At 35.7% G+C, this 69,459-nt stretch overlaps 8 protein-coding genes and 1 pseudogene across 13 annotated transcripts in view; 8 read left to right on the top strand and 1 right to left on the bottom strand.

Moving 5' to 3' along the window:
* Nucleotides 1–7,478: 7,478 nt before the first annotated feature.
* On the top strand, nucleotides 7,479–8,294 carry RBE (C2H2 and C2HC zinc fingers superfamily protein). Its single transcript, XM_086234938.1, has one exon. The coding sequence runs from the start codon at nucleotides 7,479–7,481 to the stop codon at nucleotides 8,292–8,294; it is 816 nt and encodes a 271-aa protein (XP_086091064.1).
* A 3,431-nt stretch (nucleotides 8,295–11,725) lies between these two features.
* Nucleotides 11,726–15,303, top strand: LOC147289960 (tropinone reductase homolog At5g06060-like). The gene is made up of 5 exons (XM_086238416.1): nucleotides 11,726–11,881; nucleotides 12,025–12,232; nucleotides 12,411–12,627; nucleotides 12,741–12,847; nucleotides 14,905–15,303. The coding sequence occupies exons 1-5, from the start codon at nucleotides 11,793–11,795 to the stop codon at nucleotides 15,097–15,099; spliced, it is 816 nt and encodes a 271-aa protein (XP_086094542.1). The 5' UTR covers nucleotides 11,726–11,792; the 3' UTR covers nucleotides 15,100–15,303.
* A 4,607-nt stretch (nucleotides 15,304–19,910) lies between these two features.
* Nucleotides 19,911–21,971, top strand: LOC147289959 (protein phosphatase 2C 37-like). The gene is made up of 3 exons (XM_086235308.1): nucleotides 19,911–20,557; nucleotides 20,670–20,984; nucleotides 21,170–21,971. Exons 1-3 carry the CDS (start codon nucleotides 20,051–20,053, stop codon nucleotides 21,623–21,625), a joined length of 1,278 nt encoding a protein of 425 aa, XP_086091434.1. The 5' UTR covers nucleotides 19,911–20,050; the 3' UTR covers nucleotides 21,626–21,971.
* A 5,905-nt stretch (nucleotides 21,972–27,876) lies between these two features.
* Nucleotides 27,877–32,730, top strand: LOC147289958 (protein HESO1-like). Of its 4 annotated transcripts, XM_086236852.1 has the most exons (10): nucleotides 27,877–28,010; nucleotides 28,149–28,252; nucleotides 28,739–28,886; nucleotides 29,571–29,735; nucleotides 29,851–30,029; nucleotides 30,106–30,201; nucleotides 30,432–30,501; nucleotides 31,425–31,555; nucleotides 31,724–31,834; nucleotides 31,980–32,730. In XM_086236852.1, exons 3-10 carry the CDS (start codon nucleotides 28,748–28,750, stop codon nucleotides 32,454–32,456), a joined length of 1,368 nt encoding a protein of 455 aa, XP_086092978.1. In that variant the 5' UTR covers nucleotides 27,877–28,010; nucleotides 28,149–28,252; nucleotides 28,739–28,747; the 3' UTR covers nucleotides 32,457–32,730. The 4 variants fall into 4 exon arrangements, with proteins under 4 accessions (XP_086092978.1, XP_086092980.1, XP_086092979.1 ...); XM_086236854.1 differs by lacking the exon at nucleotides 28,149–28,252 and having other exon boundaries at nucleotides 27,893–28,010; XM_086236853.1 differs by lacking the exon at nucleotides 28,149–28,252 and having other exon boundaries at nucleotides 27,896–28,105.
* A 3,440-nt stretch (nucleotides 32,731–36,170) lies between these two features.
* Nucleotides 36,171–41,439, top strand: LOC147289957 (protein HESO1-like). Its single transcript, XM_086236926.1, has 10 exons — nucleotides 36,171–36,377; nucleotides 36,515–36,618; nucleotides 37,105–37,252; nucleotides 37,852–38,016; nucleotides 38,133–38,311; nucleotides 38,388–38,483; nucleotides 38,713–38,782; nucleotides 40,030–40,160; nucleotides 40,329–40,439; nucleotides 40,638–41,439. Exons 3-10 carry the CDS (start codon nucleotides 37,114–37,116, stop codon nucleotides 40,947–40,949), a joined length of 1,203 nt encoding a protein of 400 aa, XP_086093052.1. The 5' UTR covers nucleotides 36,171–36,377; nucleotides 36,515–36,618; nucleotides 37,105–37,113; the 3' UTR covers nucleotides 40,950–41,439.
* A 673-nt stretch (nucleotides 41,440–42,112) lies between these two features.
* Nucleotides 42,113–47,268, top strand: LOC147289956 (protein HESO1-like; annotated as a pseudogene). Its single transcript, XR_015121198.1, has 9 exons — nucleotides 42,113–42,286; nucleotides 42,816–42,963; nucleotides 43,272–43,434; nucleotides 44,296–44,475; nucleotides 44,545–44,640; nucleotides 45,100–45,169; nucleotides 45,966–46,096; nucleotides 46,265–46,375; nucleotides 46,545–47,268. The product of XR_015121198.1 is annotated as a protein HESO1-like (transcript).
* A 639-nt stretch (nucleotides 47,269–47,907) lies between these two features.
* LOC147289955 (S-adenosyl-L-methionine-dependent methyltransferases superfamily protein) lies at nucleotides 47,908–53,237 on the bottom strand. Its single transcript, XM_086234844.1, has 9 exons — nucleotides 52,387–53,237; nucleotides 51,909–52,058; nucleotides 51,533–51,803; nucleotides 50,853–50,963; nucleotides 50,145–50,304; nucleotides 49,695–49,952; nucleotides 49,480–49,602; nucleotides 48,861–48,938; nucleotides 47,908–48,547 (listed from the first exon to the last, which is right to left on the bottom strand). Exons 1-9 carry the CDS (start codon nucleotides 53,053–53,055, stop codon nucleotides 48,340–48,342), a joined length of 2,028 nt encoding a protein of 675 aa, XP_086090970.1. The 5' UTR covers nucleotides 53,056–53,237; the 3' UTR covers nucleotides 47,908–48,339.
* A 2,552-nt stretch (nucleotides 53,238–55,789) lies between these two features.
* BPM3 (BTB/POZ/MATH-domains containing protein) lies at nucleotides 55,790–60,888 on the top strand. 2 transcript variants are annotated; one of them, XM_086234846.1, is made up of 4 exons: nucleotides 55,790–56,507; nucleotides 58,353–58,701; nucleotides 59,211–59,523; nucleotides 60,264–60,405. In XM_086234846.1, exons 1-3 carry the CDS (start codon nucleotides 56,080–56,082, stop codon nucleotides 59,502–59,504), a joined length of 1,071 nt encoding a protein of 356 aa, XP_086090972.1. In that variant the 5' UTR covers nucleotides 55,790–56,079; the 3' UTR covers nucleotides 59,505–59,523; nucleotides 60,264–60,405. The 2 variants fall into 2 exon arrangements, with proteins under 2 accessions (XP_086090972.1, XP_086090971.1); XM_086234845.1 differs by having other exon boundaries at nucleotides 55,793–56,507; nucleotides 59,211–59,487; nucleotides 60,264–60,888.
* Nucleotides 60,889–65,056: 4,168 nt separating this feature from the next.
* Nucleotides 65,057–69,459, top strand: part of LOC147289953 (ultraviolet-B receptor UVR8-like) — a 5,597-nt gene continuing 1,194 nt past the window's right edge. The window contains exons 1-9 of the mRNA XM_086235405.1: nucleotides 65,057–65,433; nucleotides 66,175–66,248; nucleotides 66,345–66,429; nucleotides 66,599–66,730; nucleotides 66,815–67,051; nucleotides 67,205–67,444; nucleotides 68,285–68,328; nucleotides 68,917–69,099; nucleotides 69,456–69,459. The exon at nucleotides 69,456–69,459 is cut by the window's right edge and continues 87 nt beyond it. Coding sequence (XP_086091531.1) covers nucleotides 65,214–65,433; nucleotides 66,175–66,248; nucleotides 66,345–66,429; nucleotides 66,599–66,730; nucleotides 66,815–67,051; nucleotides 67,205–67,444; nucleotides 68,285–68,328; nucleotides 68,917–69,099; nucleotides 69,456–69,459 — 1,219 coding nt within the window. The 5' untranslated portion in view covers nucleotides 65,057–65,213. The remainder of the gene's footprint in view (nucleotides 65,434–66,174; nucleotides 66,249–66,344; nucleotides 66,430–66,598; nucleotides 66,731–66,814; nucleotides 67,052–67,204; nucleotides 67,445–68,284; nucleotides 68,329–68,916; nucleotides 69,100–69,455) is intronic.

Here is a 69,459-nt window from a genome sequence, read left to right as displayed (position 1 = left end):
AACCAATATAACCCAAGCACAATTCAAATTGGGTTCAAATTGCCGAATTTTCTTGGGTTGGATGTAGCTTGCAAAATCAAGGAACAAATTGGTTCCAACTTATAGAAAAAATAAATCTTGATAAAAATATAACATAATTATCTCAATTAATCAAAGACTGTTCAAAACTTTAAATATCAACTAGATTCAAATAAAACAAAGCAATACATTTAAGGCTTCAACATGAAGATAAAATAATAATAACATCTCAAGTTCCCAACTATATTGTTATCAAATACTATATTTTAGGTTTTATTCCACACAAAAATATATAAAAATATGTAAAATAAAATACATATTTCAACCTTATTTAATATCTCTAGTTCATCTTCAATAATGATATATAAATTAAATATTATATTACTAATGACTAAAATGTAATCTAATATATAAATTATAGTATAATACTAATACAAATTGGATTCAAAATTTAGACTAAGATTCAGGTTCAGCTTGGGCAGACATGACCTCTATCCAAGCTCAACCAAAAGAATTTGGGTTAAGGTTGGGTTCGGATTTAGGCTGGTTTTGACTTTTTTAAACCCTCCCACACGGGTTCAAAAGGGTGGGCTCAAGTTGACCCGACCCAAGTTGCAACCCTACCCAAACGAGAAATGAAAGCAGGGTAGGAGGGGTTATTTGCTGGCTTTCACAGTTTGGGCTTGGTTTGTTGGAATTGGCTTTACTGTTTACAGTTTGCATAGAGGGAAAAAATGGATATTGTTTATGCTGGCAACTTAACCAATGAAGGTAATTTTAGGAGTATCATACTATCATCCATTGATTCTATAAATGGAGAAAATTTTTAGGTGCGTAAATGCCAAGTGAGTTATGGAGGAAATTGGAATTTCAATTAATCTGTTCGCTTTTTGGTGTCAAACTGTCAACAACAAAAAAATCTGTTCCCTTTTGAGTAAATTCAATTAATGGGTAGGGAGTTTGGAATATTGGAATGTCAACCATATATCAGTGAATGAAATTAAATGCGTTTCTTGTAGCGAAAATAATGATCGAGTTTTTAAGTCTTTTCTAATCTTAAGCCAAAAAATATATAAACTGACAGGAAAATAATTTACAAGTTTTTTATCCATACATAGAAAAAAGGCAATTAAAAGTCTTTCTTGAAATTCATAGAATAATCCAATGCTTCATTTGTTTCCCAGTTACATTGGATGTGAGTTTAGGATATTTGGGATGTAATGATTTTAAATAAAAGAATTTGAGTGTTGCCAATAGGATTATTGGTTAAAAGAGCAATAAAAATACTATTTGAATTGACTGTATACAAGTATACATATACAATGTAACATTTGAATTTTTTTTCTTTTTTGAGAGTAAGACTTTACTCAATAAGGAATTGCAGAAACACCAATGTAAAATTTAAAACAGCCATTGAGCCATGCAGAGCTTTCTTCCATCCATAGAGTACTGGGCTTTTAATCCTTTTTTTTTTTAAAGAGAAATTCGGTGGACAAAGAAATGCCCATTTACCTATTTTTTTTCTTCTTAATTTCATGGTTGAAACCCATTTACTTTTGCTGCCAAGGACGAACCCAACCAATGGAATCATGAGGGAAAGTGAATTCAACACTTTGATAAAGCGAGTGATGGAACAATCAATGAAACAAACACGTGTGTCCGCAATTCCGCATACACGCTTCCAAAACCAGGAGTATGGTTGAATTATTTGTTTAGCTGATTTAAAAATTATTGTTTTCATAGTCACAGATTTAACAAAGCAAGGCCACTCAGCTCAGTACTAGGTTGCATATCTTTCTTATTCTTTTTTTTCCCTCTTATTTCTCGTATTTTTACGGCTTTTTTACCCAAATAGCACCTGAACTACAGGGGGTGTGCTCAAATACCACCCAAACTTTTTTTCTTGCCAATTTACCATCTGAAATTATTAATATGTGCTAATTTGCCACCTAACATCCATTTTTCTGTTAAATCATCAAAAAATTTCTTAAACTTCCCATTTTACCCTTGAATACAATAAAAAAATATTATTATTTTTAAAACTTTTTTAAAAATATAATTAGAAAAAAAATTAAAAACTAAAAAAATAGAAAATGGAAATATCCTTTTTTTTTAGGGGGTTTAATTAGAGAAAATACCCTTGAAATAAACAGAAAATTTAACTAAAATGACGGTAGGTGGTAAATTAGCCAATATGTGAAAGTTCAGGTGGTAAATTGGCAAGAAAAAAAGTTTGGGTGGTATTTGAGCACACCCTTTATAGTTCAGGTGGTATTTGAATAAAAAAGCCTATTTTTACTGGGGGTTCAGTAATTGCTTGGTTCGAAGCATGCGAACGGTTGGTGATTGGTCATCTATGTACCCTTTACTTATAGCGAAGGAACACAGTTACACATAGAACAAAACAAACAGGGGATGTTATGGGCTAATATCAGCCTTATCAGGCAGTTCTGTGGGCTCAAATGTCTTTCTCGGCCGTTCTCTGGGCTTTCTTTTTGGGTCTTTTTGGTACACACAAAACACTATTAGCATAAGGGCTGTGTACATAATCACCCCCGATTCCATTAATGAATTCATCAATATAAAATTACTATGGTGTAGTTAATGCAATATTACAACCCATATCTTATGTGAGTTAATTACATTTACATCCCCTAAGATTTATCGTATTTTCACATATACCCTCTGGAGTTTTAAAAATTATACCCTCTAAGGTTTCAAAACTATTGCATATAACCACCCTCTACAAGAGAAAAAAATAAATAAACAAAAAAGAAAATATTTGTATTGAAATTGGACCTTACACCTTGAGTAATCTTATTAGGCCATTTCACCCCTTAGCATGCTTTTTTGCATAATTTCTCATCATTTTTCATCTCATATAGGGGGTTATATGCAACAGTTTTGAAACCTCAGTGGGTGTATGTGTAATTATTGAAACCCCAGAGAGTATGTGAAAAAACGATAAACCTCAAGGGGTGTAAGTGTAATTAACTCTATCTTATGTATGTACAATTGCAAAAGACACCAAACTGGACCCAATGACTTAAAGGTTCCAGTCCTTCATATAAATATGGGCAGGGTAGGTAGGTTATAGGGCTATTTATGTTTGGCCAGATTATTGCTACACAAACTTTGGGCCCTCATTGGGGGTCTAAGGTTGACTTTCAGGGTTGGGAGCTGAGGCTATACAGCCATTGAAGACTATAAGTAGAGGTTGATTTAGTTGCCAAATGCCAATGCCATAGTAGCTCTTGCGCAGCAACAAGTAGAGGGCAGCTATTTTCTGGCCAGAATAAAGATTGGAACCATGTGTACAGTATAGAGATAAAAAACAATAAAAATAAAAACAGTGCTACCCAATATGTGTGTTGTTAGGTTGCATGGGCCGCTGGCTCACTGGTTCACAAACTCCCAATTCTTTTGATATTATTAGATTGTCCTCAGAGCAGCCCAATCTGTATATGTACTTTTTGGATCAGCCCAAGATAATTCCTTGTCCCCATTTGGTGGGTTTTTTTTCTTAGAGCAATGCTATCTATTTTTTCTAATCAACCTTCTCCTTTGTTATTTTCATTCCGTACTATATTTATGATCAGAACCACTCATTTTTAATTTATATCATTTTTTGAAGATTATCTTTTTAAAAAGTCAATTTAATTGAAAATTGTTTGGTCATGTAATCGGTATCAAATAAACAAACTGTAAATCAAAATATTGTAAAAATCGTATGTTTATTTGATCACAGTTACATAACCAATTGATTTTTTGCAGAGATGATCTTCATAAAATGGTCTAAAAAACAAACGGTTCCGATTATGAAAAGACACCGCAAAATGAAAATAATAAATTAAAAGGTCGGTGGAAAATGTAGATTAGAAAAAGTAGATAGCATTCCCCTTTTTCTTAATGGGACAACTATAAATTGAAAATTTTGTGATTTGTTACTTAAAATGCATCAAGTGTGATTATATAAATGATGAACTTGTGATTTTATCAAATGCATTTAAGGTGAGTTCATGTGCTCACATCCAAAACAAATCAGTACTATTTGCCTTTTGCAGTGGCCTTTTTAGATATACATGTGTTTGCTTTTTTATGCTAACAACCTGTTTCCCATTCTATATTCAAATGGAAAGAGAGTTCCTAAACATATATCTACAGCATGCTCATGTTATATTCTAAGACAACCATAAGAATTCTCATTATACTAAAGAAGAAGACAGCTACAAGCTTTGCATCAATGCTAATTCATTTTAAAAGCCAAAAGATATTCAAAAGTAAAAAAGCCAAAAATGAAAACATCGGCACGACTTTTTTTTTCTTAAAATAACACAAATTTTGACAAAATTTTATTGAAGCTCTTATTCGATCACTTTCAACGATTAACATTTAACAGCCTGATTAACAGCCTAACTATATATAGCATTCATAACTCTATCTCTCTATATATAAACCTTTCTAAACCAATGCTTCATTATTGTCCTTTTCTCTTAGTCGCCAAGCCAGTGTCACGTCAAGCTAGCTAATATCATGTATATGACTTGACGTACTACTGGTTCTCTCAGTTGGCCAGATTGATTAAAACAGTTCCCTAAATAATAATTATGTTTATCTTTAATTAATTAATTAAAATACTTTTTTTTAAAGCTATTTCCTTGTTGTTTTGTAATGATCAAGTCATATTTATCAACCCAGTAGCGTGTTCTTGTTCCACAAGTTGAAAATGAAGACATTTTAGGTACAACCTTATAAGTAGAACTGTAGAAGACAATCTTAGTAGTTTTTTAATTAAAATTAAAGAAGGTGTTTGTATATGGTCTTTTTTTTTTTTTTTAGGGGGAAGGGAATCGAATTTAAATACAGAGAAACAAACTTTACAAACCTTCCAACTAAGTTGTCCACCAACTGCGTATATAGTCTTCAATATTTTTGATAATTAGAACATATTTTATGTCCCTTCTCTTATTGTTTAGTCTTTTAGAATTATGCAATCTTAACCAAACCAAAGAGAAAAAAACATGTGAAATTATAAAACGTCTGCCCACTACCAAATGAAAAGGAATCAAGTTCAGCAAATTAATGTACCTACCAGTACGATAAAACCGTTTCTTTAAATTTAGTCTGCTGAAAATGAACAAATTAATGTAAATCAATACAGTGATGAACTCAAGGAAAAAATATTCAATCAAGAGTTGTACGCAACCTAGTACTTGTTCAAATTGTCACATATTAGTATATTACTTTTAGTCATATCATATATATGACAAGTTTTATGAGAAAAAAAAGTTGTATAGAACAATTGTATGTAAGGATTTGACGAATGGCAATCCATAACCAGGAGTTAATAAAGTTTGGGATTTTAATTATATATATGTTAAAACTAGCTAAAGGGTCAAGATGTACATCTTGGACTTGAAAGATCGACTTTGGTGCCGAAAGTTCTCTTATATCTTAGACCTTGTATATTTAAGATAGAATCAAAAGCATTCTGTTCATATATATGTTCCACAGTCGAACAGTACAAGCCAGTACCTGTGTCAAACAGATTTGACCATTCAAACTTTTAATCGATTTTAAGTGGCCCAAAAAAAAAACTTATAATCGATTTTAATTATTTTATGTTTGTTAGTATATATAGTGTTTACTGCCATCATCTAGCTGTACGTATCTACTACATTAGTTGGTAACTAAAAATCATAAAAGAATTAGCTATTATTTTTTCCATACATTTCATGAGTACTTTGCTTAATTATAACTTGGGATTTCCACATGAAATTAATGCTCCATACATATGGAACAGTACTGGCCACTCGCACCCATTAGATAGCTATATATATACATATATGACCAAGGCTTAATTATGAGGGCAAGTAATCCTTATACAATGTCTCTGAGAGAAATAGCTTCTATGAGAAAAGTAATCTTAATTTCAAACTTTCATATTACTGAAGATTAATTTTTATAATTATAGAGACATCTGTCTTTGACCTTCTACTTGTAATTCATCAAAAGTAAATGAATTTAAAGGATAATTTTAATATTAAACCTAGATAACGAAACTACAAGTAAAGACTAATTAAAGGTCTCACTCTATCTTGAATTAATATATATATATATGTCGTGAAGTAGCTTGCTAGCTAGTCCTGGATAAAGTAAAAATTAATTATTTAATTATGTTAATTGAGCAGAAAATGTCTTATATATTGACTTGTTAGCTTGGCGTGATACGGGAAGAAAAATCCAAAGATAAAGAACACGTTCGCTACAGGGATAATAAGAAGAAACTTGAAGGGATCAAATTAAATCAAGACTGAGTACTCTTTCAAATGTTTCGCATGACCTTTAATTTGTCTACGAAAATGATGCTTCGATAAATTAATTATATTCATAAATTGTGTGCAAATTTCATCATGAATTGTTTATCGTTGCCAAGGCTACTAAATGATCAATAATCAAGCTTTACAGTGTGACTGTGTGACGACAATATATTCATATTTAATTGTTATAATTATGTAAATTAAGATAAAATTAAAGATAAATACTTCCCATGATTTTTTTATATTTACTAGCTAGGAGCCTAGGGAAGGGAATTAGTGATTAGGACAATTTGCACTGAAAACCATATATAATATATCAAAGCAGTTAGGAAAGATTCAAGAAATGACACCTAGTGGACCATATATGCTATATATCTTGATTATATATATATGTATATTGAGTATTGAGCTAGCTAGCAATTAATTAGATATATCTATCATATATGTTATATTAATTTTCCTTCACAGGTCTTTGTCTTGTCTGTAGCTAGCTAGCTAGCGCTATAGCACTCTTCATGGATTAATGGTCTTCCTTCTCCAGTCATTACGGAAATGCATGGCTCCATATAGCTAGCCTTAATGGATAATTTAATTAGTTTCCTAATGACAAATTAATCCCAATTTAAGTGTAAGAAAAAATTGTCTTGTGTAAAGTCTAAACTTGGCTTGAAAATAAAGTTCAAATCCGTTTAAAACTTGACGTTGGGAGTTCAAATTCCTCCAATATGGTTTGAAAAAAAATGCAAGATTTCCACTAATTTCAGAGCAACAATTAATAGAATAACATGGTACTTTCACCCTCCAACTAAGATTAATTTATTAATAGGTGCATGAGTATAGCTAGCTAGCTAACTAGGCATTTGATCGATCATAGCTAGTATGCGTAAATTGTTTTCATGCATGTGGGTCGATCAAATCAAATGCATGACAGTTTTCTTAAATAAATGGGGCCCCCCGGCCCTCTATAAATTGCCAAATATTAATTATAATATACAAACAAAGACTGTGTAGCAAATGAGAGCTAAAAACCAAGAGAGTAGCTTCAGTGGAAGAGCCAAAATAGAGGAAACTAAAAAGTAGCTTCAGCTCATCGCCTCTATATTTTAGTCTGTGTCTGTGGTGGGGTGGCTTTGTGAATATATGGAACAAGCTTTAGCTGCTGGTACTGCTGATCAGTGTTGGATGTTGATGCAGTACTCATCATCATCAACAATGAACACATCATCGTCATCATCATCATGGGAAGAGAAGGCATTTGCAGAAGATGCAGCTGGCCATGGTCCTCTTGGAGGGTGTGTATGGCCCCCAAGGTCCTATTCCTGTAGTTTCTGTATGAGGGAGTTCAGGTCAGCTCAAGCCCTAGGGGGTCATATGAATGTTCACAGGAGGGACAGAGCTAGACTCAAACAATGTCATCTTAATAGTACTACTACTATCTCCACTGATCATCATCATCATCGTTCTTCTAAGTCGTTATTGGGGGCTCATCAGAAGTGTCCTAATTTTTCATCATCATCACCTGTTACTAGGGCTTCATCAGCAGCAGCAGCTTTATCCATGATTCAGGAGATTAATGTTTCAGGTGATGACCATGATCATCATCAACGCGCTTTTCTCTCTTCTTCTTCTTCTACTTGGTCAGACTCAAAACCTGACCAATTGGAAAAGATTCATATGATGAGAGAATTACAAGATTCTATGTGGCAAGGTAACATTTGTGATGATGATTATGTTGAAACCCATTTGTCTGTGGGTTTGATTAATTCAGTTGTTAGTGGCAACATATCACAAGTTGGGTCTTGTGGGGAAGAGGCAAGAAGTTACAAAAGGCCTAAGACTTCTATTTCTCCATTTCCATTTTTTCTCCACTCAGAGGTGACTGGACTTGTGGATAGCAGCTCCATGGAAGATTTGGATCTTGAGCTCAGGCTTGGTGACCCTCCCAAGGTCAAATGAAATTGGCCGCGCAATTATATATGTATTGGATCATCATCATATTGCAATGCTTTTATTAATTAGTAGTAGAAGAAGAAGAAGAAATTTTTTTTGGCCATGGTAGAAGAAGAAGAAATTAATCACTTAATTCTCTGTTTTTTTTTTTTTTTCTCTTTGTTCCCTCTCTTAATTTCTTGGCTAATTAACCCTTTGATGATCCAAGGGAAAACATGCCAGCCTGCTGAGCTGTATGATCATGATGTGCACATAATTGAAGTCAAGAATATTAATTGATCGCACTGTTCTTATTTGTCATGCTAATTAATTAGTTGGTGCTGCTCAATATTGACACTAAAAAGCTTTGACTCCCATATTCTCCTGATTACACCATGCCCATTATATGTATGATCATATGTGTATGTGTTTGTGTGTGGGGAGAGGGGGCCGGGGGTGGGGGTTTGTATTGCATAACTCCCATATTAATTAGTTGGTTAACCAAGGCTACTTCCAATATTTATCTTCATATGGAAAAGAATGATAGCTAGCTAGCTCTTGCATTAGGGTTTGTGAGGTGTGATCCACCACCTCTTTGCTATGAAGGTCCAAGTAAAAATAAACTTAATTCCATCAATTTTCAGATCTACATGGTTAATTTGCTGTTCAGCTTATGAGAAATTCGAATAGTAGGTGCCCTGTGTTGCACACAGACTCACAGTAATTACCATTAGTTGACTCCCAGTACTCAGTCTTGAATCATGAGAGAGAGAGAGATATATATATATATATATGTTTTCTTGTGTTTGTTTTCATGTTTATTGCATGCTTTTTTGTTTTTTCCTCGCTGCCAAGAGAGGAACGAATTAACTGTAAGGTTGTAAAAAGGTAAAAGAACTGACACTAAGTAACTGACATCAAAAGTCACTTCAGCTACAATAACGCACTGGAGGAGTACTCGATTAACAACAGTACTTTATATGGTGAGAGAAAGAAATACACCCATTAGCATAACAACATGAAAATATGAAATACACTTTACATAAATTCCAAACCCTTTCTGATCTGGATCGTACCTGTTCTCTTCTGTGCAGACTAGTCCTCCAAATAGTCCACCAACTAACCCCATGGAATCAAATTGAATTATTATATTACCCACAAGGCCACAACCACAGGGCCATTAATTAATTCCTTAATTTATTTAGTCACTGAGAGAAACAAAATCACATCATTGGCATTATTCACTTTTGGAAGCATATTAATCTAGCTACCTCTTGGCTCTTGCAACCCTCAACGACCAATCACCAACCCTACAAAGCCTAACAATGCCCATAGTTCATTTTGAATCAAAATAATGCTAGATCATTGCTATATACACCAAACAATATGACAGTCTTTTATTTATTTAAATCTAAATTTACTTTGAATCTCATTAATTTACAATGAGTAAGATACTAATGTGTAAACTAACATTTTGATATGGCACATTAATAACACATAATTAACTCCCCAAATAATATGTAAGTATGACCCAAAATTTGTTGGTATACCTTACAAATAAATTAAGATCAAAATGAGTTTAAATTTAAATAAATAAATAAAAATGTCAGATTATTTGATAAATGTAGTGGAGTTCTCTTTTTCATGATAGAATTAAAGTAATTAGTAATAAAAGAAGTAGTTCAAACCCTTAAAAGCTACTAGTAAGACTCTCGCACAAAAAAAAAAAAAAAAGTGAAATTTCTCTCAATATTTCAATATATTGATTCCCTAAAACGTAGGCATGGCTGGTTATAGTAATGTGGCACCAATAACCATGCACCGCGCGAGCGGTAACAATGCAACGATGGAACGTTCCTGCAGAATACACGGCGACCTTTATTAGGAATCGTTTTTCAACGTTTCTTTATATGGAAACTGATGATGAACCATCGATCGGTTTTGACTTCATGCCCTTTAATTTGCAGATATCATATCATATCAGAGATCGATCAGAGGAGGGAAAGAAATTAGCAGATCATGCAGTGCTGCTGCTGCTGCATATATATAGAGGGGAATTTATGTTACCCAACAACACTTTTTCCATTTTTGGGGTGCCTTTAATTTGTTTAATTTGTTTATGCTTTGGTTTGGGAAAATGAGGTTGAGGTTGCTTGGTTTGGTTTACACGAGGTGCCTGTTTTTGTGTAAGATTAATAAGAGGGCATTGTCTGGTCTGGCAGTAGTTCAAGTAGTTTTGTTCGGGTTTTACTTTTGTAGGGGTTATCGAGGAGGTCTCTGAGAGAGTGAGTAGTACTGGTGGTTGTTTCTTTCTCAGCCTTATCAGTGATGAGTGAGAGTTTTAATTTAAGGCGCATGCAGTTGCAGTGCTTGCAGATTTAGATTATAGAGAGAGCCAGAAGCGCACATGCTTCTGATGTGTCTGAAACTGTAAAGCGATCTGTTTCTTTCATTGTATAGGAAAATACAAGGGAATGTGGGGATGTGTACTCAATTCTACAACTGGTCTCCATTGGGGGGGTTCCATTTTCATGTCAAGTCACCAGCTTTTGAGTTTTGACAACAAAATATTGGATAGTGAGCTTCATAAATGGCTTCTGGTTGGGAAAAATTCTTTCCTAATGCAAAGGTCTCTCGTGAGAACTAGTCATATATGTCACTACCATGATAAAAACTTACTTGCACCCAATTTATACCACGCACATTTATGGTTATGAGGCATCTGTTGTATTTAACGGTTGTAGGTAAGTTTTCCTCCACTACCATCATTGGCGGAGCTAGCATATGAAGTTTGGGGGCGCCAATTACATATATAGTGTTTTCTAAATGTTCCTTAATATATATATATATATATATGTGTTTTGAATGAAGACTGGGGACCACGGCCACTTCAGGCCTTAATGTTGCTCCGCCCCTAACTACCACAATAGCACATGAATGTCAATCAGACATGAGAGGGTAGTTGTATACAACAATTATAGAGAGAATTTTTTTGTGGTTAGATTTGGTTATATAGAGAGGTTAATTTATTTGTATTTAGCACTGAACCATGAAAAAGATGAAACAAAAGAAAAAAAAATTAAGATCTATTTATGGGCTATAGCTTAATTGTTCCATAGTTCTTTTGAGTACTCTTTTAGAACGTTATAAGAGAGTAGTAGTAAGAATGATATGAATTTCAAGAACATATAGAGTGGTGAAAATTGGAGAATGCAAGCTTTTTGCCTCTCAATCTTGGGCCAACAAAATATCTAGCTGGATTTTGGGCCTATTCGGTTTAGCTGGATTTTGCAAGAGATGGCAACCCCCAACTGCCCTCACTGAAGCTCGAGAGTCCAGCTTTGCTTTGGCCCAAAGGCCCCATACAAGAGGTGTGATTTGCTAAGAAGTGGTCTTAGCAAGCATATTAATAGTCTTATTAGTGCCCCATGGGCAATTCGTTGCTACATCACTTTTTCTATTTTTATTTTTGTAATTGGCAACTTGCGTTCAGTTCAGTGAAAGCTTGCTCGGAAGACTGCGAAAATGGCTAAGGCAGAGACCACCCTCGCCAGCTCCAGATGGTCTCTCAAGGGAATGACTGCCCTTGTTACCGGTGGCACTCGCGGAATTGGGTCTCTCTCCCTGTCATTCATTTTCTTAGAAAATTCTTCCATGGGTTCTTAATATGTTAAAGAACTTCAAGTTGTTTATCGAAATCAATGTGGAATTAATTGTCGAATTGTGGATTTAATGTATCGCTCCTTTTTGGGTTCAGGTATGCTGTGGTGGAAGAGCTTGCTGGGTTTGGAGCGGCTGTGCACACCTGTTCTCGGAACGAAGCAGAACTTTCCAAATGCTTAAAGGAATGGGAAGCTAAGGGCTTTCGGGTCACTGGGTCAGTCTGCGATGCTTCGTCTAAAACCCACAGAGAGCAGCTCATGCAGCAAGTGGGTTCTTCCTTCAGTGACAAGCTAAACATTCTTGTAAGTAACCCCCTGTTTATTCGCGCTCTGTCTGCTTGTATAAATGTTAGAAAGAAGGGAACTAGAAATAGGTTATAGTTGTGACTATAATTCTTGAATTAAAGAGTGTCTTTTTTTGAGTCTTAAAACTTGTTCACCAGAATTCAATGGGTTGAATTTGATGATAATGTGGGACTAGGTAAACAATGTTGGGACAAACATCAGGAAGCCAACTACTGAGTACACTTCTGAGGAATATTCATCACTCATGGCTACCAACTTAGAATCTGCATACCACCTGTGTCAACTTGCACATCCTCTTTTGAAATCGTCTGGGGTAGGAAGCATTGTGTTCATATCCTCTGTTGCTGGGGTGGTGAGTGTAGGTTCTGGGTCCATTTATGGCGCAACTAAAGGTGAGCTATTGCCTCCGTTATGGTATCTTCTTTGCTCAATATGATTTACACTGACTACTGAATTGAATGGGTGTGAAAGGCAAAAGCTAAAGTCTTTTGTCTCCTATTTTCAGCTGCAATCAATCAGCTTACCAAAAATCTGGCTTGTGAATGGGCAAAAGACAAGATCAGGAGCAATTCTGTTGCCCCTTGGTATACCAGAACATCACTTGTAGAACAAGTAATTCTCTCACTTTCTTATGTTCATTTAGATGCTATACATGTGTTTTAATATTATTTGAGTTACAACCTTTTTTGCTTCCCTGTGTACTCCAGAAAAGTATATATTTGAAATACTAGAAAATTCATACCAATACCATTTGTATTCAGCATGAAAATGCACCCAGAAAGCTTACACTTCTTTCTCACCCTATAATGGAAAGTAAATTGCTAGTGAATATGTTAGTTCTCTTTCGTCATGTTACTGATGTAGAGTAACAGCTCATGCGTCTTGGAACTACAAGACTTAAATTAGAAGCTGTCTCCTAATCACATAGGAATTTGTTAAGTCACATTTTGGGAGATGGGGAGAGTCCTATAGGAAGTTGTATCTCATTTATGTTTGGCTGTAGGGTCCTATACTTACTTGAAATAATTCCAATATTTCTTCTCTACAAACGTAAGTCCTTCTAAGAAACGTGGTTGAGTGATTCCCACAACACCCCCCCCCCCCCCCCCCATCTGGTTGGGTGATTCCTAGATTAAAATCATCTATCCCTTATCTTATAAACCTCTATTTTCATCCTAAAGCTCAGCCTGCATCAGTTACTTAGAATGGGCAGTTTTATGAATTCCATGCTTGTAAGGCACTCGCTCAGAATCACATAGAATAGATGTCCTCCTTTATTACGATTGAATCAATAGAGTAAATGACATGTTTCTTATTGTTCAACTTAGAACAGTTGCAGAAGAGACTTTGGTAGTATTTAAAGTACCAATGAAGCTTAATTATAAGACTTTGGACAGTATCTGAGGTTGAATATATATATGATTTTGTAGACCCTACTGTGGGGGCTATATACTCATATTCCAATCTTCTAATTTACTCTTCCCTCTCTTTCAAACCCTAACAGTCTATTCTTCTAAATGATATTTGAGTAATTACTAATTTTAGTGGAGCAGAAGTTGCTGAGAGATTTCCTCAGACATGTGCCATTGGTTCTGTTGAGTTTACAGTTATACACGGATACACCATGCTTGTAATTGAGAATTAGTCTGCAATATGGGTGTATTTGAGAATTCAAATAAATCCTTAGGGCGTGACTGCAAAAAGCTTAATTAGTAATCATGGTTTGACTTTAAGCAGTCTAACCTTTATGTTGGGGTTAGCAATTATATGCATCATTTACAATTACAATATCAGTCAACAATGACCAATGGGGCAAACCCATTAAGAGTTTTTTTTTTTTTTTTTGGCCAATAAACCCATTAAGAGTTTAAATAATAGACTTCTGTGTATTATGCTTAACTTCATGGAGAATAACTTTTGCAGCATAATCCAAGAAGTGACTCACAATGTTTTTTGTCTCATGGAGAATAACTCTTGTTGCCTTTTCACATGTGTGCGTTTACTATGAGAAGATTGATATTTTTAACACTCTGGACCGGCAATGGTAGTGTTTTCATTCACAGTAGTAGTTATGTACTATCATCATATTGAGGCGTCTCTCTAGCTTTCTTCTTTTACTACCCACATTCCAAGAAATCAAGTATTGGAACCTAAAAGTTAGTTTGTGTCCCACCATAGAGGTAAAAACAAATTGTCATTGTACTGGATCATGCTGAGATATTGATTCTCAAGTTTTGTACTCATCAAACATTAACAATTATCTTATGCCATTGATAGATTAGTATTCTTTGGATCCAACTTTTCCTAGTACCAAGTACAGCTTGAAATTTGATTAATTGGTATCTCAGCCAACATGGAGATGACTCGGTAAAACTTGGTTAGCATTGCTGCAGTTTCCAGTTTTCCATATTACTTGTTTTCAGGGCACCCCTTGTAAATAAACATTATGAATCAGCGATCTAACTATCAGAGTACTTGAGGGTCATATAATTGTCAGGTTGATTAAGAAATTGCACAACTAAAAGATATTTTAGTCATTATGTAAGATTGGATCTATGTAATGGAATGAATCAAATTGACTTTGTTGAAAGCTTACAAATTGATGGCTGATAATGATTCTTTATTAGTCCATCTTTTATCTGACTGGTGATATCTATTGCTGCTTACAGTTGCTGGAAAACAAGAAGTTTCTGGAAGAGATAACCTCACGCACTCCTCTTGAGCGTGTTGCAGAACCAGAGGAGGTCTCATCCTTGGTAGCCTTCCTTTGCCTACCCGCTGCTTCATACATTACTGGACAGATTATTTCTGTTGATGGAGGAATGACTGTGAACGGCTTTTACCCCTCTAGTCTACCAAATTGAGCCTTCAAATAAAGTCTCTCACATTCTTACCATGTATCCCATCTTTATGGTCTTCTTTAATTTTTGTCCTGGTTTCTGTATTACTTTTGTTAATCATGACCCAGAAAGCCAAAACATTATATTTTCTGAAGCATGTACTTGGAACCCCATATCTTGAATGGTATAATATGCTCAGCTAATGTTATACATTCAGCAAGTTTTGCACATACTTTTGAACATTTTGCATCACTTTGAGAAACTTTGGAACAGTAACTGTAGCAATTTAATACACTTGTTTAGTGTATTGTTGGAAACTTGAATCAGTGAATCAAATCGAGGAGAACATTTACCTACATGTACCCGTACCCACATTGTGAATACCGTATAACATATAAATAAATTTAAAATAAAATAGAATGAATCAAACAATATCATTTTAAATAAAAAAATGAATGAATCAAAAGCTATCATTTAACGTACGGTGTTGGCATTATACATTGTAGATTTTCTCAAATTTCAAATTAAAAATAAAAAAATCTCACATGGATGAAGAAAATATCTAAGGACAGAGAGAAAAGCAAGAGAAGAAGATATTTTTGCGGTGCAAAGCAAACCCACTTCTCAGGGAAAACTCCTCAGAGTGGACTCTGAATTTGAAGGCAGTGACGTGGGAAACTGGAAGTTATACAGTACGTGTCGTCCAGCATGAACCCGATGCTCCACCACGTCTCCCAAACATGGAAAACTTTACTTCTAGATGTCAGTGTGTATTCAATACGTGTTGTGAATATGGTACATGCATGTTACAAGTTACAAGGTTTTGACGGAATTCAAATTATGAGCGATGCAGAGGAACCTAGCTACCTAACCAGATGTGAACCAACCCAACCCAACCCAACCCCAAACCCTGGTCAGGAGGAGGCGTTGAGGTTGAGTCAATTCAGCAGTGACAGACAGTGACTGACTTAGACCCTGACGTGGCTCTACATCTAGACATCTACAATTAGTAGGTCACCACATGCGGGACGAAGGGACTCGGTGCTTGACAGCCAGGACCTCCTACGCGGCACCTGCTTACCGGTTCCTCATATTACTTTTGGGGCCCACGTGCACCTCCTCACGTTGTTGGGACTTGGGGGTTGGCTACTTCCTCCTTTTTCCATGTAAAAGCAATTTCTTTTGTTTCCTGCAAATTACAAAGCAACTTTCTTTTCTGGGAATTACATAAAAAAGCAATTAGTAAAATATTGATTATAATAAGTGACAATATTTTATTGATCTATATTTAAGCTTAATTTATATTTTGTTTATAATAAGTAAAATATTGAAATATATATTTACTTGTTTACATGTCTTAAAACATTCATTTTATATCTTAAGATATAAATTTGGAATTTAGAATTTGGTATATTAAGAGCTTGAAATTCTAAGTTAAGACGTGTTGAATTCAGCACTGTCTAATGACCCGATAATGAGGCATATTATGTCTTTAAGTATGTCAATGATCAAATTGTTTTTTAGGTACATTTGTGTTAATATCGTGCTTCAGTCATGCTAGGCAGGTATGGTTTGTCAAATTTAATTGAATCAAGTCTACGGTCTACCACATATTTATTATTTATGCCCATTGAAAATCCTGTCCTATGACATGAAACGATGTCGTGTGGTCAGTGCGTTTTTACAAACTGTGGTAGAGGATTACACTATTTTCCTAATCGGCTCAACGTCAGATACTTCCACGCGTCCCACTTAGTAGTTACTGAACCATAGATATTCTGCTAAGAGTCAATCGGTTTTGAAGTGTGGCCCCACACGTGTCTGAATCTCCCTCGTTACGTAGAAGCTTTCGTTGAACAACTGGAACAACCAGAATAAAGTGAGCACCAGCAGATCATGCCCACCCACACCGTTGAGCGCGTAGCCTTACGCTCCAAGCACCAGCGATGTGTAAATTCTCTTATGCTTTATTCCTTTTTTTGTTCACAGAATGCTATTTACCTTCGATGCATATTTTTTATCGATTTTTTCTTTTATCTTTTTCATTTTATAGTATATTTTTATGATCTAAATTGTTTATTTTTCAGATAATTATTTGAAGATCATATCTACAAAAAATTAACTAAATCGAAAATTCTTAATTTGGTCATAAATCGTTATCAAATTGTTACCAAAATCGTCTGTTTATTTGATCATAGTTAAATAACTAAATAATTTCTAATTTAATTGATTTTTTACAAATATGATATTCATAGTTATATCTAAAAAATGAACAATTTTAATCATAAATTTATATTGCAGAATTAGAATAATAATAAAAATATCGATAAAAAAAATAAATTAAAGAAGATGGATAACATTTCTTTTCTTTTTTAACTTATGGCGTATTCTTTTTTCTATAATCAACTACTTCACTCTCCTTTTTCTTAAAATGCATAATTTTCTTTTCCACTACAAGCAGTATAAACTTTACACAGGATATACTTATATAATGGCTTTTAAAATTTTCATAATAACCAGTCTAATACACAAACTCAATTCAACGATTCAAGTCATAACTACATATGGTAACTTAATTTAAGTTAATATTATATATATATATTGAGGCGTGCTCTAAAGCTAACCAGTTAGCAAGTTAATACAAAGCTAATTATGTTTTTAGGCTCACCACATAACTAATTTCATAATCCAAACTATCAATTATTTCAGCCATACTTCAAAGATTATCATTGCAAAAAATAAACTAAATCGAAAATCGTGTAGTTATTTAATTGAGATTAAATAAATAAACGATCAGTATTTTCGATAAAAGCATATAAATAGTTGTTATTATAATCAAATGACTAAATAAATTTCGATTTTAGAGATTTTTTACAAGGATAATCTTTGAAGTGAGACCTAAAAAATAGACAGTTCGGATTTTGATATTACATTATGCAGTGGGCCCGATAAAGTGGTTAACTTTGATTAACTTACTAACCAGTTAGTTTTAGAGCATTCTTATGTATAAAGCATTCTATATATGTTATATTAAATTTTTGTCATTATGTGTTAAAATTGTGTTTAAGTTGTGTTATTTTGCGTTAATGGATCACGTTTGCATTGTGTCATTTCGTATTCTTGTTAAATATTTGTCAATTTTAACCCGACTCGTTAATAATCGTGTTGATTCGTTGAATAACTTAACTCTAAATTAAGTCGTTCATAATCGTGTCTTATTCAGATTGACCATATATCTTATGATTTAAAATGTTAAACATAATTTCCTTTATTTTACCCAAACTTATTATTTATGCATTACTTATCAAACAAAAATAATATTTAATCATGGTACTAATAAAAGCAAAAAATAATAATAATCGTCTAAAATTATACTAAAACTTATATAATACATATTTAGAAAAATGAGAAAAATTTCTTATTTTTTTTATTTACATGTTTATCGTGTTACACATGTTTTATACTAACTAAACATGTTTATAATAACTAAACATGTCATGCTTGTGTTTATGCCAAAAATTGATCAACTCAAATCCGCTAATGTCATTTTAAGTTTGTATCAAATTATTGTATGATTTACAAAATTGGCACATGGCCACATCTACCAATTTCTAATTTTAATATGGGTGGCTATTCAGATCACCCAAAATCACTGAGATGACCACCCCCTTAATTTTTTCCTATTTTGCCCTTGTAATAAAAAAACACATTTTGCCAATTTTGGCCGGCCGCCCATCCCCACCGCTGGCGCAACCCCACCTCCACCCCATCGCTGGTGCGACCCACCCACCCCTCTCCTTTGCCTGATCTCCCTTCGCTCTCTCTGTCTTCTTCTCTCTCTCCCCTCTTTCTGCCTCCCTCACACACCGGACCACCATGGGTGGCCGGCGCGACCCCTGATCTGGAGGTCTATAGGGTCGCGCCGACCACCCATGGTGGTCCAGTGAGGGAGGAAGACAAAGAGAGGGGAGAGGGAGAAGAAGGCAGAGAATGGGAAGAGAGAGAGAAGGGAGATTGGGCGAAGGGGATGGGTGGGTGAGTCGCATCAGGGATGGGGAAGGGTGGGGTCGACCGGCGAAGGGGAGGGGTGGGGTTGCGCCGGCGGCGGAGAGGGGTGGCCGGCTAAAATTGGAAATGAGTTTTTTTTTTTTTTTATGCATGGGCAAAATAGGCAAAAAATTGAGGGAGTGGTCAACTAAATGGTTTTGGGTGGTTTGAATAGTCCTCCCTTTTTAATATTTAAATATTTAAATATTTAAAGAATAAAGTCGTTTTAAAAAAAATGGAGAAAAGGGTTTAAATAACCGAAAATCAAAACAGGTGGTGTTAACTCGCGATGGTGGTGTTACTCGCGATAGTGCTGTAGTGAAGCGAACAGAAGACGAATCTCGTATTCTGCGATGCCGCCACGTGGTGACATCCTCCGCAGCAATGATTAAAAAAAAAAAAGAGTAAAAAATTTAAATATTAAAGAGAGAAAGGGAAGGGTCGGTCGTTCAAGGACCACATGCGTGTAAGAAAAAAGGACACCATACGCACCTAGCGTGTCCAATAGGGATTAGGCCACGTATACGTATCGAAAAGGTAAAAGCACGTGTTCATATATCAGGATGAGAGAGAAAGGGTAGTGATCGGATGGACGGTGGATATGGCACTCCTTGGTATTCTGTAGTTCGACGTCATACCAACTGTACGATGTCGGATCCTTCTGCCCGTGATGGTGACGGGCAGGCTGCCCGTGATTAGGTTGGTGGCCCCCAGGTGAAATTGTTGGGAGGGTGGTGAGGTGGCGCTTTTCTGAAGCATTAGAAAAGCTTCGGTGCAAAGCCATTTTAATGATCTTCAGCCTCTGCTTAGAAAGCGCACTTTGATTTTATTGCGAGAAATTTATATCCTTCATAGCCTGAGAGATCGAAGAGATTTGAGAGCTCAAGATCGCCGAGTAACAGAGAAAGTATTTTTTTTATTCTCATCAATGGCTGGGATTTGCTGCGGAGTTGTAGGAGAAGGTGAGTCGCCGGCTTCGATTGAATCGAGCTCACGGACTTCGACTTCGAGGAGGAGGAGATTGGAGTTGTTGCCTCAGATTAAGTATATAGCTGACATGGCCGTACAACCATCGACGGTGGAGAACGGCAGGAAGCGCCAGAAGCTCGATCTGTACCGTTCTTCATCTCGCGTGTGTCAAAACGCAGTGGAAAGCTTGGAAATGAATACAGTGAAAGAGGAACACAAAGAATCAAAGCCTAACGCGACGGTGCGTTTGGATGATGATGATACAGTAACTATACAAGGAGATGGTGTGGAAAACGAAGCGGTGCCGGTGCAGGAGAACCCTCGGTTCGGTATGACGTCGGTGTGTGGAAGGAGAAGAGACATGGAAGACGCCGTTTCGATTCACCCTTCGCTTTGTCAGACGGAGAGTTCAGACTCTAATGGACTCCACTTCTATGGTGTGTTCGACGGACACGGTTGCTCTCATGTAAGTCCACCATACAATTCAACTATTATTTCTTTTAATTTTAGCCAACCGATTCGGTTCAACCTTTTATTTCTTTGGATTCTGATTTTGAATTATGTTTCGGTTTGTTTAGGTTGCTTTGAAGTGTAAGGACCGCCTGCACGAGATCGTAAAAGAAGAGGTCGAAGGCGAGGGCTCGTCCGTACAGTGGAAGGACACGTTGGAGCGCAGCTTTGCGAGAATGGACGAGGAGGTCCTGGACTCGAATCACGGTGTTCAAAGCCCGAATTGCAGATGCGAGCTTCAGACTCCGCAGTGCGACGCCGTTGGATCTACCGCCGTTGTTGCTCTTGTCACTCCGGAGAAGATCATCGTCTCAAATTGCGGCGATTCCCGAGCCGTGCTTTGCCGAAACGGCGTCGCCGTGCCTCTCTCCTCCGACCATAAGGTGAGCTGTCTAGCAGTCTAGCCTGTCTTTTCTTAAGAAACAAACGGAACTCAGGAAGTAAAAAACGATTAAATTGTCGTGTTTTTTTGGAGATCTACAAGTCCAATGAACTTAAAGATGCTCTATGATTGCGCGTTCTCTACACTTTCGCTAACGTGCGTGTATCTCTTTTTAAATTTTTGCAGCCGGATCGACCCGACGAGCTGGTTCGAATCGAAGCCGCGGGAGGGCGCGTGATATACTGGGACGGTCCGAGAGTCCTGGGTGTCCTAGCCATGTCGAGAGCCATCGGTGACAACTATCTGAAACCTTACGTGATATCGGAACCGGAGGTGACGGTAATGGATCGGACGGCGGAGGACGAGTGTCTTATTTTGGCGAGCGACGGCCTCTGGGATGTCGTGTCGAACGACACGGCTTGCGGAGTGGTTCGCATGTGCATGCGGGCACAGAAGCGGCCCTCCCAGCCCGAGTCCTCGGGCAGCGAGGCGACGGCGTTGAGGGCCGCTTCGGCGGCCGAGAGCTCCGACAAGGCGTGCTCGGACGCCTCCATTTTGCTGACCAAGTTGGCCTTGGCTAGGCAGAGTACGGACAATGTCAGCGTTGTGGTGGTCGATTTGAGGAGAGTGGAGAGATCATAATAATCCGTTGTCGTTTTTATCTAAACGATGCTACAAAATACTAATTAGCCAACATAGTCACAAAGGAAAAACAAAGAGTAGCTTTCGGTTGTTAATTTTTAGCTGTAAGCTGGACATTTTCTCTCCTTAACAAGTTTTAAGGGATTTAGGGCCATTTTCAGGTTTTATTTTTTTTTTATGATTTCAAAATCTCCACAGGTCTGCAGAAGTTTGCAGAAATGTGGTATACGAACTACATAGTGAATATAATTGTACAATAGAGTTGGTTTATTCCTTTCTTGTTTAATTGTACCCTTGATTCGAAATGCGATCAGTTTGCGTAGAATATAAATGGGTTCTTATTCAATTTGGCTGTGAATGATCATTATAAGCTTATTTTGAACCTCCTTCCAATTGTAGATTTTGGCCCAATCAATAATTAAGTAGTTGAATTTTGGCACCAAAAATCCCAGATAGGATGCCTAGTATAATATATTCAATGGGAATTGAGACAACTGGACAAGGATCCAATGCTTGTGGAGCACATACCTTTGAAATTCAATTATGCCAGCCTCAACCTATATCATAATCCTATTGTTTGACCTCAGATTACCACCGTGAGGGAATCCTATACGTTTGGACCTAAGACAAAGCTAACGTCAATATAATTAAAGAACCTTAAATTCCAAAGTGTTATAATTTGTGATAAAACTAATGTCAAGGTAATTAAAGAAGCTTAAATTCATTCATTAGTATATGTTTGGTGATCGATGTTGTGCACATTAGAAATTGGTGGTGGGATTGCATCCACTGGCGTGAAAGTTGCAATGAGGATAGAGTTTTGTTGTGTTGGAGGAGGAGGCTATGCCGCGGTGGTTGGATAGATGTTGGTTCCCTTTCAGCAGCTGAATGGCCGTGGTTGGATAAATCAATAAATCATAAATGTAGCCTATGTAGGCAGTAGGCTCTCTTTCAGCAGCTGAGTCATGAGTGGCCTTTGCCCAAAAAAAAAAAAAAGAGTCATGAGTGGGCAGATTTTGAGGGTTCCACCACTCGATTTTTATTCCCAGACAACAAACATCTATGTGGGGGGAGGGGGTGGGCTCACCCAACACATTCAATAGGCTGCTGCCACGTTGCCTTTGATCTTGGTTGTTGGTCCTGTGGCATCACCATCTTTGCGCTGGACTAGATTTACTTAGATTTTGATGTTGAATGCCATGGCCCATGGGCACCCCCACAAATGGATCCTGAAAATTAAGGAAGAAGAGAAAAAAGGACCTCTACACTTTAGTGCTCTTTAATATCTCTTTTTGGGTTCAAGTAGTTCAATCATCTTTGCTAAATAGCCTAAATGCAAATGAAAAATAAAAAAATAAAATTTTTGTATCTTTAAAAAAAAAAAAAAAAACTGAAATGAAAAGGAAGTTTATTAACTTAGGAAGCAATACAAAGATCCTCTAGAGAAGGATCTCTTTTTTTCACTGAATAATCTTGTTCCCATTTGGTCCCACAGCATTTGAAGGGTGCATCTGAAAAATAATAAAATTAGTGTATTATCTTAATTAAGTATATTATGTCTTGTACCCATATGTGTGGATTCCATATAGATATTTCTCACTCCTATTAGAATGATGATTAGTTAAAAAGGTCCTAATAATATTACTCGCTCTCTATGTTAGATGATATGAGTTTTAATGTGAAACACACATGTGGATTTACTAAAGAAATGTTATAACACATTATATGATGATACAAACAGCAAGACTTGTGTGGATTTCACAACCTCAACTAAAGAAATGTTATAACACATTATATGATGATACAAACAGCAAGACTTGAAAGGAAAAAAAATCCTTCAATGGTCGGCCATGTATATGCCTTTCTTGGCTGATATTGGACCAAATATGGGTATATTTCTTGGTATGGCTAGGCATAACCATGCCTGCTGGCTGCATAATTGAGAGTTTTGATTGATATGGCGATACATCACCCCATCAAGCTTTTTCCTTTTAAGAAGAAAATCTTGTATATATATAATTATGAGAAGTGCTTTAAAATTAACTGATTAGCAAATTAATATGAAACTAATCATTTTTTTGGGCTCACTCACCACATAACTAATTTTATAATCCGAACTACCAATTATTTAGGCCTTACTTCAAAAATCATCATTGCAAAAAATCAACTAAATCATAAATCATTTAGTCATCTAATTGAAATCAAATAAATAAACGATCAATGTTTTCGATAAAAGCATATAAATAGTTGTTGTTATAATCAAATGGCTAAATGACTTTTGATTTTGGAGATTTTTTACAATGATGATATTTAAAGTAGGACCTAAAAACTGGACTGTTCGAATTTTAAGATTACATTGTACAGTGGGTCCAACATGGTGATTAAGTTTGTATTAACTTACTAACTAATTTTAGAGCATTCTTAATACAATCATTATACATCTTTTTTTATTTATTTATAATTACTAATTATGTGACTCGATCATTTCCAGAATAATTCATGATTCAATGGTCGGTGTTGTCAACTGCAAAATTATAAAAATTCATGATTCAATTAATTGGTCAGGTGATTAAATACTGAAGGTTGTGTCTTATACTCTTATTTGCTAGCATCTGATAGAGGTGTTTGAGCTAATTTTGTAAGCATGGGTCACATTTATGTCCCTCTTTTGATCAAATACATTTTTTTAAGGGCTAATTACAAAGTACCCCTCCCAAGTTTGCCTCCATTTTCAATCCCCCCCATAAGGTTTCAATTTTTTCAATGTATGATATGTAGTTTTCAATTTAAGTTAGTGTGGCTAAATCAACACTTCATTGGACTTTGGTGCGACAATTGTGGCGTTGTCGGTGAAGGTTTCAGAGTGGGTGGTGGTGGTGGGTTGGGTTCACGAGCCCTGGTGGAACTGTTCTAGGTGGGTTGTACGGTTCCATTCATATAAGGTGGGTGGATGAGATGTGAAGAGGAACTCTTGAGGGAGTGTGGGTGGGTGGAGAAGAATGAGGATCAAGGGGGAGGAGGGGGTTGGGCGTAGAGGTGGTGTGGGTGTCTGCAATGGAAAACTTTTAGGTATTTTTGTTTCTTTAGTTTTTATAATTTTTATTTTTTTTCCTTTTAAAAGATTTTTGTTTCTCAAAAAATGCTTATTATATATAGTTTATATAGTGCCAATTAGGTTTCTACATAAAAACAAATAGATTTTATGCATACCATGTTACTGCTTAATGGTTGACTAAACGGTCAACTTAACGAAAGTTTGGCAATAAGTGACATTGACTTAAATTGAAAACTATATGTATTATATTGAAAAAATTGAAACCTTATGGGAGAGATTGAAAATAGCAATAAACCTGAAAGGGGTACTTTGTAATTAGCCATATTTAAAAAAATAAAGTGTACCATGTATTATTATAATTTTATAAGGTGTATCAATGTTGAATCCAAATTCCATTGAAATTAAAAGTTAGATGTATAAAGTTACTTAGAAATTAAAAAATAAAAAACAAAATTCTGTTGAAGACCACGTCAGTGCTAGAAGCTAAGTCAGAAGCTTGATACTTGGAAACTTCTATTCAAGCTGGTTTAGCCAAAACCATGTCCTGAATATTATATTATATTATATATATATAAGTTCCTTTTCATTTAAAGATTATTCAAATAATTTTATTTAAGGAATACATTCATTACATATAGTATTTTAACTATTTAATTTGTAGATCTCTATTTAAAGACTTTGTAAAAAAATAGACAAATTAGAAACCATTAAGATCTCTAAATATGATCAAATAAATAGAATAATAGATGAATAAATTATTTTTGATAAGTAATTAAAATGATGACCATTTAATCAAACGGGTAAATAATTTTCGATTTAGCTAATTTTTTGTAAAGACAATCTTTCAACGAAGACCTAAAATATAGATAGTTCTGATCATCAAAATACAATATGAAGTGAACCCCAAAAAAAATTTCTTATTTAGCCTTAAATGAAGAATCTCTCAATAAAAGATGTCTTTATATAATTATATATATTTCTATATTATAATTTTATATAACAATTCAATCCGAAACGTGGATTGTTATGGAAAGGGGCAATGAATTTGTCATTTGTAGACGGCAGTGCATAGGTTCCTCAAATGACGTCACATGCAATGTTTGGAACTCAACAGATAGATGATAGTCATAGAGCTAAGAACATTAAAACAAGCAAGATTAACCTGCAAATTATATCTCAGATAAACAAGGAAAACAAGGAAAACAAGAGGAAGCTAATAATTTAATAATTATCATCTTCTGTAAATTAGGTATATTATTTTTAGATGATTGAGAAAAAGAACCAGGTCTGATTCTCAATTAGTAGAGAAAGTATATGTTCTAATAAAACCATATCCACAATGTCTCACAAATGCCATAAAAAACATGCTGCTGAAAACTATAAATGAGATTCTGATTTCGAATCTTTCCTTTTCCCCTTTTTTTTTTTTTTTTAATTGGCTAGGTGTCAGGTGAGGTTGCACATGAAAATTGGTATGCCTTTAATATATATTATTAGTCACCCTATTTATTGACAATTTAAACTTTAATGAAAATAAGAAGTTATCTAAATTGTGAATTCTCACACAAGCGATTTAAAAATGAAATGAAATATGCGATCAAATATTGCACTTACAATAGAAATATATTAATTTTGAGACAGAGAAGCATTATTACTCGGTTACTTGGACTTGGAGTGAAGTTAAAAGATCAAGAACTTAATTTACCTACCATAATTTGGATATTTATTTTAGCAAATAAAAAGTACATAACTGATTATACATAAAAGGATAATGGTTTGAAACATTATGGTACAAAAATACTCTTATTAGAAATACGTTACTTTCCCTTTTCTTTAGTACATTAGCGGGCCTAAGCCCAAAACCAAGCGAAAAGAAACTACCTACCATTCCGGGTTTAGAAACCCTACATTGACATTGATCCAACTATCTCTTTTGTATTCAGCCCAAAAAGATATCCTTTCCATATGCTAATTTTTTTTTTTCTTTATAGGATAAATTTGACCCTCTATACATCAAACATTATCCCTATCTTTTGAATAAAAGAATAAACTATGAATGGTAGGTGGGATAATTAGTTAAGAATTAGAATTAGGGTAACTCTAGATTTCTATATTTCCAATATGAGAAAAAAAGATAATGAACTATGAATAAAGTCACATTATTGACCATATATTTCATAATGATAAAACTCACGTATAAAATTTTGACATTTAGACTCTATTTCGGCTTAAATTTAATGGTCAGTTATTTATTTTTTAAATTTACTTTCCCGCCCATGAGAATTGGTTTTTCACCTATCTCTCCTTAATTAATTGCCGTATATCTCTTCTTAATTAATTTTTATAAATTTACTTTTCATTATCTATTAAACTAATTACGTTTGTCAAAATATTAGTATTTGCGTAATAAAAAAAGCCGCTTCAATCTTAACAAGTACAACTTTATTATCTATCAATTTTATAACACATGAATTAAAAATACTACGTGTAAATATTACAATAGTAGTGTTACAGTCACATCGAAAATACTTTCTTATATAAACAACAACAACAACAACAACAAAAATGGTTAATTTCAGTTTAGTACCTCAAGTTTGCTTCAAATTTCAATTTAGTACCTCATGTTTAAAATCTTGCAATGTCATATCTCATATTTCTAATTTGTTGCAATGTCATACTTTCGTCAGTATGATTGTTAAGAAATATGTTAAATACTGATGTGACACTCCCACAATACTGACTAGATGTCATGTAGTATGACAACATGACACGTCATGCTAAGTGGCATAAAAAATAATTTAAAATCTAAAAATTTAAAACTAATTATGTGGCATGATGTGCCATGTTTTTAGATTTTTAATTATTTTTTATGCCACGTGGCATGACATGGCCTGTTATCAAATCATGTGACATCTAGTCATCATTGTAGGAGTGTCATGTATGTGTCACATCAGTTTTTAACAGTTCTTTTAACAGTCATACTGACGGACGGAGGTATGACATTGCAACAAATTGAAAAGATGAGGTATAATATTGTAAGATTTTAAACATGAGGTACTAAATTGAAATTTAAAACAAACTTGAGGTACTAAACTATAATTAACCCAAAAAATAATAAAAGTTATGTGTGAATTTCAAGCCTCGGTTTTTCCACCTTTTTCTAGTCTTACCCTTCCCTATATCTTCCACCATTCCCCAAAACTCAATGGATCAAAGAACCGCCCGCCACTCCACTCGGCGGGTTTCAAAGCAAAGCCATGACTCTGTTTTGACCTTCTTGCTTTCCCGCCTCTTATACCAATCAGAAAAGCCCTCAAAAGTCGCATACAGGTAAGAAAGAAAACCCTTCTGGCTAAGCAAAGCAGTCCACTGCTACAGTTCTACTTTAGCTCCTTTTTTGGGTCTGAAACTACTTCAAGTTCAAGGTATATATATTGCATTGATTGTACAAAGTTTTCTGCTTTATAGATGAAAAGAAGACAATGTAGCAGAACAAACACCAAAACCCTAGAAAACTTGGGAAAGCATTGCTGCTCTTGATTTAGACCTTGTTATATGATCAATTTTGGATGGTAATACTATCATTCTTGATGTTTATGGAGCTGGGGTCAGTCAAACATTTGATTTTTCGATGATTCTACTTCTGTTGAAGATATATGATGCTTGATTTTGCATACGATTATGGTTTGGTACCAAAATTTCTATGTCAAATTATTGCCTAATCGTAAAATATTTAGTTATCCGTATTTAATTGTTTGTCTAATTGAATGAAATTTGTTTTTGTTGTAGTACTTAGCTTGATATATGGATTGTACAAGTTATAGCTCTGAATAATTCTCAAATTTCAGATTATGGTTAATTGTCGAAAGGGCTTATACGATCTGTTTGATGAAATGCTATATGTTGCTTTTGTGAGTCATATGACATTGATCTTTACTGAAAAAGGGTGTAAGCATCTCTTGCGGGGACTTTACTGCTTCTACCTTGTATTATGATTATGTTATTAGTGCGGGAAGCCATTTTGCACTGGGGTTTTGACATTGTCTTGTGTTAACCAGAGGTGAAAAATGAGTGCTCAAAGTACATTGGAGAATACTCTCAAGGAAATACTACATGTTGTCAAACCCACGCCTGAGGATTGGGAAACAAGGTTTCGCATCATTAACGAGTTACGAGTAGTTGTTCAATCTATAGAAAGTTTCAGAGGTGATTTGTGTTACGGTTTCATGGTTTTACTTTTTATTTATGTATTCATCCTATATTTATGTAGTCCAAAAGTGCTCTTTGTTGTTCATAACTTCTAGGTATCAATTGATATATTGTAAATGCCCCCTGCATTTAAACATACCTAACGAACTGCAGTTCTTAATGAGGAAAAGAATAGTAGAATTTTGGTTTTGACTTAAAGCTTAAGGTAATTTAGAAGATTCTTGACAGATAAGGGAAAGTGAGACAAGTTCAGTATGCCATACTGAGGACTGAATGTAGTTATAGAGACACCCACTTCACTATCTTTCTTCTGTGTCCCTGATATACCAAAAAGAAACATGAACTTGACCTTTAATGAAGTCATTTTTTTTTTAAATACTACTAGCCCAACGAAACAAATTCTAAAATTTGGATACTAATTGATGTGACAATGTCTTATTTACATATTTGGTCCCATATTGAATTCCATTTAATTTTAACAACTGAGATAATTAGAGGTCATCTACCACATCAGTTGGTGTCTAAAATGTGGGAAAACTTTTGGTGCCTATAGTACTATTATTTTTATTTCTGCCATTTCATTTATTTAATCATATATGTCTTCTTTAAATGAGGGATAATTTTTCCTGTCGGTTAATAAAGTTTAGTAACTATGTAGATGGCAATTTGGCATAAAAACAGGTGCAACTGTGGAGCCATTTGGATCATTTGTGTCTAATCTTTTTTCTCGGTGGGGAGACTTGGATCTTTCAATTGAGTTTTCAAATGGTTCATGTATTTCATCTTGTGGGAAAAAACAGAAACAACGTTTACTACGCGATGTGATGAGAACTATGAGACAGAAAGGTAGGTTTGTTGTGGAAAGCAACATGCAGCCTGTGTGTGTGTTCAGGGAGTTTGATTTTTTTTTTTTAATTACAGCATCTCCAATTTTCATTTCATAACGAACATTGATTTTCAGGTGGGTGGAGCAGGTTTCACTTTATACCCCAAGCAAGAGTCCCCATTTTAAAGGTTGAAAGTAATCTCCAAAACATCTCTTGCGATATTTCAGTCGATAATCTGACAGGCCAAATGAAGTCCAAACTGTTGTTCATGATCATTGAGATAGATACGCGCTTCCGTGATATGGTTTTACTGGTACGTTTTGTCGCAGATTAGTATAATTTGTAGAGGAAAAGTGCTCCTATATGATATATTCTTCTAGCTTTTGTAGGTAAAAGAATGGGCAAAAGCACACAATATAAATAATGCAAAATCTGGGAGTTTCAATTCATACTCTCTCAGTTTGCTTGTGGTCTTCCATTTTCAGGTAATCTTAAGTCTTCATTTCTGGTGTTGACTGATAATTAGTTTCAAGAGGGGGATTCTTTAGACTGTTTCAGCTGGCGCTTTAGCATTATCTATGATAGTTGATATGGACCTGGTTTGTTGGAACTAGAGTACTAAAAGCGCACTACAATATATATGATTCAGTTTTGTGTAGCATGTGTTCCTAACTTTAATTTAATATTTTTCTCATTTTTTAAAATCTTTTTTCAGACATGTGCACCTGCAATTTTACCACCTCTCAAAGATATATATCCAGGAAATCTCACTGATGATCTTAAAGGTACTTTTCATCTTTAAATTTTTAATCTTATACAGATGACTCATTCTCTCTACTAATTGGTAACTCATTAGTCATTGTTGGTGAAATTGGTAAATATTGAATAAAAGTTGTTCTGAAAGACCCTGAAGGTTGTGTTTGTTACACTAATTCCTGAAAGTGATCATGCTTTGGAGGTACAATATGAGAGGAGTCTTCACCCTTTAATGTCATAGTTGAAGGTGTACTGGTTATTTCTTGGAAATATTGTAGTGTCAGATAGCTTTCTTGTGCAGCATCCCTTGAAACAGAAAATCTTAGTTGGTGAGGAACCAGATTATAATTTCAATCTTATAATTTCTCTCAAGTGTTTTTTTTCTACTACTTTCACTGTCCTAGACTTTTTCCTACTTAGAAGTAGGCCTGGTCTGAGAAATGATATGTATTGATAATTGGCCCATATGGTTAGAAAGAAGTATAATCGGTGTACAGGATTCATTTACCATGTTAAATATGTAGATGTTCTACATAACCCATAGGAGTGAGGTTTTCGAGTTAACTGATATCTACTTCTCTCTTGTTTTTACTGTAATTCATTACTCTTTGAAATTATTTTACAATAGGTATTGTAAAATAGAAGGTATTTAAACCACACTTTCTGTTTGTGTTGTTTATATATATATATATATATATATATATATATATATATATATAAAGGTCCTTAGTTCTTCTGATAAGAATTTGTCTGGAATATATAAAAAGATATCTAAAATACATATGAAAAGATTTGTTAATCTAAACAATCAATTGATTACTTTAGACAACAAATGTCTGATTGTGCTATGCAGGCTCGAGGGCTGATGCAGAAAATACATCTGAAAAGTATTTGTTAATCTAAACAATCATTTGATTACTTTAGACAACAAATGTCTGATTGTGCTATGCAGGCTCGAGGGCTGATGCAGAAAGACTTATTTTAGAAACATGTGCTGCTAATATGAGAAGGTTCAAAGCAAACAAATTGAGACCACAAAATATAAGTTCTTTGTCTGAGCTTTTCATTTCATTCCTTGGGAAGGTATTTTCTACCTTGGAACATACTTTAAATTGTATATATTTAATGTTTTTAACCTGAGAGTCGTGTAATCAAGTATTCCTCACCAAAACAATTTGCCTCACCCATTCCTTCGGATGTCCGGTTAGGCATCCTTTCTATTTGATGATGGTCATATTGTGAATCTTGCAGTTTTCTGGCATTGATGTGAGGGCCTCAGAGTTAGGAATTTGCACATATACTGGAAAATGGGAAGCCATAAAAAGCAACATGAGATGGTTGCCCCAAACTTATGCCATATTTGTAATTCCATCTCTCTCTCTCTCTCTCTCTCTCTCTACACCTGTTTTTATAATTTTTGGTGTTGCTCCCTCTGTATCTTCATGGATAAAGATATGTATTGCTGTCACCACTACTGATTTTGTTACTGGAATTGGTGCTTGGGTAGATTGAAGATCCTTTTGAGCAGCCAGAAAATACTGCAAGGGGGGTTAGTAAGAATGAATTGACAAGGATATCTGAAGCATTTGAGATGAGCCGCCGCAGGCTTATCTCAGCCAGTCACAGTTCCCCTGCCATCTCAGCCTATCAGGATCCCCTTCTTGCTACACTAGTCCAACCACAAACATTACGTTTTATTGTAAGGCCACCTTTTGGGAATCTGGTTCACAATTCTGAGCGCCGTCAAGCAACTCAAACACAATGGTACAGGGCTGAGGGCTCACATTCACAAACCCCAGCCAACAATAATGGCCCCCGACAATCAACTCGCCCTCTGGTTCATTCTCCCTTACAGGCGCAACCTCAGTTTCAGAAGAACCCATATAGCCATTTCAACAGTTCAACCACTAAAAAGCCTCCTCCCCAGACATATCAGGATCAGCAGCAACAAAAGTGGAGACCAAAATCTGATAGACAAATATGATGTGAGATTTTGCATATAAACAAACCCTTCACTGCATGGCTTTTGATTGAAAGTAAGAAGATATAGTTCAAATGGGTCCTGCCTTTCAGAAACCTTTCCAGTGTGTATTGCATTGTGTATGCTGGCCAGCCTAGCCCCCTTTGGCCTTTGCATTCAAGTGAAACAAGTACTCAGTTTGTTATTTTGTTTCCTGACTAAAAGATTAAAGCTGTACCTAAGAGGTTATCGTAATGGTTCATCATTCTCTCTATTATGCGCACAAGAGAATTTTGGCTGTTGGTTTACATAAAACAAAAATGTCAATTTGACCCAATGGGCAACTTATTTTCAACTGAAAATTCTCATTCCACGCTCTTGTGTAAAAAACTGCAAGAGATCCCAACTAATGGCTTTAAAAATCACAACAGTTTCACAATCTCTCTATTTTCACTTTCTTTCTTTTAGGAAATAAGAACTATTGAATTCAGGTTCTGTATATGAAAAGTGTGATCTCAGTGTGAATGGGTTTGGTTGTCTCTCTCTAAATGAGTATTGTCATTTGAATCATCTCAATTTACCAACTTGCTGAGCATCTTTCTAATAAACTCATGTGTGAGTGAATAACAAAAGTTGGTCGCAAATCAATCCAAAATTCCTCAACATTATTTAGACAATCTCAATTGGCCACTTTGCCAACCACCTATGTCAATTGACCAGCCTAACTGTTTTATACAAATTATTGTTTAGCTAAACTTATGTAACAAATTAGTTTCTTACCAACAAAAAAAACATAACGAATTATGAAAGAAACTGAAGCAACGAATTAAGAACCTTACCAAAAAAAAAAAAAAAAAACCAAGAGGAGTCACTAAAACCTTTTTTTTCTTTTCCTTTTCCGAGAAGTCATTAAAATCTGAAATATTGACTCTATCATTATTCATTACTATTTGACTTCTTTTTTACTATTATTGCAATGCAAGAATTCATCAATGCAATGCAAAACTTCTTGCTGACTCTCCTTGACCAAAATACTTTCTGTTTCTGATCCCACATAAACAAAACAATGACAAAATTCTCTGTGAATTCCCATACGTTGGTAGTTTGGTTTCTATAGTTTGACCACTTGACTTGGGCACTTTCCTTTCTTCCACCACTCCCAAAAACCCACAATTGATGTACTCAGCGGGATTTCTATGTCCTCACTAAACAAAGCAGACCACTTCTACACTTCTACTTTAAGCTCAAGGTATATATATATGTGCGTGTATTTCATTTGTTGTTTATTATATAAAGTTTTCTGCTTTGTCGTTCTGGATGGTAGCACTCTCATTCATGATGTTTGTGGACCTGTGGTCGGTAATACTTAACATGAGTTATATGCATTTAAACGCTCACCTTGCTCTGCCATCTTACTCAATCCGAAATCGCAAATATGCAGTAATATAGAAAACAAGTGCAGCACTAGTAACCAAAAATAAGAACACTGCAATAGCGTTCTTGTCCTTGATCCGATACTCTCAACTCTTATTCTAGATGGGGTTTTGAATGCCTTATTCTATCGATCAAGAAGGGACCTCTATTTATAATGCATCACCTCAAGTGTTGTTCCCATCAAGGAACACTTGAGTGACCTTATTGCATACCAATAGGTAATCCCAATCCACCAAGTAATATGAATCCTCATGCTCTTTGTATTGCAGTCGAGAATTGATGGCATATAAGAGCTAAAACACTAGCTGATATGAGTTCCTAATCAACACTAAAACCTTTTAATCCTAATGTGATTAGAAGACCAATACCTTATGGTTCAAGACAGTAAAAGGTCTTACATTTTGTTCATGCGTCATTACTTAAGCATATATCCTTGAGAAGATCTTCCTTTTCCCTGTTTTTTTTTTTTTTTTTTTTTTGGGGGTGGGTAGGGGTTGGGGGTTGAATCATCTCCAGGAACCTTAGTGCATTAATGTTTTCATTTGTTTTATTTGAAAGTAATCTCCCAAACATCTCTTGTGATCAATGAGAAAGATGCGCGCTTCCGCGATATATATAGTTTTACTGGTACATTATCATTGCAGATTAGAATAATATATACAGGACAAGTGTTCCTATATGATATATTCCTTTGTAGGTAAAGGAATGGGCGAGAGCACATCATATAAATAACTCAAGATTTGGGACTTTCAATTCATACTCTCTCAGTTTGCTTGTGGTCTTCCATTTTCAGGTAATCTTAAATCTTCATTTCTGGTGTTAAATGGAAAGTAGTTTCAAGAGGGGATTCTTTAGATTGTTTCAGCTGCACTTTAGCTTCATCATCTAAAAGATACTTCATAAAATTAAGAATTCTTCAAATAATTTTATTTAAATGATACCTCATGGAGCCCACTACATCGAGTATTTCAACAATTCTAACCGTTTAATATAAAAATCTCAATTTAAAAATTATTTTTGCAAAAAAGTAGACAAATTGAAAACCATTAAGCAATCTATATTTGATTAAAAATACTCTTACCAGAAATACTCTTATATATAGTATTTCATCAATACTTATGGTACAAAAATACTCTTACTAGAAATACGTTACTTTCCCTTTTCTTTAGTACATTGGCGGGCCTAAGCCCAAAACCAAGCGAAAAGAAACTACCTACCATTCCCGGTTTAGTAACCCATACATTGACATTGATCCAACTACCTACCATTTCTATTTTTCCAATGTGAAAAAAAAGAAAGATAATGAACTATGAATATGAGTCACATTATATTTCATAATGATAGAACTCACCTATAAAATTTTGACATTTAGATTCTAAATGGTGATTATACACTAATAACAGTAAGTACTTAATTATATCAAGGATGTGATAAAAAAAAATTGGAAAAATTTGACAAAACTTGGTTATAGATTGATCCAAGTAAAATTAAAAAATAGACTCTACTATTGCTTATGTATTTTTTACTATATTATTACTTATTAGTTAAGCACATATATGAAAAATCAATTAATGCAAAATTTTAAAATAAATTACTCTAAAGTCCATTGTATAGCTCTTAATGATAAACAAACTCATTTAAAAAATTTGAAATTTGAATAGGTCAATTTTTACAAATAAAGCCCACGTTATGTTATGTTTCGTGTTTTTGGCGCCGAGCGCTCGGTGATGTTTTTTTTTTAAGTGCAAATTGCAATTGTCACACTGATTGTCATTGTCTGATAGTGGCAATTAATAGGATGCTTTTGTAATTTAAATAGTTACTGTCGCACAGTAACAATGATTATTATAGTCTGACAGTGGCAATTTCAGAGTGGACAATGACATTTTGTTTAGCACTCAATGACCATGTCGAGCGCTTGGTGAGTTGTACTGAGTGCTTGGTGATAGTGCCAATTGCTCGGCTCATTAAAGTAGACCTGTTAGTCCCCATATTTTTGTAAGTGGGCCAGTCGATTAGGATTTTTTTTTTTCATTTTGAACTTAACAAAAAACCCAAAATTAATTAATTTTTTAGGTAACTATAATACGTTATGTATTATTAATTTATTGATATCATAATATATGTATATTTATTAATATTATATCTTAAAAAGTATAACTTTATTGTTTATCAATATTACAACATATAAATTAAAAAGGCTACATATCAATATTACAATAGTACTGTTACAGTCACATCCAAATACTTTCTTATTAAGTTATCCCACATAAACTACTAAAAAAAAAAAAAAATTCTGTGTGAATTCCAACTTTCCAAGCACTGGTGTTTCCACCTTTTTCTACAGTCTTACCCTTCCCTATATCTTCCACCATTCCCCAGAACTCACAATGGATCAAAGAACAGTCACACCACTCGGCGGGTTTCAAAGCAAAGCCATGACTCTGTTTTGACCTTCTTGCTTTCCCGCCTCTTATACCAATCAGAAAAGCCCTCAAAAGTCGCATACAGGTAAGAAAGAAAACCCTTCTGGCTAAGCAAAGCAGTCCACTGCTACAGTTCTACTTTAGCTCTTTTTTGGGTCTGAAACTACTTCAAGTTCAAGGTATATATATTGCATTGATTGTACAAAGTTTTCTGCTTTATAGATGAAAAGAAGACAATGTAGCAGAACAAACACCAAAACCCTAGAAAACTTGGGAAAGCATTGCTGCTCTTGATTTAGACCTTGTTATATGATCATTTTTAGAAGGTAATACTATCATTCTTGATGTTTATGGAGCTGGGGTCGGTCAAAAATTTGATTTTTCGATGATTCTACTTCTGTTGAAGATATATGATGCTTGATTTTGCATACGATTATGGTTTGGTACCAAAATTTCTATGTCAAAGTATTGCCTAATCATAAAATATTTAGTTATCTGTATTTAATTGTTTGTCTGATTGAATGAAATTTGTTTTTGTTGTAGTACTTAGCTTGACATATGGATTGTACAAGTTTTAGCTCTGAATAATTCTCAAATTTCAGATTATGGTTAGTTGTCGAAAGGGCTTATACGATCTGTTTGATGAACTGCTATATGTTGCTTTTGTGTGTCATATGACATTGATCTTTACTGAAAAAGGGTGTAAGCATTTCTTGCGGGGACTTTACTGCTTCTACCTTGTATTATGCTTATGTTATTAGTGCTGGAAGCCATTTTGCACTGGGGTTTTGACATCGTCTTATGTTAACCAGACGTGAAAAATGAGTGCTCAAAGTACATTGGAGAATACTCTCGAGGAAATACTACATGTTGTCAAACCCACGCCCGAGGATTGGGAAACAAGGTTTTGCATCATTAATGAGTTACGAGGAGTTGTTCAATCTATAGAAAGTTTCAGAGGTGATTTGTGTTACAGTTTCATGGTTCTACTTTTTATTTATGTATTCAATTATTCATCCTATATTTATGTAGTACAAAATGCTCTTTGTTGTTCATAACTTCTAGGAATCAATTGATATATTGTAAATGCCCCCTGCATTCAAACATACCTAACGAACTGCAGTTCTTAATGAGGAAAAGAATAGTAGAATTTTGGTTTTGACTTAAAGCTTAAGGTAATTTAGAAGATTCTTGACAGATAAGGAAAGTGAGACAAGTTCAGTACGCCATACTGAGGACTGAATGTAGTTATAATGCTATATAGAGACACCTACTTCACTATCTTTCTTCTGTGTCCCTGATAGACCAAAAAGAAACATGAACTTGACCTTCAATGAAGTAATTTTTTTTTGAAGTACTACTAGCCCAACGAAACAAATACTACCACATCAGTTGGTGTCTAAAATGTGGGAAAACTTTTGGTGCCTATAGTACTATTATTTTTATATCTGCCATTTCATTTATGTAATCATATACGTCTTCTTTAAATGAGGGATAATTTTTCCCGTCGTTTAATAAAATTTAGTAACTCTGTAGATGGCAATTTGGCATAAAAACAGGTGCAACTGTGGAGCCATTTGGATCATTTGTGTCTAATCTTTTTTCCCGGTGGGGAGACTTGGATCTTTCAATTGAGTTTTCAAATGGTTCATGTATTTCATCTTGTGGGAAAAACCAGAAACAACGTTTACTACGAGATGTGATGAGAGCTATGAGACAGAAAGGTAGGTTCGTTGTGGAAAGCAACGTGCAGCCTGTGTGTGTGTTCTGGGAGTTTGATTTTTGTTTTTTTAATTACAGCATCTCCAATTTTCATTTCATAACAAACATTGATTTTCAGGCGGGTGGAGCATGTTTGACTTTATACCCCGAGCAAGAGTCCCCATTTTAAAGGTTGAAAGTAATCTCCAAAACATCTCTTGCGATATTTCAGTCTATAATCTGACAGGCCAAATGAAGTCCAAACTGTTGTTCATGATCATTGAGATAGATACGCGCTTCCGTGATATGGTTTTACTGGTACGTTTTGTCGCAGATTAGTATAATTTGTAGAGGAAAAATGCTCCTATATGATATATTCTTCTAGCTTTTGTAGGTAAAAGAATGGGCGAAAGCACACAATATAAATAATGCAAAATCTGGGAGTTTCAATTCATACTCTCTCAGTTTGCTTGTGGTCTTCCATTTTCAGGTAATCTTGAGTCTTCATTTCTGGTGTTGACTGATAATTAGTTTCAAGAGGGGATTCTTTAGACTGTTTCAGCTGGCACTATAGCATTATCTATGATAGTTGATATGGACCTGGTTTGTTGGAAGTAGTGTGCTAACAGCGCACTACAATATGTATGATTCAGTTTTGTGTAGCATGTGTTCGTAACTTTAATTTAATATTTTTCTCATTTTTTAATATCTTTTTTCAGACATGTGAACCTGCAATTTTCCCACCTCTTAAAGAGATATATCCAGGAAATCTCACTGATGATCTTATAGGTACTTTTCATCTTTAAATTTTTAATCTTAAACAGATGACCTCATTCTCTCTACTAGTTGGTAACTCATTAGTCATTGTTGGTGAAGTTGGTAAATATTGAATAAAAGTTGTTCTGAAAGACCCTGAAGGTTGTTCTTGTTACACTAATTCCTGAAAGTGATCATGCTTTGGAGGTACAATATGAGAGGAGTCTTCACCCTTTGATGTCATAGTTGAAGGTGTACTGGTTTTTCTTGGAAATATTGTAGTGTCAGATAGCTTTCCTGTGCAGCATCCCTTGAAACAGAAAATCTTAGTTGGTGAGGAACCAGATTATAATTTCAATCTTATAATTTCTCTCAAGTGTTTTTTTTTTTTTTTTTCTACAACTTTCACTGTCCTAGACTTTTTCCTACTTAGAAGTAGGCCTGGTCTGAGAAATGATATGTACTGATAATTGGCCCATATGGTTAGAAAGAAGTATAATCGGTGTACAGGATTCATATACCATGTTAAATATGTAGATGTTCTACATAACCCATCGGAGTGAGATTTTCAAGTTAACTGATATCTACTTCTCTCTTGTTTTTACTGTAATTCATTTCTCTTTGACATTATTTTACGATAGGTATTGTAAAATACAAGGTATTTAAACCACACTTTCTGTTATGTGTTGTTTATATATATATATAGTGGCCCCTTCCGTTGAGGTATATCTCATCAAAAACATGATGAGGTATGGTTTGTGGGACCCATTCTGTATTGTAATTTGATGATCGAAGCCGTCTATTTTTTAAGTCGATATACAAGGATCATCCTTACAAAAAATTAGGTAAATCGGAAATCATTAAGACATCTAATTGTGATAGAATAAATAGACGAATATATGGATTCCATTAATACTTGAAATGATGGCCCTTTAATCAAATGGTTAAATGATTTCCGATTTATCTAATTTTTTGCAAGGATGATCCTTGTATATAGACTTAAAAAATAGATGGTTTCGATCATCGAATTACAATATGGGGTGGGTCCCACAAGCTATACCTCATCATGTTTAAGTTGATGTATAGCTCAACGGAATGAGGTATGCAGGCTCGATCAGGTACAAACGTTAAATTCTATATATATAAAGGTCCTTAGTACTTCTAATAAGAATTTGTCTGGAATATTTAAAAAGATATCTAAAATACATCTGAAAAGAATTTGTTAATCTAAACAATCAATTGATTACTTTAGACAACAAATGTCGGATTGTGCTATGCAGGCTCGAGGGCTGATGCAGAAAGACTTATTTTAGAAACATGTGCTGCTAATATAAGAAGGTTGAAAGCAAACAAATTGAGACCAGAAAACAGTAGTTCTTTGTCTGCGCTTTTCATTTCATTCCTTAGGAAGGTATTTTCTACCTTGGAACATACTTTAAATTGTATATATTTAATGTTTTTAACCTGAGAGTCGTGTAATCAAGTATTTCTCATCAAAACAATTTGCCTTGCCCATTCCTTCGGATGTCCGGTTAGGCATCCTTTCTATTTGATGATGGTCATATTGTGAATCTTGCAGTTTTCTGGCATTGTTGTTTGGGCCTCAGAGTTAGGAATTTGCACATATACTGGACAATGGGAAGCCGTAAATAGCAACATGAGATGGTTGCCCCAAACTTATGCCATATTTGTAATTCCATCTCTCTCTCTCTCTCTCTCTCTCTCTCTCTCTCTCTCTCTCTCTCTCTCTCTCTCTCTCTCTCTCTCTCTCTCTCTCTCTACACCTGTTTTATAATTTTTGGTATTGCTCCCTCTGTATCTTCATGGATAAAGATATGTATTGCTGTCACCACTACTGATTTTGTTACTGGAATTGGTGCTTGGGTAGATTGAAGATCCTTTTGAGCGGCCAGAAAATACTGCAAGGGGGGTTATCATGAATGAATTGACAAGGATATCCGAAGCATGTGAGATGAGCCGCCGCAGGCTTATCTCAGCCAGTCACAGTTCCCCTGCCATCTCAGCCTATCAGGATCCCCTTCTTGCTATACTAGTCCAACCACAAACATTACGTTTAATTGTACGACCACCTTTTGGGAATCTGGTTTACAATTCTGAGCGCCGTCAAGCAACTCATCCACAATGTTACAGGGCTGAGGGCTCACATTCACAAACCCCAGCCAACAATAATGGCCCCTGACAATCAACTTGCCCTCTGGTGCATTCTCCCTTAACAGGCGCAACCTCAGTTTCAGAAGAACCCATATAGCCATTTCAACAGGTCAACCACTAAAAAGCCTCCTCCTCGGACATGTCAGGATCAGCAGCAACAAAAGTGGAGACCAAAATCTGATAGACAAATATGAATATATGAATATATGGTGTGAGATTTTGCGTATAAACAAACCCTTCACTGCATGGCTTTTGATTGAAAGTAAGAAGATATAGTTCAAATGCCTTTCAGAAACCTTTCCAGTGTGCATTGCATTGTGTATGGCCAGCCTAGCCCCCTTTGGCCTTTGCATTCAAGTGAAACAAGTACTCGGTTCTTTGTTATTTTGTTTACTGACTAAAAGATTAAAGCTGTACCTAAGAGGTTATTGTAATGGTTCATCAGTCATTCTCTCTAATATGCGCATGAGAGAATTTTGGCTGTTGGTTACATAAAACAAAAATGTCAATTTGACCCAATGGACAATCCATTTTCAAAGTAAAATTCTCATTTCAAGCTCTCTTGTGTAAAAAACTGCAGGAGCTCCCGACTAATGGCTTTAAAAATCACAGCAGTTTCACAGTCTCTTTATTTTCACTTTCTTTCTTTTAGGAAATAAGAACTATTGAATTCAGGTTCTTTATATGAAGAGTTTGATCTCAGTGTGAATGGGTTTGGTTGTCTCTCTCTCTAAATGAGTATTGTCATTTGAATCATCTCAATTGACCAACGTGCTGAGCATCTTTCTAATAGAGAATCTCAATTGGCCACTTTGCTAACCACCTATGTCAATTGACCAGCCTAACTGTTTTATAAAAAATTATTGTTAAGCTAAACTTATGTAACAAATTAGTTTCTTACCAACAAAAAAACATAACGAATTATGAAAGAAACTGAAGCAACGAATTAAGAACCTTACCAAAAAAAAAAAAAAAAACCAAGAGGAGTCACTAAAACAGTAAAACCTTTTTTTTCTCTTTTCGGAGAAGTCATTAAAATCTGAAATATTGACTCTATCATTACCATTTGACTTCTTTTTTACTATTATTGCAATGCAAGAATTCATCAATGCAATGCAAAACTTCTTGCTGACTCTCCTTGACCAAAACACTTTCTGTTTCTGATCCCACATAAACAAAACAAAGACAAAATTCTCTGTGAATTCTCATACGTTGGTAGTTTGGTTTCTATAGTTTGACCACTTGACTTGGGCACTTTCCTTTCTTCCACCACTCCCAAAAACCCACAATTGATGTACTCAGCGGGATTTCTATGTCCTCACTAATCAAAGCAGACCACTTCTACACTTCTACTTTAAGCTCAAGGTATATATATATGTGCGTGTATTTCATTTGTTGTTTATTATATAAAGTTTTCTGCTTTGTCGTTCTGGATGGTAATACTCTCATTCATGATGTTTGTGGACCTGTGGTCGGTAAAAAATTTAATCTTTTGATGATTCTGCTTCTGCTGAAGATATATGAAGCTTGATTTTGCATGCGGGTTTAGTTTGATGACAAATATTTAGTTATCTGTCTTCAATTGTTTGTCCGATGGAATGAAAATTGTTTTTGTTGTACTATCAGCATGAATGACATATGGATTGTACAATTTGTAACTCTGAATACTTCTCAAATGTCAGATTATGGTTGATTGTCAAATGGGCGTATAGGATTTGTTTGATGGAATGTTATATGTTGCTTTTGATACGAGTCGTATGACATTCATGTTTACTGAAAATGGGTGTAACCATTTATTGGAGCGACTTTACTGTTTCTACTTTGTGTTATGCAATATCGTTAGTGCTGGAAGTCATTTTGCAATAGGGTTTTGACATTTTGTTATGTTAACCAGAAGTGAAAAATGAGTACCCAAGGTACATTGGAGGATACTCTCAAGGAAATACTACTTGTTGTCAAACCCTCGCCGGAGGAATGGGCAGCACGGTTGCGGATTGTTAATGAGTTACGGGGAGTTGTTGAATCAGTAGAAAGTTTAAGAGGTGATTCGTGTTACAGTGCCTTGGTACTTGTTATTTACAGTTCCATGGTATTCATCCTATATTTATGTAGTCCAAAAGTGCTCTTTATTGTTCATAACTTCTAGGAATCAATCAATTTATCAAGATGCCCCCTGCATTCAAACCTACCTAACAAACGGCAGTTCTTAATGAGGAAAAGAATAGCAAAATTTTGGTTTTGACTTAAAATTTCAGCGAAGTTAGAAGATTGTCTTATCTGTTCATATTTGGTCCCATATTGAATTTCATTTATCTCTAACTCTGTAGATGACAATTTGGCATAAAAACACGTGCAACTGTGGAGCCATTTGGATCATGTGTCTAATCTTTTTACACGCTGGGGAGACTTGGATGTTTCAATTGAGTTTTCCAACCGTTCACTTATTTTCTCTTGTGGAAAGAAGAAAAAACAACATGTACTGTGCGATGTGATGAGAGCTATGAGACAGAAAGGTATGTTCGTTGTGTTTTCTTTCTTAATTTCTTATATTTGTTTTTTGTTCATGTGTCATTACTTAAGGGTTGAATCATCTCCAGGAACCTTAGTGCATTAATGTTTTCATTTATTTTATTTGTTCTTGTACACATGTTGACTAGTAAGCAAATACCACACTTGATGCATTTCATGGTAATGAGCAGAAAACATGCATCGAGCTTGGATCATGAATTGTCATTTATGTGTTCTTATCTAACTACCAAAGCAAACAGTGCATAGTGGGGACCTTCAGTCTTTCATTATCTTCACCTGTCTATGGCATATTTCTATTTTAGTTAACTAATTTGGCATCCAGGGTGGTTATATACTATTATACTATAATGAACATGTCATTGACTCATATGCTGTTCGTGTTTCACTTGGTTACAGTAAACACATAGAAATGGCGTTAAGAGGCTTTTACATATTACATTGAACATGGATCCTTCCACTTCATTCTACATTGAATTTATAAAAAGAAAAGAAGTCAAGTTAATTTTGGGAATGCAAGGAATGGTGTTTATTATTTCTTACATCATTTTGGCTGTTATTCCTTGTCATATCTTTATGTATTAAAAACATTTTCTCCATAGAATGCAAAAGCAAATGGACATGTATAACAGTAGTTGTATGGGTGAGTAACTCCTTATTTTTTTTTTTTTTTAATTTTAGAATCAGTTGTCCCTTTTTAATGTTTATTAGTTATTCTAACCTCTGTATTTAATCTATTAAATCTGTAGGTTTATATACTATCTAAGTTTCTTCATTATGAAAAAGCAACAGGAAGCCCTGTGTGTGTTTGAGGAGTTTGATTTTGCTTAATTAACATTGATTTTCAGGTGGATGGAGCAAGTTTAAATTTATACCCAACGCTAGGGTCCCCCTTTTTAAGGGTTGAAAGTAATCTCCCAAACATCTCTTGTGATATTTCAGTCGATAATCTGATAGGCCAAATGAAGTCCAAACTTTTGTTCAGGATCAATGAGATAGATGCGTGCTTCCGTGATATAGTTTTACTGGTACATTATCATTGCAGATTAGATACTATATACAGGAGAAGTGTTCCTATATGATATATTCCTTTGTAGGTAAAGGAATGGGCGAAAGCACACCATATAAATAACTCAAAATTTGGGACTCTCAATTCATACTCTCTCAGTTTGCTTGTGGTCTTCCATTTTCAGGTAATCTTAAATCTTCATTTCTGGTGTTGACTGGAAAGTAGTTTCAAGAGGGGATTCTTTAGACTGTTTCAGCCGCACTTTAGCTTCATCATCTAAGATAGTTGGTATGGACCTGGTTTGTTGGAAGTAGAGTAGTAACAGCTTCTGTAACCTTTTTGGGCTTTTCTCATCGTATGCCATACTTTACGAAGTGTCATTTTTTATTATTTCACCAGATTTATACCGTCTAGTTCTTTATTTTTTGTGTTGTGTGATTTTTTTCGATGTGTTATGTCTATTTGATGCCAGGCTGAATCTACTCTTGTCCAAGCATTTCGTTGTATGCATTTAATATTCTTCAGTTGTTTCAATCTCTGTTGTTGCTTCCATGCACTAAAAATATACATGATTCAGTTTTGTGCAGCATATGTTCCTAGTTTTAATTTAATATTTTTCTTGTTTTTTAATTTATTTTTTCAGACATGTGCACCTGCAATTTTGCCACCTCTTAAAGATATATATCCTGGAAATCTAGTTGATGATCTTAAAGGTATTTTTCATTTTTAAATTTTTAATCTTAAGCAGATGACCTCATTTTCTCTACAAATTGGAAACGCATTAGACATTGTTGGAAAAAATGTAAAAGATTGAATAAAAGAAGTTCTGAAAGACCCTGAAGGTTGTGTTTCACTGTTTGTTACACTATGAGAGGTACAGTATGAAAGGAGTCTTCATCATTTGATGTCATAGTTGAAGTAGTACTGGTTATTTCTTGGAAATATTTTAGTTTCAGATAGCTCTCATATGCAACTTCCCTTTCTTGAAACAGAAAATCTTAGTTGGTGAGGAACCAGATTATAATTTCAATCTTATGATTGCTTTATCTCTCAAATGTTTTTTTTTCTACATCTTTCACTGTCCTAGACTTTTTTCTACTTAGAAGTAGGCCTGGTCTGAGAGATGATATGTATTGATAATTGGCCCGTATGGTTAGCAAGAAGTATAATCAGTGTGCAGGAGTCATTTACTATGTTAAATTTGTATATGTTCTAGATAACCATAGGAGTGAGATTCTGGAGTTAACTGTTCGCTACTTCTCTCTAGTTTTCACTGTTAATTCATTGCTCTTTGACATTGTTTAATGAGAGGTATTATAGAAGGTATTTAAACCGCAATTTCTGTAAGAATTGTTTATACATTGAAAAAAAGAAAAAGGTCCACAGTACTTCTGATAAGAATTAGTCTGAATGTACAAAAGATAATCTAAAATACTTCTGAAAAGAATTTGTTAATCTTAACAATCAATTCAAAAATTTAGACGACAAATATCTGATTGTGCTATGCAGGCTTGAGGGTTGATGCAGTGAGAAGTATTTCGGAAGCATGTGGTGCTAATATAAGAAGGTTCAAATCAAACAAATTGAGACCAAAAAACAGAAGTTCTTTGTCTGAGCTTTTCATTTCATTCCTTGGGAAGGTCTTTTCTACCTTGGCAAGTGTTTTAAATTGTATATATTTAATGTTTTTAATCTGAGTGGCGTGTAATCATGTATTGCACACCAAAACAATTTGCCCTACCCATTATTTAGGATGTCCGGTTAGGCATCCTTTCTATTTAATGGTGGTCATTTTGTAAATTTTGCAGTTTTCTGGCATTAGTTTGAGGGCCTTGGAGTTAGGAATTTGCACATATACTGGACAATGGGAAGCCATAGAAAGCAATATGAGATGCTTGCCTCAAACTTGTGCCATATTTGTAATTCCATCTCTCTCTCTCTCTCTCTCTCTCTCTCTCTCTCTCTCTCTCTCTCTCTCTCTCCATTTGTTTTATATTTTTGGTGATGCTCCCTCTGTTTCTTCAGAGATAAAGATATGCATAGCTGTCATCACTACTGATTTTGTTACTGGAATTGGTGCTTGGGTAGATTGAAGATCCTTTTGAGCAGCCAGAAAATGCTGCAAGGAGGGTTAGCATGAATGCATTGAAAAGGATATCAGCAGCATTTGAGATGACCTACCGCAGTCTTATCTTAGCCAATCACAGTTCCCTTGCCAATCAGAGTTCCCTTCTTGCTACACTAGTCCAACCACAAACACTGCATCTTATTGGAAGAACACCTCTTAGGAATCCGGTTTACAATTTTGAGCGACGTCAAGCAACTCATCCACAACGGTACAGGGCTGAGAGCTCACATTCACAAACCCCAACTGACAATAATGGCCCCCGGCAACCAACTCGTCCTCTGGCGCACTTGCCCTCACAAGCGCAACCTCAATATCAGAAGAAGAAAAAGAAGCCAAAAAACCAGCCCAAAAGGTCAACCACTAAAAATCCTCCTCGTCAGACATCTCAGGATCAACAACAACAAAAGTGGAGACCAAAATCTGATAGACAAATATAATGTGAGTTCTTCCATTAAACAAAACTTTCACTGCCTGGTTTTGATTGAAAAGTAGAAGATATTGCTCAGACGGTTTGATGCTTTAAACTTTCCAGAGTGCAATGTGTATGCTGGCCAGCCTAGCCTCGTAGAAACAAGTAATCAGGTTGTTTGTTATTTTGTTTCCCGACTAAAAGATTAGAGCTGTACCTAAGAGGTTATTATTCTGAACAAAGAATTTGTCAATAGGTTAATGTTTCCTCAGTCATTCCCTCCCAATTGCACATAATGTGTTATAGGAGAATTTTGGTTTTTGGTTTAAAATATAACATACAAACAAAATGGAATTGTTCAGCAGCCCATGTTCCACGGAAAATTCTCATTCCAAGCTCTCGTGTAAAACACTGCAGCAGCTCTCAACTAATGGTTATAAAAATCACAGCAGTTCACAAGCTGGCGATCCCCACCCCTATCTCTCTTCACTTTTTCACTTTCTTACCATTAAAAAATAAATAAATAATTTCAGGGCTTTTATATGAAAAAAATTTTCATGTAACAATGCCACTGAGGTGGCATCCCAGTGTAGAAAGAAGGGTGGGCATCAATGGGACTCACCTTTTGCCTAACCTTCTCTCTGCATGCACCGTGGCACCGGTGCAGATAAGTTTCTCTCCTTTTATATAACAAGTTTGATCTCAGTGTGAATGGGTTTCGTTGTCTCTCTCTCCCCCTCTCTCTAAATATATCATTTAGAATTTAGAAATGACTTACAATTTTTGAGATTTGACATTAATAATAAAATAAAATACTCATGAACAATTGAACTTACTTGTTAATAAAATGTTGATTTTTTTTTTTTTTATGTAGTATATATTCAAGAAGAAATTAAGACTGGAGGCAAAGAACATGGCATCAAAATTCATAGAACCACGTAAATATTAAATAAAAAATAAGAGAAATCAGAATTGATATTTGATGTGCCCACTATGTACATCATACATAAAGAACTTGGAACTCTGGTGTAAATCTAAACACTGGTCTACAAAATCAAGCGTACTATACCATGTCTGGTTTAAAAAATCAAGCGTACTATGTCTGGTTTTAAACACTGGGTAGTGTTGACTACCAACTCGAATCCTCATCATCCAGACCGGAACTCATTTAGAGGGTAACCTACCCTATGTCTGCTACTCAGTCCCACTACACCAATCAAAACAATTCTCTCTCTGTCTCTCCCACTACACTTCCACCGAGTATTTCTCCCATTAGGGCATCTTTTGCTCATTTTTCTTACAGTGATGAGTGGTAAAATACAATCCGGCCTTTAATTCGTAAGGCTTCAACTATGCAAGAGGCGTTTCTCAGCAATAAAGAGTCTATAACTTGCATGAGGACCCTCTGATGTGTCTCGCAAATTGAAGCGCCAGCCCATGGCATTTGCAATCTCTTGAAGTTCATCCATGACAGAAAGAGAGTCACGGATATATACACGTCCACCAGGTCTTAGAATACGGTCCATCTCAAGCATGATTGTAGATATATTGCATCTGTTATGATGATAAATATCATATCAGGCTTTAAAAAAAGAGGAGAGAAAAAAAATAATAACATAAAGCCATCCCACACTATGACCAAAGTCTTGATTACACCCAAACATCAAATCATGGTGTGAAAACCTCACCCCCAGACAATAGAACAACAAGAGAGAAGGTATGCAGTATTGATCCCAAGAAAACAAATATAATTCTACATCCCATTTTAATCCAAGACCTCCTACTTAATAGAGAGAAATGTATCACCATTGCAGCAACTATGCGATTTAAATTTTCTACTTAGAGAGCTAGAGAGAGAGAGGTATACCTTTTTTTCTCAACAGAGAAGAGGCCAGCTGCATGCAAAAAGTCGTAGGTTCTTGGGTATGTATCAAATGGCTCGCACCTGATACATTTAATGTGAATTAGTTACTTTCAAATCAATGGAACTTGTTACAAGAACCAGTCAAAACAGATTGAACAGCAGGAGATTAAAGGAACTTGACATTATGTGCCGAATGAATAGCTCTTAGCAAGGTCAAGTGCTGGGGAAATTATGCATACCATGCCATGCAACATGATTCCCCCCACCCCCAACAACCAACAAAAAAAAGAATGGATTGGGAATAGATATGGTTCAGCAAGGATTTAAGAATTGCTTTTTTTTTTTTGGAGGGAGTGGTAAGATCAGTCTTAATACCAGAAAAAAAAAAAAAGAAGAAGTTATGTATCGTATGCATATATATGTACATAACACACATATATGACTGAACCTAACAAGTATCAGATACAGTTTAAAGTACCACAACTTCAGAATAAAAGAAATTGGCATATAAGGCATATATGAGTAATGCAAAACTTTAATGATAAGAACCATCAATCTTAGTGTCCAAGCAAGAATCCACATAATGATACAGCTATACAAAGAAAAACAGTTCGTACTGTACCAGTCATGCATAACTCCAATAAGTCCACGGTCATATATAACAGGTAAGGTGTTGGGGCCACTAACAGGAACCACATTCATAACCCACGAATTCAAATTAAGTTCAATTAGTGCCGCTGCAAATCTGCCAACCAATTGATAGACCATAAGCAATGAGAAAATTTATGCAAAAACGTAGAAAAGGCAGCTCAGTAGAACATGAGATAAATATAATACCCTCCAAAGCCAGCTCTCATGTCCATTGTATTTCTTAATCTAATCTTCTTCCAATGTAAAGCACGAACATAGCCTTCAATTATTTCACGCCAATATTTAGATTCTGCCTTGAAAAGCTCCTTTCTGGAAATATAGGCATCAAATTGTATGCTCTGAAGCCTATCAGGAGGAGTTTGCAAACGGTCTGGCCATTTTGTTACATTTGCTCCATAACCATGTTCAGGGAGTCTTGTGATGCATGCCTTCAGATCAACATACCTGAATCATCATACAAAGAATACCAATAACTGAAACCCTCACAACAGCAAGAAGAAAGTCAACCACATATACAGACTTTGATAATAAGTTAACAACCTATCTTTAATGAAATTATCAAATCATTAGTAAAAGGAGGTGTGTGTGTGTGTGTGTGTGTGAGAGAGAGAGAGAGAGAGAGAGAGAGAGAGATACCAAACTTTGTCCGGGTCATCACTTGGATCACACAATGGAGGTTTGGTTCCTGCATCCCGATTTAGATAGCAGCTGTTGTTAAAGGGTTTCTGCCATATTGCAATATAGCCATCCTTTTTCACAAACTCCCAGCAGAGACGCATGGTGAGGTTAAGCATCTCTGGAAAAGAAAAAAATAATAATAATAATAAAACAGATGATTACTAACCCAACATTATATGTTCTTGTCAATCCACTGTTCATGGACAGACAGCAGGTGGCCTGCATTAAACTACTAATGTCAGTGAATAAAAAGTTGGTATACAACTCCATAACGCCCTTGCTCACACTTCTCTTCAGTCATACATGATACCTAAAGGAAAGCTAGATAAGAAAATCTCATGTGTACCTAAAACAAGGTTGTTTTGGTGGTTTGTCGGTGAATGTAGTCTTCAAGGAAGAATTAAAGCTAAATAGTTAGGATTCACAGTAAAAGATAAATTATAGGTTATAATTTGGTGGACAGAGAATTGATTTAGAGTTGAAGAGACAAAAGTTATTTTGTTTTCAATTCACCTTAAGTCAGAAATACTAATACAACGACTGCACAACTTTCAAACACTAACTAGCAATATCAATATACAAAGAAACAATTTCACCAAAAGAAATAAGCAAAAAATAAAAAGTTTTTAACAAGTATAATTCAAATGGAAAATTTTTTAGTAATACCTTGCCACTGCTCCTCTAGGGCTTCTTCATGCTTGTAAACTGGCTGTGCTGCCCAAACAAAATATCCTCCTGCCCGGAGCATCCTATTAACCTCAAGCAGCAATATCCCATCTTCACCACAAAGAAGGGAAAGAGGGTAAAGAAAACCACAATCAGAAGATATCTCCCTAGTGAGCTAAATACAGAGAAATTGTGTAATTAGGACAGTAATTGGAAAATGAAATTTAATATAAGTTTTGCATGACCATGTAGCAAACTATACTCCGTAGATAGCCTAGGTCAATAATGCTTAGAAGCAAGATTCGACTATAAAAAAATTGACAAATATGAGACGCTGCTTCAAAAACTGAGATTTTGATAGTCAAAAAAGTCTTTAGCAAAACAAAAAAAGATAGTCAAAAGAGAGAGGATGAAAAATCTTAAGGTTACTACAAGTGAACTTCGCAAGAACCCAAGTTCAGGAATAAATTTTCCTTTTCCCTTTGGAATAACAATTTTTTTTTTTAAAAGGTGACAAAATTATGGAGGGATTGAGTAATTGCAATGCTATAACTAGTGTTTGCATAGACTCCAAAGTGTACTCTGATGCTTGTTACTTGATCAATTGTTATAAATTTCATAATTCTTTAGCTATGAAGAACAGTTAAAAAGAAAAACCATATGATACAAAAATGACATACCATCACGAGTCCAATTAATTCTACATCTTGAGCAATGTATCAAGTCAAATGCCTGACTTGGGTATAACAAACGGTGAGTTGCAAATGCTGCTACCATTGCAGGCACACCACGCTCAAGAGCAAACTGAATCTGGTTCTCATGGACATCTTTGGGTGCAATTGACATGGTAACCACATTTCGTGACAGCAGATAAGCACCAAAACTTGCAACACCACATCCAACATCCAAAACAACTCGGGTATGATGACCAAAGGTGATGTCAGAGACCACCTACATGATTAAAATTTGACCATCAGTGAAAAAAGATACAATAACCCAATGTTCAAATTATCCGCTCCCATTTCCCAATTACGTTTAATTTTACACAATTATAACCTTAGAAATATGATCCAAGTACTCATTTGCCCCATGTATAAACTGTGTACCACCTCCAGGAAACTTAAACTTATTCTTCTGTCGTGTAATCCAGTTTTGACCCCCTTTGTCTGCAACTAGACGAGGATGAGGTACATTGTTAAACCAAACCTGCAATGAAGTGCCAATTTCATTAGCAAAGTTCAAAAGATCAAATCTTAAATAATATAAATATAAACATACATTATTAATGACAAAAATGAAGAACCAGCCAGAGAGCTCTGAAATATTTGGCAGCAATTAGACCTTTCATTCTGAACTTTCCTTAATTTGCTTTATACCTTAAATGAAGCCGAATAAAGCTGCATTTGCATTTAAATTAAGCTGCATTTATAAAAGTCCCACAGTTCTAACTTCTTCACAATACAAATTTTCCTACCAATAAAACAAATCGAAAACTAGCATACACAGCTAATAACTTCAAAAACAAAGCAAATACCTCGTCGCGGCTTTTCGGCCACGGAATGGGGGTCTTGTAATTCTTGGGCGGCGGAACCAAGCAATTCAAACCCCGACCTTGCTGTGGGCAATGCCGCTCGAAGCGCTCGCCTTTCTCCGTGGATTTGAGCCTGTTAATGGCCTCCACATTATCCAAACACGGTATGTACTCGCTCATTCTCTTAGGGCAGAGCCCAAACCTCTTCACACTGACCCTCCTACCAGAGCCGCCACTCCCTCCGTCGCTCTCAGCCACAGTCTCGTTCCGACTGCCCCAATTCTCCACCACCTCGTTCGGATCGAACTCCCCGACCTCGAACTCGTCGGACATGGTGCCATTCTCGTCCACGATCCCGAACCGTTGGATCAAGTCGGAAGGCGGCGGCGGAGGTGGAAGAGGCGGAGGAGGAGGAGGAGAAGGCGGCAGTTGCGGTGGCGCTAGGGTTTGGTTTTGGGGAATTAGGGCGGAGAGGTTGACGGGCTTGTTGAGGTTGGGTGACGTGGCGACTGTGGAAGGGGTTTGGCGCGTGGTGGTGAAGAAGAGGAGCTGCGGGGACCCATCGGACCAGTGCTTGCCCAAGTAGAAGAATGTCACCGAGATCATAACAAACCCCCAAATTTTTATAATCAATGGGATTCTCAGCCAATCGCCATTGCTCAAGCCTGTCATGCTTTTTTGGAATAATTTTAATTTAAGTTATTTGAACCGGAAACTGAGAACGAAACGCTGCGTTTAATGGGTTGCGGAATTGGAATCGGAATGTGGTGTCTGAGAGTGAGACACTGAGAGAGGATCTGAGAATGAGTGTAGTCGGAGGACGGAGAGGTTAGAATTGTCGCGGGATGAGCAGCAGACAGAATTGGCAAATAGAGACCGTTGACTGCTTGTTAGTGTCACCCCTGGAGGTATAGAAATGTTTAGTGGAGTGAGTGTGACTTGGTTACACGTGGCACTTCCGAGGGATTGCGATTGCATGGGATGGGATGGATGACGTTCCACGTCTCGTTGTCCGTGGAGAGAAAACGATGTGAGTCACTGAAGTACGACATTAATTGTTTTTCTGGTTGTCCGATGAAAACCAAACACTAAAAAGTAAACACACTGATGAAATGAATTTTCTCTCATTCAATAATTAATCACATGTTTCCACCAATTTTATTTTTTTAATCTTTATTTCTTCAACCTTTGCAAATAAAAATACAAGACAAATATTCATTAAATGGATCATCATGTGTCCAACATGTGTGGGCATCACATGGCAATACCATAAAATTGCGACAAAAAGAGCATAACATGTGTAAGCAAAAGAAAGTGTGAATTGGATCGCAGTGCATGTACAATAATTGGACATTGGTCATAGACCACCAAGAACAATTAAGTTAAGTATGTCGGGACAACCTAGTAGACTATCCTAATAAAGTCAAGAGAAAGGTTGAAACATGGCCAAATCTCTCAGTAATATTTTGCTCGTATTTCAGTCTGAAATTCTGTTCAATGCAAAACTCTTAGATTAAGAACTTGATCCAGTTCTTCCTCAAGTTACTTGCCATGAAGAAGAAAAGTTTGTATGAAATTGTCATGTTAGGTGTAAGTTTTAAGTGGAAGAATAACTCAGTTAATAAAGTTTTATGTACGTTTTAACTGATAGAATAACTCATTTAATAAAATAATAGATGATATGTATGTGTTGAAATTTGATGATAGTTTTTTTATTTCTTGAATGTATGATATTTTTTAATTAAACTATTCGAACATTCAATTCTAACACGTAACAAAAACAGTTTTTGCACAAATATTTCTTCTCTTATAAATGGGTCCAATTCCATACAAATCATGGATATCCTAAAATTAAACCATTAGACATTTACTTAATCACTTCCCGTAATTAGCATATATTTATTTCAAAGAATTCATCTTCGAGAATGACTATTTTTCACTATATGTACATGCACACACAATTAAAATTATTCATGGTGCCTGCACATGAAGCTTTCATTAATTTGACTGTCGGAAGCTTATTGGAAAATATGTTCGATACCAAGTGGAGCACGCCTTTTATATCATTTCTCTTTTTGGCCTTATCATGTTATGCAATGTGAGGATTGTATATACATACGCCAAATTTGCTCTAATATACTGTTATCCCTATTTATACTATTAGAAGGTAACCTAGATTACTTTCCGTTGAGTGTTCAAATGGTATTTTTTGAGTTATTTGATATGAGAGTATGTTTAAGCATAATATAGGAAATTTATGAATTTAAATTTATAATTTTATGCGAGCGTATACATCAGATTATTTAAGCATTCAAAGATAGGATAACGTGTTTGAAAAATTAGACTCTTATCAATAAAAGCTCCTTATAATTTTCATCACATTGTAGATGCGATTTTGATTATTTGAGTGAATCAAACCATGAATTTATCATAATCGGATAAACCTAACTTATTATATCATCATTCCTCATCACTTGAGCTAATCTCACGACTTACATTGTAAATATTTTTAATATCATGATAAAAGACACTTGTTAAATGTAACTTCAAGTATTGGAGGAGTTGGTTCGGAGGTATAGCTGTAAACTCAAACATCCAAGTTCGAGTTTCCAAATTTGACCCTTGGAGCCAGGCATAAAGGAAGGTAAAATCTCTTATGCATCTCCTAGGTCCGATGTAGATTGTCTGCCTTTTATCGACCTAAAAAATTAGTCTGATGTGTGAAAGTTAGCCAAAGTTAGCCCAAGACACCTTCGATTACCAAAAAAAAAAAAAAGACACTTGTTAAATGTGAGTCACATTCACACCCATCACTTAGATTAGAACCATATCCACCATTGGTTTCATTGATTGAGTATAATTAAGATTATTATTGTCCTCCTTTTCATCATGTTATGTTTGGTAAGTAATAAAAACATAAGATTATTATTGTCCTCCTTCGATTACCAAAAAAAAAAAAAAGACACTTGTTAAATGTGAGTCACATTCACACCCATCACTTAGATTAGAACCATATCCACCATTGGTTTCATTGATTGAGTATAATTAAGATTATTATTGTCCTCCTTTTCATCATGTTATGTTTGGTAAGTAATAAAAACATGTTCCCATGTAGCATCAATATATGTGTCTATAATACATGTGAATGAAGACACTTGGGCCAAATTCGTGTATGGGTTTGTTTTGCCAGCAAATCAATAGTTCAATGTATTTCTCGTAGCATAGGATCTTTGATTAGCATGAATTTGAATTTTGAAAAACAATTCCTGGCCAAAAAAAAAAAAAAATTGAAAGACAAATAATTTGTTTTTTTTATTTTTATTCTGTTTCCTTTTTCGGACTGGCCACTTTCCCAGTCCGGAACACAGTTTCACACCAGCTCCAAACAGAACCCGAAACACACGTCACCCAAATCGAAAGCACTATAAAATTACGAGCCACCCCCTCACGACGTCCCAATTGGCCCGTCAAAAGCAAATTAGGACCCGCCCAACTCCTAAAGTCCTAATCCCAAAGCAAAAACCACAAACCCCTTCCTGCAATTTTCCCTCACCATTTTCTCCTTAATTAGGGTTTTAATTCGCCATTCAAATCCAAAATTAGGGTTTCAACTTTCAATCCGCACGAATTACATGCCATGCCACGGCCACTTCTTGGCCGGTTCGCTTGCTAGGGTTCCGCCGAGACTGTTCTCCGATGCCGATTCACAAATCTTCCAGCGGGGCTCAATTGGGTGGTGGTGACGCCATGGCGAATTCGAAGCCCGAGCAAGAGTCGTGTTCGAGGTCGATCAGCGAGACCGTGAACGGGTCGCACCGGTTCACGATAAAGGGGTATTCGTTGGCTAAAGGGATGGGTGCCGGAAAGTACATAATGAGCGACACGTTTACGGTGGGCGGTTACGATTGGGCGATTTACTTTTACCCCGACGGTAAAAACCCCGAGGATAGCTCCATGTACGTCTCGGTTTTCATTGCTCTGGTTAGTGAGGGCACGGACGTGAGGGCTCTGTTTGAGCTAACCTTGGTGGACCAGACCAGGAGTGGGAAGGACAAGGTGCATAGTCACTTTGATCGAGCGCTCGAGAGTGGGCCGTACACGTTGAAGTACAGAGGCAGCATGTGGTATGTGTTTTTTGGTTGATGGGTTGTTTGTTTCGGTTGATTGGTGTTGTAAATTTTTTATTTTGATGATCAAATTGAGTTCCCTTTTGGTGAATTGTGGCTAAGGGATGGGTTTTAATGTGGTTTAATGTGAAGGAATAGTGATTTAGCAGCTTGTTAAGTAATTGGGTAATTGGGGTATGAATGTGGTTGATATGGGTGTTGATTTGGAAATTGAAAATCAAAATTGTGGTTTTTAGTGTGTACAATTCTGTCTCATATGTTATCTTGGCTGATTGTTGATCATGCTTGACATGATGCAATTTGACCAAGTTGCTAATTGAGAGTCTGGTGGCAAGAGAACATTGTCCATACAGACGTGCACACAGAATGTATACTCTCTATACATCAATACGTGACTTGCAAGTGAATTTTAGAGTACTAATACTCAGTACATAAAAACATATTGTGGGGGTTTATAGTTTTACTGGTAAATCAGTTATTGCACATGTGAGAGTTTGAATGAAAAAGGGGAAAAAAAATTACAGTGTGCATAAAAGTAAGTGAAAAAGCATCAAATTGATGTCAATGCTAATATTTAGACTGATTTACCAATGTGAATTTTCATACAAATCTTGAGATGAATCATTCTATTTCAATGTTGTTTTCACAATCGTTATTGTAAAAGTTGAAGTAAGTGATACATTAATTTAGTAAATCACTTAGGAAATCAACTAAGCAAAAGAAGAAAAACTGATTAAATTGGGTTAGGGAAAGTAAAAGAAAGAAATGCAGGTGTCCTTTTACAACTAGACCTAGGGCTATTAATTATAAAGAGAAAAGGTCCGAATGAATTATTTATATTCAAGACTCATAAATAAAAGATGTTTTAATTTGAGATATTTAAATGCATACTTGAAACCCATTGTGTTGAAATACAAATACTTTAGTAATTTTATGAACATTATTTTGTATAGTGAATATATTACTATATAAAAGATTATAATTTAGAAAAAGACAACAGTTTATTATGTATGTTTACTAATATTAGCAAAATGCAAATAGAGACGTGCTTGGCTGTGAAACATATAACAATATTTTTGGGTAACGAATATAGAAATTGAAAAAAATAAAAATAATTTTGAAGAAATAACTGAAAAATCTATATGTTAATATACAAATGTTGAAGACGTCTCTACCCTCTTCCTCTATTGTTGCTGGCCTGTGGTAAGTCAGGTGCGCGCAGTATTAGTAACAATAACAATCATCTTTTGTTAGGGAAAATTATGAAATATTTAATTATCTAGATCAAGAATAATATGAGGATTGATAATAATATAAGAGAGATGGTGACATTTATTTTATTAATAGAAGAGTGAATGAGGATGGCTAGAGTATTGACACTTTTTTTTTTTCAAAAGAAAAAGAAAATTATTCCTACCTATTCACACATTTATATTTAGTTTAGATATAGAACTTTTAAATAACTTACCCTGACATTGTGTTTGCACATACGTGCTTTTTTGGTGCTTTATATTAAGAATTGAGGTCTTGCCATGATGAACGTCTTTAATGTGAAGAATTATGATTCGGTGGCTTTTTTACATGTATGTATATGGTAGCATTGGCAAAAGATTTTAGTATTTGGTTGATATTACAATGGAACGCTTAGGTTTACATGTCCTGTTGCATTTAATATGTTTATCATTTATCGTTTTTCAGATTTGTTTATGAATTAGTTGCAGTTTCCGTAACCAATTTACCAAGTTTTGGATACGCTTATTGATACGAATGTATTGGGGATTATTAAGTTGGAAGTTTCTGCATGTTTCCATCATCAGATTTACTTCTCTGGCTACATTTCAGGGGTTACAAGCGATTTTTCAGAAGAGCAGCCTTAGAAACTTCTGAATTTCTAAAGGATGATTGCCTTGTATTGAACTGCACTGTTGGAGTTGTCAGAACTCGCCTTGAGCGACCAAAACAATTTACAATTACTGTACCACCATCAGACATGGGTCGAGATCTTAAGGACTTTCTAGATTCTGAAGCTGGTTGTGACATAGCTTTTCAGGTTGGCGATGAACAATTTAAAGCTCACAAGTTGATACTTGCTGCTCGTTCTCCAGTATTTAGAGCTCAGTTTTTTGGACTCGTAGGGGATTGTAGCATAGATAAAGTAGTTGTGGAGGATGTTGAGCCCTTTATCTTCAAGGTAATGCTTCTTGATCTTCTTGCTCCCACTTATCACCATCTAAAGTAATATAAAGATTGTAGCACATGCACATGCACATGCACTAAGAATGGGGTACTTGTTTTTCCTCCATGATATAATTGAGATTCACTCTTTATGCTTGTATTAGGAATCAAACAAACCTTAAAAGGTTATTTTTATGAATTCAGTTATAAAATGAACAAATCAGAAATGTTGGGAAGTTGAAATTGCCTTGCAGATACTAATTTTATCTGGTTAGCATTGGGGGATTCAAAGTATCATATAATGTAGATTTTGTGCCCAAAACATATAATAGGGAAGGGAAAAATAAACACTTCTAGTTGTGTTTCCTGTGACTAATATTCAGTGTTGAATGAGCTTTCCTGAAAATATCAATCCATTTGTTATTATTGCTTTTCAGAATAATCCATTTGTTAGTCTTGTATGCACTCCTATTTTGAGCAGATTTATTAATGACTTAATGGAGATTTTATCTGTTTTTTCCCCAGGCAATGCTTCTGTTTATTTACACAGACAAACTTCCTGATGTTCACGAAGTTATGGGCTCATCACCTTTGTGCACATTCACTGTCATGGTGCAGCATCTGTTGGCTGCTGCAGACCTCTATAATTTGGATCGACTGAAAATAGTGTGTGAATCAAAGTTGTGTGAAGAAATCACTACTGAAACAGCGGCGACCACACTTGCCCTTGCTGAGCAACACCACTGTCCACAGCTCAAGGCCGTGTGTCTAAAATTTGCAGCAAATTCGGCAAACTTGGGAGGTGGGTGTTGCCCGTAGATTCTGTCATTCTGATCGTGTAAGGTTTCAGGTTATGTCAATTTTGGTTTTTTATTTTTCTCGGTAGCCTCAAGTATTCTTGATGCTTTCTCATGCGTGCCTGGCTCATAAAAAATGTTACAAGGACCCTTATCATTTTCTGTGGTTTCAGGAAGTCAATAAGGGTGTTCCATTAAAATTTATGATATTCCGTCTGGGTCCTCTGGTCAGCCTTTGGTGACACCATGATATCTGGCTGATTGAGGGACAGCATTTTGAGAATGGTATAGTAGGATTCTTGATTTGGAATGGGTCTAATTGTATATAGGGGTCTCCTCCAATACATTTGTTTGTTTTTAGGTAAAGAAAAGGGAAGAAAAAAAGGAAGATCTCTCTTTTTCTGCTAAATAAAAAGTAAATGTAACAAATTGGTGAAGGAGTGAAACACAGTTGGACCCTGCATGAGATTGACACAACCCAGAGATGCTGTTAATTGGTCTATCCAAGAGACCGATTGCCCTCTATTCTTTTCTAAGCTGCATTTGATATGAATTTGGACTTTTTTTCATGTGAGTGCAGAAGAGCGTTTCGTACGGCAACATGAATTGTTGTTATGAGCTCCTAACATATCTTTATTTTCATGTATTCTTTATCAAAACTTGTATTTTCTTACACATGTCATACTTCCTTTTATAAATGGATTCTCCTCATTTCCTTTTGCAACTGTTTTATGGTGTACAATTGAATACTTGAACTAATGAATCCTCATGTGCTTTGCAGCTGTAATGCGATCAGATGGGTACAAGCATTTGGAAGAGAGCTGCCCCTCAATGTTGCTAGAGCTGCTGGAGACAGTTGCATCAGTGGATGAGAATTCGAGTCTCCTGTCAAGTAGGAAGAGGAGTGGCAGCAGTATATATGGGCTAGATTTGCCAGCAGATGGGGGCGGTGCTGTAGCAGAATCAGCAAATCCCAATGGCAGGCGTGTGCGGCGGCGATTTTAGTCTATGTAGTTACCTTTAGGTGCCACAAAGCTGAAAGGAGTGGTTGGTCTTATGATCAACACTGTAGTTACCTTTAGGTGCCACAAAGCTGAAAGGAGTGGTCTTATGAACAAAACTGTAGTTATGGATGGCAGGTGAATATTGGTCATTCATCATTTTCCATTTGTTAGTCACTCCTTGTATAAAGTTTCAATGTCATCTTGAAGGGTGAAGTATAAAGTCTTTGCCTTTGTTATTAGGTTTGCTAGGGGCACTGGTGGACGTAAACTGAAATTTGAATGGTTACATTGTGTTTTGATGTAGGATTTGTAGGTAGACTCTGAATCCTAATGGAATGATATTACAGAAAAGTCTAAATCTCTGAACTATATGTCATCTGCCAAGCCAGCAATTCCTCGTTCCTTGTTTGATTTTCATAGTATCGATTATTCTTATATGCCCCCACTTGCTTCTGGTTGTTATGATACAAGAATCTCCTTAGATGTATTATACACTAGCAATGTCATGTGTCAAAGATTTTAAAAACAAATTTGAGTTCATTTGGGCTACATTCTTAGTGCAAGTATGGAACCTTATTTTATTGTTAATGTTGAGACGTTAACGGTAGACATGCATGGGAGTGCATAATCATAGTTTTTATCTATGTAATATGAATAACGTAGCTGGAAATAAATTATTCAACCATACAAAGACTAAAGAAGCATCATATATAGGATATGGAGGACTGGAGGAGCTGAAATTATGCATAGCATATAAAGCATGCTTGATATGAAAAATTGAAAACTACTACAGGTAGGTAGGTAGGTAGGTAGGTAGGTAGGCAGGTAGCTATCTATTTAAACTTTTTGTCTCTAAGAGAATTGGAAGCATCCTTAATGGTATGGTTATGGTATGAGCATGAAGAAGAGTTTGGATGATGATCGTGACGAAAATCAGGCCAGAGAAAGGCACCCATTGCAAACTCTCTCTTGTAAGCCAAGTTACCGTGCGTGGACAATCCATACTCGGCTAGAAGGCGGTCGAGCTTCCACTCAGGCATGTCCTGGTAGTCCTTTTTGGTGTACCTTGGGTAGTGCAGGGGCATCTGGAAGAAGGTCATACTACTGCTCATTTTCCGGCTTTCCATCGATCTCTCAATTTCTCTCTTACCAATCAGGCAATTCTATGTATATATGCTCAATCGATCACACAGCACTACTTGGTAACTAGCTTCTGCTTTTTGAGCTTGCTGTTGCTTTAGGAATATTGAGCTTTATAGAGAGACTCATATGAGGGTCATTCATAAAAGGCATGCAAGTTTTAGAGGCATGATCAAGCTGGGCATACAGGCCAAGTTCACAAGGATTGGTTGGCGTACCTTCTCATAGCATAGCAGTTACTGTGTTGAGTCGGTGCAATGTATGCATCTGCTGCGCCTAGCTAGCTCTCTTGGCGAGAACAGCATGACTGACACTTCCCCAAGCTAGCTATAGTTTAACTTAAACCATTGCATCTTCTGGGGTTATATTTTGTAGCCCACAATTCCTAGCTCACCTTAAACCCCACCTCCAGCCCACCTCTCTCAGGCCCCAACCTATCACACCTTTTCTTATTTAGGCCCAGTACCTTGTTAATCGATCCCAATTTGTCATTGATATTAAGTTGATTCAAGAACAACTCAAAATGATACGAGCCAAACATGATAGAGCACTGCCTGATAACTCATTAATTGAAAAAAGAAAAATAAGCAAATTACAAGAAGTTGGAATTAAACAAAACCAATTCAAAAAACATGGTTTATTGCGTCAGTTTCTCAGCAAGCTAGGAAGAGTGTATAACTTGCATGAGGACCCTCCGATGCGTCTCGCAAATTGAAGCGCCAGCCCATGGCATTTGCAGTCTCTTGAAAGAGAGTCACGTACGGATGTATACACGTCCACCAGGTCTTAGAATACGGTCCATCTCAAGCTTGATTGTAGAGATATTGCATCTGTCATGTTTGTTCTATCGAGGCGGTTATCAATCAACAAAACCTCTTGAAATTGACCATTGAAATTGACATCAAAATGATATCAATGCTAAAGTAAATTATACATTAATTTAGACTCATTAGAGAAATCTGAGTTTTTTTTTTTTTTTTTTTTGGGTATTGTTATGAAAGGGGCCCAACTTGATGAATTTGGGGTAGCATGAAGGTTGGTGTATGAGGCCTAAACATGAAGGTTTGTGCAGTACAAAGGCCTAACGAGTGGTTTTACGGAGCCGTACCTGATCCACCACTAATATTGAGTGGCTAGCAGTTTATCCAACGCTCCATAGTTGTTCAGGCGCTTATTGTCTTGGACTGGGCCATGCTTGGGTCAAGTAGAATTTGGTCAAAGTCCAAAGAACACTAATGCGAAGTGGTTTTATAAGTTAATCTTGTGTGGTAGATAAAATATTATTGTATGTCATTCTAATACAATGTAGTATAATGATGTGGTGTTATTAATATATTTATATTATAATACATGTACAATTTTAAGTGTATTTTCAGAGTTTAGAGGATTAGAAATTAATTTTTGTATACATGATACAATTTAAGTTGATTGCTAATACCATGTCATCATATTACATGATGTTACTGTCACACATAATAATTTCTCATGGTGGAGACTATAGAATTATTGCATAATTGGGAAAATAGTATTTTTGGCGTTGAATTTCCTTTTGAAAGTTACAAGTCATATTCAACAAAAGTAAAAAAAAAAAGGACAGTTTCCTTTGCAAATATAAACAATAGAAAAAATGTAATAATTATTACGGTCATTGTTTTTGTACAAGTTCGGGATAATTCTTTATTCGATGTAAAATTTATACTTAACAAACTATTATAATTAAAATAATTAAGAAGTTTTAGATGTACTAACAAGTAACCCAAAAACTGATGTGTTTGTACATGGCTAACTTGCATTTGTATTTGAATTAATTATCCTAAGCTACATTTTACTTATTGTTTTTACTCTCCAGTACATCAATTAATTTTATTTAACAACAAGGTAAGTTGTAGTTTAGGTAGCTTATTTTGAAATCTGATCATTGTCATTTTATTTCCTTTTTGTCTTTATCTTTCTTCTCTATCTCCCCCCGCTATGTCTCTCTTCTCTTTCCTCTTCATCATCTTCTTGTTCTTCTTCTTCGCAGAGCAAGCACATCTGGGATGAACACCACCAACACGAGCAACGTTGCTGTTAACGGCCTTGAAAATCTCAACGCCGACCAAGAAGCAATGGATCTGCTCCGAGCTCGATCGAAGCCTTTTAGATCTGCTCTGACCACTCTGGCTTCTCCTTTATTGGGCATGATCACAGCTCGTGGTAGACTCCTACTTTGATTTCTTATCAGTAGAAAGTTCTTGATTTTTTTTTTTAAGCTCAGTTCCTGAAACTGCAATTTATGGAACGTTGTATGTGAACTGAAACTACAGTTTATTGAAGTTGCAGTTACTAACTGCAGTTTATTAGAGTTGCAAGCTTGTAGTTGCAGTTACTAATTGCAAGTGAAACTGTAGTTTATTGTAGACTTGCAGCTGCAGTTTTTGAAACTGTAGTTTATTTGGAATTGCAAGCTTACAGTTGCAGTTACTAATTCCAATTATAAGTTTTTTTTTAAGCTCAGTTCTAAAACTGCAATTTCTGGAACGCTGTAAGTGAACTAAAACTGTAGTTTATTGAAGTTGCAACTGCATATCATGTGTAGATGCAGGTGAAACTGCAGATTATGTGTAGATGCAGGTGAAATAAGGTTGCGCAGAGATCTAGCAAGTTTGTAGCCTGTGGCCCACAAAAGAAGAATGAATTGTTGGATTTTTATAGAATGTAGCCCGCAAAGAAATAATGGAGCTTTGAGTGTGTTTGATTAAAAAAAAAAGTTGTCAATACCTGTTTATTAATGGACTCATGTCTAAATTTAGCTCGACTATAATTTGTACTATTCCTAAATTGTGTTTGTTGTTTGATTTTAGTTTGTACATTGACTAAATTGGGCTCCGTACCTTAATTAAATGACTTATACCTTGACTAAATTGAGTTTGCACTATACTGTATTTTAGAATTGGAATAGAAATTTCCCACTGAAATTTATTTAGATTAGAATTCGAACACCTTATTTTCGTTCAAGGCGCAAAAAACACACTCCTACAATAATATCATAAATATCCAACATTTAGAATTTTACTCATTTCTATAATTCATTAAAAAGTAAAGAAAATTAAACTAACAGACATTTCCGAAAAGTCCCCATCAAAGATGCGGACAAGTGGCATACATAATGATTGGAGCTTGCATCAGGTTCCAACACGTGGCGCGATAATGTGTGAACACGCCTTCTCCTAAGTCCTAAGCATGGCCTGAGCTTCCAGAAACTTCCGGGAACTCGTGGCCAGCAATGGCCGAAGCATCTAGGGGTCAGAATCGCGCCACGTGTCCAAAGAACCACTTGAACATCCGACGTGGCGTTCCCATTTTCCTGAAAATGATACGGGCCCCACTTGGACGCACCAGCAAAGATTAGGGCATCTTGCCAAATACTTAAAAAGTCCACCAAAATCAACCAATTTCTCAGACAAAAAAAAAAAAAAACCTCAACCAATCTCTCTCCAAACAGAAACCTCGAGAAAACCAGAGAGAAAACCCAAAATAGTAAAAGAAAGTAAACACTACCACTATTAATTGCTCGTTTTCCTTTTTCTTTTCGTCGCATACGAGCAATGAATGGCGAGGGAAATGTAGAAGAAGAAGAAGTGAAAATGGAAGAGAAAGAGAGTAAAGAGAGGAGGGTGGTGTTCATGTGGGGTTACCTTCCCGGAGCTCTGCCGCAGAGGTCGCCGATTTTGACTCCGACAATCGTCCGGACGGTCGGGGCTGCCTCTGCGTACACGTGGCATGATGTCTGCGGCGGCGGTTGCGGCTTCGCCATGGCCATTTCTGGTGCGCTTTCTTCGATCTCTACATCAGTTTTTTTTAGCTGTAGAAACTCGATTTATTGCCTTATTGCGTTTCGAAGGTCGTAGTTTCTTTGGGCATTGGAGTCGTTAATGTTGTTGATTGAGTTGATGTATGACAAATATGGCGTCTGTTTTGAAAGCATTTGCCGTCTGTTTGGTTGCTGAGAAAATGTGGGAAAGGAAATGGAAGTAAAACTTGAAATTATATGTTTTATATTGTTTTTAGCTATATAAAATAGACAGCTTAGTAAAGCTAATTAGTTCAACATACTTATTTTTTCTTGTTTTGTCAGTGTAATTTTTAAAATGACTGCTTTATTTGTTTCCTTATCTTTTTCCATTTTTATTTCCACAGAATCAAATTGGGGAAGGATTTTTTTTCCTCATATTTTTCAGCATTCTGTCATTTTCCTAATCAAAATTAACTTCTTATATCCTATAAAAAACGATTGCATTTTAAGTTGGTTTGGGGAAAAGTTGTTTTAGTTTGGTATTGTCAAGAAAACAAAAATGAGGATTCTGTGAATTTACAGTAATTAGGCTCTTCCTTTCTTCTTATTCATAGAGACTCTTACTTGTTGCATATAAGTTTGCATTAAAGCTAAACCTTGGCATTCCACTATTTTCTTCCCAAGGCTGTTTTGCTATGTTTTTCCTCTAATGGTTCTGTTGTGAAGTACATGTCTTTTTTTCTTATGATTCTTTATTATTATATTTCACCCAGAATCTGGAAAGCTTATTACATGGGGTTCAACAGATGATCTAGGTCAAAGCTATGTGACATCTGGGAAGCATGGGGTAGTGCAGCACTACATAATACTTAGTGTATTCATTGAGTTTCCTTTTGTTTCTTGGTGGAACTAACTAACATTCGTTTCAATTTTAATTTCTAAGGAAATTCCGGAGCCTTTTCCTCTTCCAACTGAAGTGTCTATAGTAAAGGCCGCTGCAGGTTGGGCACATTGTGTTGCAGTTACAGGTAATATTGATTTCCCAACTGCATTCACTCAATATATAGATTTTGTTTAACCTAAGAAGTAAAATTTTAGAAGCAGACCAATCCATCCAACTCTCCTCCCCCGCAACAAGTGATTATGAAAACAAATTCATTTTTTCTATTCATTCAACAAGTTTTAGTTTTAACACAGACAGTGGAGGAGTTTACGCATGGGGATGGAAAGAGTGTGTTCCCTCTGGTAAGGTCCTTGGAGAGCCATCTATGGGTGCAAATACTGAAAAGGATGTATTTGAAAGGCAGAGTTCTTTTTTGACAGAGCAAGGTAGTTTCATTCTGGTCTGTTTGTCATGACAATGGCAGAAGCTTGTTTTCATCTATTGCTGACTTATGTGTTGTTATGATATAGTTAGCCCTCGCTCTCAAGGCTCACAATCCACTGGCGGAACAGTGTCTGTTACTGATGCTCAAGGAGCTGGAGAAGAAAGTACAAAGCGTAGAAGATTATCTTCAGCAAAGCAAGCGGCTGAAAGTTCATCATCTGGTGAGGAAACTCTCTCAGCATTGCCATGCCTTGTCGCAATGAACCCAGGAGTTAGAATAGCCATTGTTGCTGCTGGAGGACGCCATACTCTAGCATTGTCAGGTAATTTTTCTATGTTCTGATTTATACTTGTCCTGCTGCAAGTATGATGCATATACTCTTTGCATTGTGATCATAGCATAAATTTTGGAATGCAGTATCAAGTTATTATGTAAAGCAAGATATATGATGTATCCTGATTTCTCAAAGTTTCAGATATAGGACAGGTGTGGGGATGGGGCTATGGAGGTGAAGGGCAGCTTGGTCTGGGCTCCCGGATACGGATGGTGTCCTCTCCTCATCTTGTACCTTGCATTGAGTCCTCTTCTTATGGAATAGATAGAAACGGAGCACTCTCTCAAGGAAGCATAAATTCAGAGGGACACGGTTTTAGAGTTCCTGGAAGTTATGTGAAAGGGATTGCCTGTGGAGGGCGACATAGTGTAGTAATCACAGGTACAGGTTTTAAGTTCCTTCTTCATTTATGTATTAAATATGGGCATCCAAGCTGGATTGTATTTCTTATTGTTACTTCTAAGGTCTTTAAATATTCATTTGGTAGGGTTACCTGGTTGTTTTTGCATACTTTCATTATCAGTTAGACAGGCTGAACATCTTGAAATGTTTTGTCTCATTGATGCAAAAGAAAAACAAAAGAAACTTGCAAATTCTGTGAATTTGAAAATAACTCATAGTAATGTGCTTCTTTTTCTTAATTAATTTCAAAGCATATAAATCTCTTTTTTTGAAGAATTATGAGTGATAATTGATTTGCACAAAATCAATTTGAAAATTTAATCAGGTGAAGCAGAGGTTCAATAATTCTTATCTTTAATAAAGGACAACCACCATGGTAAATCTCACTTATAATTGTAGCTCCTTTTGCAGATAGAATGGTATCAAATGGTAGTTTTACTTATTTAATCATCATGGCCTGTATGTTAGATGTCAGAAATATCAGACTAAAACACAGAAGAATTTATCAAAACTGTTGCTAGACTAAGTTGACTGTACTTGGTTGTAATTATAGAGCAGGAGGATGGCCAGTCATTGGAATTACACAATTCATCTTCAAAACTACATAGTTCTAGACTGTGTATGAGTGGGGAGTTAGAATATGATTTAGAACAGGATCAGCATTCTAGATTGAAGGATCACTTCTGGTTAGTGTAACATGTGGTATTAGTCTTATGACTGACATGTTAAATGGTTGCATGCCTACATTGTTGCCTTTTAGCCGTTATACTTTATATGTTGTTATCTTTACGAATCTGTTTGTGATTTTTTGCATTCCAGATGCTGGAGCACTACTTACTTTTGGTTGGGGGCTGTATGGACAGGTGAGTTTTCTGGAGTATTGAACTCTTTGCTCAGAGACTCAGAGTGCTTCCTTGCCTCACACTATCTTCTGCTTGAAATCATTATTGTGTTAATAGTTTCTTATTTACTGGGAAGATGCTGATGTGGGTTAATTTTGTTTCATCCTTCGCACAACTGATTTCTGGATAGTGAAAGGTCATATATGCAGGCAACTTTCCCAATTACATAATTCTGTACATTTGATTTGTTGCTGTAAAACTGTTAATTATAATCACCACTATAGAAACTCATTGACAATAGTTCCAAAACATGATGTATCTGGTCTACTACTTAAGCTGGAATGTTCAAATTTTAATCCCTGTATCAATCCCTGTCACTGGCTGAAGTTCTCTAAATGTTGACCATCTTCAGTATCAACATGTAGGTAATGTAGAAATGGTGGAGAAAAAGCACTGTAGGTGCTCAAGATGAGGTTCACTCGAAAAGGGATAAATCGATTCTATTCCTTCTCAATATGACTATGTCAAAAATCTCATTTTGTTGCTGCACATTTTGGCTTATTATAATAAAGGTGTAAACTGATTTCCTTCTCATTTATTTTGGTCAAGTGTGGGCAAGGAAGTACAGATGATGAGTTAAGCCCGACTTGTGTATCTTCATTACTGGGTATCCGGATAGTGGGTGTTGCTGCAGGACTGTGGCACACTGTCTGCATTTCTGCTGATGGCGATGTTTATACATTTGGTGGGAATCAGTTTGGACAGCTGGGAACTGGAGCTGACCAAGCTGAGGTAAACTTTGAAGTTTGAACTTATCTAGTCCCGTGTTAGACTATAGGCAATGACAATCTCATTAATTGAGTGAAGTCATAACTTTATTAATATGTGCTCAGATTATTTCGATTCCTAGATTGCTAGTTCAGGTAATGACCCAGCCAGATGATTACACTTTATTTTTCGTTAAAATTTTAGCATTAAATGTTGAGGGTCTGTTGGTAGGATAACATAAATTAGATTCATCTATCATTTTTGTAATATCTTCAAATCATCGTTACCAATATTCATTGGCTGTATCATAGCTTTATGTTGATAAATTGTCCTGATATCTAAGGAATTGTGCAATTGACTTCTCTTGAATTGTAAACCAGACCA

The sequence above is a fragment of the Dryas octopetala genome, chromosome 3 (assembly GCF_963921425.1).
Source record: "Dryas octopetala chromosome 3, drDryOcto1.1, whole genome shotgun sequence".
Taxonomy (NCBI): Eukaryota; Viridiplantae; Streptophyta; class Magnoliopsida; order Rosales; family Rosaceae; genus Dryas; species Dryas octopetala.
Note: the sequence above shows the minus strand (reverse complement) of the source record. Positions and strands in the feature narration are given on the sequence as shown.

Coding starts and splice junctions, on each gene's coding strand:
- LOC147289959 (XM_086235308.1), top strand. CDS start 20,051: ATGGCTGGGATTTGCTGCGGAGTTGTAGGAGAAGGTGAGTCGCCGGCT. Junction 20,558..20,669: donor ACGGACACGGTTGCTCTCAT/GTAAGTCCACCA, acceptor CGGTTTGTTTAG/GTTGCTTTGAAGTGTAAGGA. Junction 20,985..21,169: donor CTCTCTCCTCCGACCATAAG/GTGAGCTGTCTA, acceptor AAATTTTTGCAG/CCGGATCGACCCGACGAGCT.
- BPM3 (XM_086234845.1), top strand. CDS start 56,080: ATGCCGATTCACAAATCTTCCAGCGGGGCTCAATTGGGTGGTGGTGAC. Junction 56,508..58,352: donor AAGTACAGAGGCAGCATGTG/GTATGTGTTTTT, acceptor GCTACATTTCAG/GGGTTACAAGCGATTTTTCA. Junction 58,702..59,210: donor TTGAGCCCTTTATCTTCAAG/GTAATGCTTCTT, acceptor TTTTTTCCCCAG/GCAATGCTTCTGTTTATTTA.
- LOC147289958 (XM_086236852.1), top strand. CDS start 28,748: ATGAGTGCTCAAAGTACATTGGAGAATACTCTCAAGGAAATACTACAT. Junction 28,887..29,570: donor ATCTATAGAAAGTTTCAGAG/GTGATTTGTGTT, acceptor GCATAAAAACAG/GTGCAACTGTGGAGCCATTT. Junction 30,202..30,431: donor TTGTGGTCTTCCATTTTCAG/GTAATCTTAAGT, acceptor ATCTTTTTTCAG/ACATGTGCACCTGCAATTTT.
- LOC147289960 (XM_086238416.1), top strand. CDS start 11,793: ATGGCTAAGGCAGAGACCACCCTCGCCAGCTCCAGATGGTCTCTCAAG. Junction 11,882..12,024: donor GGTGGCACTCGCGGAATTGG/GTCTCTCTCCCT, acceptor TTTTGGGTTCAG/GTATGCTGTGGTGGAAGAGC. Junction 12,233..12,410: donor GTGACAAGCTAAACATTCTT/GTAAGTAACCCC, acceptor ATGTGGGACTAG/GTAAACAATGTTGGGACAAA.
- LOC147289955 (XM_086234844.1), bottom strand. CDS start 53,055: ATGACAGGCTTGAGCAATGGCGATTGGCTGAGAATCCCATTGATTATA. Junction 50,305..50,852: donor CCTAGAGGAGCAGTGGCAAG/GTATTACTAAAA, acceptor TTTCTTTTCCAG/AGATGCTTAACCTCACCATG. Junction 48,939..49,479: donor ATTGGAGTTATGCATGACTG/GTACAGTACGAA, acceptor TAAATGTATCAG/GTGCGAGCCATTTGATACAT.
- RBE (XM_086234938.1), top strand. CDS start 7,479: ATGGAACAAGCTTTAGCTGCTGGTACTGCTGATCAGTGTTGGATGTTG.
- LOC147289957 (XM_086236926.1), top strand. CDS start 37,114: ATGAGTGCTCAAAGTACATTGGAGAATACTCTCGAGGAAATACTACAT. Junction 38,783..40,029: donor TCTCACTGATGATCTTATAG/GTACTTTTCATC, acceptor TGTGCTATGCAG/GCTCGAGGGCTGATGCAGAA. Junction 40,440..40,637: donor CCCAAACTTATGCCATATTT/GTAATTCCATCT, acceptor GTGCTTGGGTAG/ATTGAAGATCCTTTTGAGCG.